The sequence below is a fragment of the Triticum aestivum genome, chromosome 2B (genome assembly GCF_018294505.1).
Source record: "Triticum aestivum cultivar Chinese Spring chromosome 2B, IWGSC CS RefSeq v2.1, whole genome shotgun sequence".
In the NCBI taxonomy this organism is placed as follows: domain Eukaryota; kingdom Viridiplantae; phylum Streptophyta; class Magnoliopsida; order Poales; family Poaceae; genus Triticum; species Triticum aestivum.
The window spans coordinates 126,345,627-126,417,715 of NC_057798.1; positions in this window are offsets into that span (position 1 = coordinate 126,345,627).

A 72,089-nucleotide genomic window follows, 5' to 3' on the forward strand; every position below is an offset into this window, starting at 1 on the left:
GACGTGGACTGTGCGTGGAGAGGCTGACAGGCTTGTGGTTAGCGTATCCGGGCTCGTATCGTTTTTATGATCAACTTTGATGTATAAAGTTTTTCCATCCGAGTTATAGATGAATTTCTATGAATTTCCGAAGATTTAAACAGATATTTGGAATTCCCTGAAAATTGGCCAAGAAATCCTCAGTTTTAAACATCACTTGGCTGTTTTCAAAAGGCTATAATTATTGTTGTGCCCATCCTATGGCTTAGTGCCTTTTACCAATACTAATCACTTTCATGTGATCTACAAGATGGTCTCAAATGCATCTCTGCTAGATCCCTACAACTTGTTTATTTTCTGCCCTAAAGTAGCTACCACAATAACTATGTTTTCCGTCTTTTCTGCTAACAAAACATAGACTTTTGTCATTTTCATTGCATTTAATCCTTACACCTTTTGAATTTGATCAAATGGAACGTTTTGAACCTTGAAGTGTACTATCTTCCCATATTTTTTTAGACCTGTTAGCAATTGTATTGACGGAGTTTAGGGGCTGTCTAGAGGGTTAGTCATCGTAGAATTAGAAAAGCTAGCTAGCCCTATAGTAACTTGTAACTTTCAGTTACTGTAGCTGCACCAATACAGGCAGAGCAGCGGTAGTAGGCAGCGAGCAGCAGCGGCAATGGGGCAGCAGGGGCAGCGCAGTGGCAGGGCCGTCGGCGGAGCAACGGGCGGCTAGCAAAGGTGGCTCCTAGGGCAGCCACGGGCAGCAACAGGAGCAGCGTCGCGGCAAAGCATCAGCAGTAGTTCATGCGCGTACATGGAGCTCCGGCCACGGTCGCGAGATGGCGTCGGGTGCAGCGGGGCGCGCGCGCGGATGGGAACGGCTCCAGCCAAGGCGGGCGACGACCGGCGAGCGGGCGGTGCAGGCGCGGACGACGAGCAGGGGCCAACACGGCGCGCGGCGACAGCAGTCGCGACAACAGTAGAAGGTACCAGCGAGTGGGGGCGCGCAGGCCTGAGGCGGAGGCGGGGCGAGGCAACAGCGGCGGTGGCCAGCGACGGCAAGCAGCAGAAGTAGTAGAGCAGCATCAGTACGCATGAGCAACCGCTAGAGGCAAACCAGAGACCGTGCATGCACGGACGAGTACCGGCCATGGTGAGCGTGCGTGCACGGACGAGTTCCGGCCATGGTGAGCGGCGGCGCGCGTGGGACGACATCTACAATGATGGATTCAAAGGGGAAACAGGGGGTGCTGGGAGAGGAGCTCACAGCGGAGCCGTAGGCTTGCTCGGGGAAGGCCGGAGTGTTCGGAGCAGAGTAGTTGGGCGGTGGCGCGCCGGCGACCGAAGAGGAAGGAGCGCTCGATCCCGGCGATGTAGAGGCGCCCAGCTCGAGCCATTCAATGTAGTCGAAGTAGAGGAGCGAGGCGAAGCTCGTGGATATGTCGGGACGGTGCGGGCTGGCTAGTGGCCGCGGGATAGACGCGGTGACGGCCATGGAAGCGCTTGTCGTCGAACAGAGGAGGAGATCGAGCGAGAGGAGAGAAGGTGCGGCCTAGGGTTTGTCCATGGGGAGTGCTTGGGGTTAAGTAGGACGCTGGGAGGGGTCGGATGACCGCCACGCAAGTGGCCACGACCGGTGGATGGCCGCCACGGCCATGCTGCCTCCCCTTTGTACAGTATAGAGGTAGGGGAGAGGCCAGTGGTGGGCTTGGGCTGCATTGTTCATACGGGCCAAGGTGCACAGCATCACTTTCTCATTTTCTTTTCCGTCAAACCTTTTGTCTCAGTTTTGTATTTATTTTAGGCACTAAATGATATTAGTTCTACAAGGTACTGCACCTATAATTCAAATACAACATTTTGGGTGCTACACACAAGGTTCCATTTTATTTGGGATGGTTTAGACATTTGTTTAATTTAAAAAGGCCATTTTATTTTTGTGTTAGACCACTTATTAAATTCCTAGGAATTTATATGTGAGTCCAATGAAGTTGGTTTCAGCATGAAGACGATCAGGGGTGCTTATAGAATTATTCAAACATTTTTTTTACCTTGAAGAAATAATTATTTTGACTTTATTTTAAGTTTGAAAATGGCTTTGATTTTTACCAAGAGGAAATTTGTCTTAGCTAATTATGATGACACAACACCATTAGAGGAAAATTTTTTTTTACCTTGAAGAAATCTTCTCCACTACAAGAAATCTCGTCCCGAGATTTAAGAGGTGGAGTAAAGGGGAAAGAATTGGTTACGAACTTCTAATGAGTCTTCTTGATCTTGGTTGCTCCTTTTGAAGAGGTCGATCCATTACACTATTGTTCTCATTACTCTGTATCAATGCATCATGATGAAGTTGTCGTCCTTCCTTCAGGATCTTCGTCGTACTTATGAAGGGACAAGCGTTAACTTTGGAAGAAAGGACCTCTACAAGGTCGCTTATCTGGTAGATAACGTCAAGGAAGGTGGCAAAAAGTAACTCTTGAATAGAAACTTAAGAAAATATCGAGAGCAAAGTAAGAAGGTACCACGAGAAGTTTCGAGCGGGCAAGCAATCATTTTATGCTTAAACAGAAGGTGAAAGGGGTTAAGAGCAACAAGGAAGGTGTCTCATGAATTACATACGAAGCTAGTGTGAGGAATAACTTTTGGAAACAAGGACATACAGGACAGTCAGGTTTTGATCCTCTAGAACTGTGGGTTATGGGCCCATCATGTGGGTTAAAAGTAGAAAGGGAGCTGGCATCTTTCATGGTCATGATAGCAAGGCATGTTAGAGGATAGCTTGTCAGTTATGTTGGCAACAATGTTGGTACCAAGGGCGAGGGATGAATAGAACCATTTTCCTACTCGTTGAACGAGGCGGACCAATAGGCAAAGTTCTCGTCCACCGGCGGTTACCAGAATGTCATCAACAATAGTAACAGGGTTATACTTGATAGGGTTGTACACCAAGGTGTTTACCTAAGCAGGGAATTACCTCTGCTCAGATAAGTTAGATTATGAGAAAGGTTAAACAAAACAATGGAAAGGAAAAGGTGATTATTAATTTAACCAGAACAATGGAAAGGAAAATGTGTTTAAACACAAATATCAGGAGAATATCCTTCCCAAGGACAAGCTGAGGATGATATCCATGACAAGATAGTAAGTAGATTACCATTTAGGTAATAGGGAGAGGAATGTTCATGACGTTACCCATACAACAATGTTTGGATAAGTGATCAAAGAAACATTTAGCATTGCGCCTCAAGGTTCTTAATGATGTTTGGAGTACCACAGTCATGCTTCGGGGTAGCATTGACATGGTCATCAGGTAAAGGTCGGACCTTGGGAACACAAAGAATCCATCGGGAATTTCTAGAACATCTCATGCAATTTTATCGGGAAAAAGATGAGGATGGGTCCGATGGGTTTAGCAGCAGTCCATCGACATGTCAAAAAGGATGTATTCCAAAACTGTATGAACAAGTTTGTGTTGGGGGGTAAGGCAAGAATGTTTTCGATGATAAAACAAATCATCAAGGGCAAGGATGGTATTGAAGGAAATATGCCCTAGAGGTAATAATAAAGTTATTATTTATTTCCTCATATCATGATAAATGTTTATTATTCATTCTAGAATTGTATTAACCGGAAACATAATACATGTGTGAATACATAGAAAAACATAGTGTCACTAGTATGCCTCTACTTGACTAGCTCATTAAATCAAAGATGGTTAAGTTTCCTAACCATAGACATGAGTCGTCATTTGATTAACATGATCACATCATTAGGAGAATGATGTGATTGACTTGACCCATTCCGTTAGCTTAGCACTTGATCGTTTAGTATGTTGCTATTGCTTTCTTCATGACTTATATATGTTCCTATGACTATGAGATTATGCAACTCCCGTTTACTGGAGGAACACTTTGTGTGCTACCAAACGTCACAACGTAACTGGGTGATTATAAAGGTGCTCTATAGGTGTCTCCGAAGGTACTTGTTGACTTGGCGTATTTCGAGATTAGGATTTGTCACTCCGATTGTCGGAGAGGTATCTCTGGGCCCTCTCGGTAATGCACATCACTATAAGCCTTGCAAGCAATGTGACTAATGAGTTAGTTGCCGGATGATGCATTACATAACGAGTAAAGAGACTTGTCGATAATGAGATTGAACTAGGTATTGAGATACCAATGATCGACTCTCGGGCAAGTAACATATCGATGACAAAGGGAACAACATATGTTGTTATGCAGGTTGACCGATAAAGATCTTCGTAGAATATGTGGGAACCAATATGAGCATCCAGGTTCCGCTATTGGTTATTGACCGGAGACGTGTCTCGATCATGTCTACATAGTTCTCGAACCCGTAGGGTCCGCACGCTTAAAGTTTGGTGACGATCGGTATTATGAGTTTTTGTGTTTTGATGTACCGAAGGTATTTCGGAGTCTCAGATATGATCACGAACATGACGAGGAGTCTTGAAATGGCCGATACATAAAGATCGATATATGGGACGACTATGTTCAGACACCGGAAGTGTTTCGGGAGGTTTCGGACATTTACTGGAGTACCGGGGGGTTACCGGAACCCCCCTGGGAGTATATTGGGCCTAATGGGCCTTAGTTGGAGAAGAGGAGGGGCAGCCAGGGCAGCCGCGCGCCCCCTCCCCCTCTAGTACGAATTGGACAAGGGGGGGGGGGGCGACGCCCCCCTTTTTCCTTCTCCTCCTCCCTCCCTTCCTTCCCTTCTCCTACTCCTACAAGGAAAGGAGGAGTCCTACTCCCGGTGGGAGTAGGAATCCCCCCTTGGCGCGCCCTCCTCCTGGCCGGCCGCCTTCCCCCCTTGCTCCTTTATATACGGGGGCAGGGGGGCACCTCTAGACACACAAGTTGATCTGTTGATCTCTCCTAGCCGTGTGCGGTGCCCCCTCCACCATATTCCACCTCGGTCATCGTAGCGGTGCTTAGGCGAAGCCCTGCGTGGGTAGCAACATCATCACCGTCATCACGCCGTTGTGCTGACAGAGCTCTCCCGTGAAGCTCTGCTAGATCGGAGTTCACAGGACATCATCAAGCTGAACATGTGCTGAACTCGGAGGTGTCGTACGTTCGGTACTTGGATCGGTCGGATCGTGAAGACGTATGACTACATCAACCGCGTTGTGCTAATGCTTCCGCTTTTGGTCTACGAGGGTACGTGGACTCATTCTCCCCGCTCGTTGCTATGCATCACCAAGATCTTGCGTGTGCGTAGGAATTTTTTTGAAATTACTACGTTACGCAATAGTGGCATCCGATCCAGGTTTATGCGTAGATGTTATATGCACGAGTAGAACACAAGTGAGTTGTGGGCGATACAAGTCATATTGCTTACCAGCATGTCATACTTTGGTTCAGCGGTATTGTTGGATGAAGTGGCCCGGACTAACATTACACGTACGCTTACGCGAGACTGGTTCGACTGACGTGCTTTGCACACAGGTGGCTGGCGGGTGTCTGTTTCTCCAACTTTAGTTGAACCGAGTGTGGCTATGCCCGGTCCTTGTGAAGGTTAAAACAGCACTAACTTGACGAAATATCATTGTGGTTTTGATGCGTAGCTAAGAACGGTTCTTGCTCAGCCCATAGCAGCCACGTAAAACTTGCAACAACAAAGTAGAGGACGTCTAACTTGTTTTTGCAGGGCATGCTGTTATGTGATATGGTCAAGACATGATGCTATATTTTATTGTGTGAGATGATCATGCTTTGTAACCGAGTTATCGATAACTGGTAGGAGCCATATGGTTGTCGCTTTATTGTATGCAATGCAATCGCCCTGTAATTGCTTTACTTTATCACTAAGCGGTAGCGATAGTCGTAGAAGCAATAGTTGGCGAGAAGACAATGATGCTATGGTGGAGATCAAGGTGTCGCACCGGTGACGATGGTGATCATGACGGTGCTTCGGAGATGGAGATCAAAAGCGCAAGATGATGATGGCCATATCATATCACTTATATTGATTGCATGTGATGTTTATCCTTTATGCATCTTATTTTGCTTTGATTGATGGTAGCATTATAAGATGATCTCTCACTAAATTTCAAGGTAAAAGTGTTCTCCCCGATTATGCACCGTTGCCAAAGTCTGTCGTGCCGAGACACCACGTGATGACCGGGTGTGATAAGCTCAACGTTCATCTACAACGGGTGCAAGCCAGTTTTGCACACGCGGAATATTTGGGTTAAACTTGACGAGCCTAGCATATGCAGATATGACCTCGGAACACTGAGACCGAAAGGTCGAGCGTGAATCATATAGTAGATATGATCAACATAGTGATGTTCACCATTGAAAACTACTCCATTTCACGTGATGATCGGTTATGGTTTAGTTGATTTAGATCACGTGATCACTTAAATGATTAGAGAGATGTCTATCTAAGTGGGAGTTCTTAAGTAATATGATTAATTCAACTTAAATTGATCATGAACTTAGTACCTGATAGTATTTTGCTTGTCTATGTTGTTGTAGATAGATGGCCCGTGTCGTTGTTCCGTTGAATTTTAATGCGTTTCTTGAGAAAGCAAAGTTGAAAGATGATGGTAGCAATTACACGGACTGTGTCGGTGTTTTGGGAACGGGGGTCCCTAGACTTGCCTGCCTGCGGCCTATAGCGTGGCTCATCTAGTGGCCCAGTATGGCCCATCTTCCTTAACAAACACTCAAGACCCTCGCGGGGCGGACGACACAAGGCCTCCTAAGGGGCGGCCTCACTAGGCAGGCTCACGAGGAGGCAGAGAGATCAAGGCAAGGGGTACCTCGCGAGGTGCTCGTTATGCAATCCATGACGATCAAGACCAGGCAGGCCAGGCGGGCCCCAACCTGCACAGTGTCCTCGTTTCCTCTTTGGTGCAAAGGGGGAAAGCGCAGGTGCGGAGTACCGAGGCATCAAGCAAAGGTTTCCATATCAGTGCAACGAGACCAAGACCAGTATGACGGTAGGACGGAGGTCACTGTGGAGCCCAAGACGGTGTCATCACCAGTGCCTTTGGCAGTCGAAGACCACCTTTAGTCAGGATAGCTTGTACTAGTTGTCCCCTTTCAAAATGACCGTTGTTGGCTCCCTTCCCACTAAATATTTGGGAAGAGGACCAGGGCCTCTATAAATAGGGCCAGCCACCGCAGTATAAGGGGGATTTGACTGAGACCTAGCTCATCCACACATCACCACAAGAACACCTCTCCTCGCGTGGCTGTTCTTCCTCTGTACTGTTCATCATCAGCCCAAGAGGCAATCCACCACACCACACACTAGATTAGGGTATTACACCATGACGATGGCCCGAACCAGTATAAACCTCGTGTCTCTTGTGTTGTTCATCGTGCTAGCTTAGAATCACGGCGAGGTTGTGGGCGCGTTTCTGTAGGGAGAAGATCTTCGTGCGCACCCCGGAGTCCGAACCTTAAGGGTTTTGCCGGAACCCGATATCCGACATTTGGCGTGCTAGGTAGGGGTGCGCCGAAATCTTCTTTCTGCTGATCTGTGTCCCATCGCTTCGCCGCATCCATGGCAGACGCTCGTCGAGCCCGCGCCGAGCGCCGGGCTGCTCTCGCCGCCCGCGTCGCCCAGACGGCCCCCGTCAGCGGGCCTCCTCCTCATTCTCCGTCACCTGCCGCCAACACCGCCACCGTCCCGGCGAGGAACGAGCAGCAAGCATCTTCGCTGCACCCCTCGGTGCGGCGGGAAGGACACACCGCCACTCCGTCGCTGACCCCAGCTGGTTCGTCGTCTCATGCTTGTTGCGCCCCCACGGACACGCAGGCCGTGTTGCTCCTGGCACGTGAGCTCCTGCACTACCGCCCCGTCGACGATCCCTATGAGGAGTGGCTCGCTCGCATTACCGAGCTCGTTAGTGCCGCAGGGGGCTCTCCTATGTCGTCCCTCTCGCTACCTCGCCCTCCGGCATGCATGGGCGACGCGACTCAGGGAGCGCCTCGCCACCTCCTCCCCAAGAAGGCGCCCTGGCTCGAAGGCGCGCGGACCCTGGACGTGACCCACCGCGTCCGGCGCCCACGCGGCAAGAAAGAAGCTGCCAAGAAATTCCTTGGTCTCAAGAAGGCGCTCACGTGATCCATGCACCAGCACGGCGAGACCACATCCCTGCACCAGCATGCCAAGATCCCATGCTACCCGTGGTGGCGGCGCGCGGGAGCCATCAAGAGCAAGCCCCGCACCTGCAAAAGGCTCCGGTGGCCACCGCAGGATGCCATGCCTTCACCACCAAGTTGCGTAGCATCGTCTGGCCGGGCAAGTTCAAGCCGGACCTGCCTCCTCGCTATGACGGTACTGCCGACCCCGCAGAGTTCTTGCAGCTCTAAGAGCTAGGCATCGAGGCGGCCAATGGAGATGAAAAGGTCATGGCGAACTGGTTTCCCATGGCGCGCAAGGACGGTGCCCGCACCTGGCTCCTGAACCTGCCTCCCGGCTTGATCTCCTCTTGGGACGAGATGCGAAGCCATTTCATCGCCAACTTCCAGGGCACTCACGACCGCCCTCCGGCCGTGGGTGACCTGCGCCGCATCAAGCAGCAGCCTGGAGAGACCCTGCAAAAGTACATCCAACGTTTCAACAGCGCCTGCCTCAAGATCCCCAAGGTGACAGACGAGGCCATCATCTCAGCGTTCTCTGATGGCGTCCGCGACGTCAAGATGAAGGAGGAGCTAGCCATCCACGAGGACCTATGCACCTCCCTGGAACTATTCAACCTGGCAACCAAGTGCGCAAGAGCTGAGGAGGGACGCCTCTCCCTCCTCGAGCTTCCAGCTGCTGACCCAGAAGAGAAGAAAGCCAAGGCCAAGGACGTGAAGAGCAAAGGAGCGGCCGTGCTCGCAGCAGAGCCAGACATGAAGCATGGCAGGGACCAGCCGGAGTCACCCAAGGGCAGTCGATTCTGCGCCTACCACAACCTCCACACCCACAACACCAACGAATGCCAGGAGCTCAGGGCTGTTCGAGAAGGACGCTTCGGTCGACGCCCCGAGCGCAACGACCGGGGCTACGACCGACGAGGAGGACGAGGCGGAGGACGATGGGATGACTGAGGCCCTTGCCAAGAGTGGCGTGAACGACCTCGCGAGGATCGCTGGCAGGACCAGCCTTGCGAGGGAGCCTAGAGGGATCAACCTCGCGAGGACTGCCTGCAGGGCAACGCAGGCCTTCCTCCTCTACCGCCACCGCCAAGAAGGAATGATGACCACCACCAGGACGAGGGGGGGGTGGGGGCTTCTAGGAGCCACGTGCTATCGCTTGCATCTTGGGCGGTGCCCAGGCCCTAGCCTCTCAGCACATCTTCAAGCAGTTTGCTCGCGAGGTGAATGCAGTCCTTCCCAAGCTCGAGGCCACGCGCCCGCTTAGGTGGTCCAAGTGCGCCATCACTTTTAGCTCAGCAGATCAACTCAAGTGTGCGGCTACAGCTGGCGTCCTCCCAATGCTTTGTTCCCCAGTCATCAGCAATGTGCAAGTTACCAGGACCCTCATCGATGGTGGCGCAGGGCTCAACATTCTATCTGTCGATATGTTCAACAACCTTCAAGTGCCATATGATCAACTTCAGCCTACCAAGCCTTTTTAGGAGTTACTGACGGCTCCACCACCCCGATAGGGTACGTCCGCCTCCTTGTGACTTTCGGACAGCGCAACAACTACCACACCGAGCTCATCGACTTTGACATTGCCCACATCCGCCTACCATACAATATCATCCTCGGGTATCCGGCCATGGCCAAGTTCATGGCGGTGACCCACCATGGCTACAATATCCTCAAGATGCCAGGAAGCGGCAGAATCATCACAGTCCCCTGCGAAGCGAAAGATGCGGTGTGCTCCCTCGAGCGCGCCTTTCAAGCTGCATCAATCGAGGACCCTGACAGCAAGGGCGAGAACCCTCCTGAGGTAGTCCCCAAGAAGAAGAAGACATCGCCCAGCTCAAGGCCTCAGGAGGTTGGCATTTCAGGAGGTGCCGCATCAGGATCCGCACCCGTGCAAGGGGCGCCTCCTTCCATCGCATAGGAAGGCGCGCCCAGCACCCTCCTCAGGCAGGGCTCAGGGGCTCTCTTCTGGAGAGCCTCAGACTTTGCCAAAATCATGAGGGAGGCGCTCGGGAACCACTTGGAGGCGTGCTTCGCAGCACGTTTCCCTCAGGAAGGCATGGGGCATGGAAAGCCCAACCCTCAGGAGTTCATCACCAAGGCCACTCAGGAGCTTCAGGAAGCAAGAGCCATGTGCGGCGATCGCCGTTTGCCTGGCGTAGCTCCCCATCCAAGTGAGGATGGCGGGCTGCGTGTCTCTATTGATGTCCCAGGGCTCAACTGAGCTGCATGTCAGGAGCGCCTCTGGCCTTCACGCGTGGGACATTGCGAGGGTCCGCCGCACAGCTACATTCGCATGCCTTTCGGCCTGCCGAATGAGGCTGCTACTCACCAGCACCATCTGCGGAGCATTCTGGCGGCTCAGGAGGCCAGGCACCACGCGGCCCTGGCAGAGATGGAGATGGTCCTCGAGGAACCGCCTGGACCCCCAGAGCCTCCCGAGGCTCAGGGCCCAGGTGGCTCATGAGGGTCGGCCTCTCCACTATGCATCATCAGTTACTCCGACACCCCCGCTACAATGGTACCAGGTGACATCTTCCGAGTTCATTTCAGCTGGGAGCGCCCTGAGGGCTGCATCATTCCTAGGCCGCATGGGTCTGTCCCTGCGGTGTGTATCTCTTTTGCTTATGTCTTTAGTTTACCTTGCTGGGGGCGCCCCTCGGGCTGCATCATCCCCAAGCCGCCCGGGCCTGGCCCAGTGGCATGTATCCTTTCTGCGTTTATCTAAGGCGATTTTCCGTTCATGCTTAACCTTCCTGTGATTACCGCATGCTCAATTGACGCCTACCTCTGGAGCTGCTTACGCTGGCACGACGCTTGCACACGGGTCCGTCCCTGCAACGTCGACAAATCTGAGTGGTCGAGCTCTGGCCCGCGGCAGCCTCGCAAGTGTCACCTCGCCAGGCCATCAGTGCCCTCACCCCTCTCTCGGAGAAACCAATGGCCGGCCGGCAATCATAATGGCAACCCGTGCTTTTCTCGTGTTGGATGACAGGAACCTCCCGAGGTCTATAGCGGGTGGCGCCACGGGCTCTCTCCCTCTTTCCCGTGCGATCTGCTTGCGCGTTAAAAGGGGGTCTCCTGAGCATCGCGACTCAGGAGCTCTTACTGGCTCTCCATCCCTCACCCCTAGCCTTGTCCACGGCATCGCGACCTGGCATACCAGCGGCGGCAGAGCTCGCTCGAGGGCCGGACCTGAGGACGTAGAGCACTGATACGTCTCCAACGTATCTATAATGTTTTATTGTTCCATGGTACTATATTACCCCTTTTGGATGTTTATGGGCTTTATTTTACACATATATATCATTTTTTAGACTAACCTACTAATCGGAGGCCCAGACTGTATTGCTGTTTTTTTGCCTATTTCAGTATTTCGAAGAAAAGGAATATCAAACGGAGTCCGAACAGAATGAAACCTTCGGGAGCGTGATTTTTGGAACGAATGTGATCCAGAGAACTTGGAGTGCAAGTCAAGAAGCAATCGAGGCGGCCAGGAGATAGGAGGGCGCGCCCACCCCTCCTGGGCGCGCCCCTGTCTCCTGGGCCCCTCGAGCGGCCACCGACGTACTTCTTCCTCCTATATATACCTACATACCCCGAAAACATCTAGGGAGCCACCGAAACACAATTTCCACCGACGTAACCTTCTGTATCCGCGAGATCCCATCTTGGAGCCTTCGCCGGCGCTCCGCCGGAGGGGGAATCGACCATGGAGGGCTTCTACATCAACACCATAGCCTCTCCGATGAGTTGTGAGTAGTTTACCACAGACCTTCGGGTCCATAGTTATTAGCTAGTTGGCTTCTTCTCTCTTTTTGGATCTCAATACAATGTTCTCCCCCTCTCTTGTGGAGATCTATTCGATGTAAACTCTTTTTGCGGTGTGTTTGTCGAGATCCGACGAATTGTGGGTTTATGATCAAGTTTATCTATGAGAAATATTTGAATCTTCTCTGAATTCTTTTATGTATGATTGAGCTATCTTTTCAAGTCTCTTCGAATTATCAGTTTGGTTTGGCCTACTAGATTGATCTTTGTTGCCATGGGAGAAGTGCTTAGCTTTGGGTTTAATCTTGCGGTGTCCTTACCTAGTGACAGAAAGGGTTGCAAGGCACGTATTGTATTGTTGCCATCGAGGATAAAAAGATGGGGTTTATATCATATTGCTTGAGTTTATCCCTCTACATCATGTCATCTTTCTTAATGCGTTACACTGTTCTTATGAACTTAATACTCTAGATGCATGCTGGATAGCGGTCGATGTGTGGAGTAATAGTAGTAGATGCAGGCAGGAGTCGGTCTACTTGTTGCGGACGTGATGCCTATATACATGATCATGCCTAGATAATCTCATAATCGTTCGCTTTTCTATCAATTGCTCGACAGTAATTTGTTCACCCTCTGTAATACTTATGCTATCTTGAGAGAAGCCACTAGTGAAACCTATGGCCCGGGGTCTATCTTTTATCATATAAGCTTTCAATCTACTTTTATTTGCTTCTTTACTTTTTGCATCTATATTATAAAATACCAAAAATATATTTATCTTATCATACTGTCTCTGTCATATCTCACTTTTGCAAGTGGCCGTGAAGGGATTGACAACCCCTTTATTGCGTTGGTTGTGAGTTTTTTGTTTGTTTGTGTAGGTGCGTGGGACTTTTGAGGAACCTCCTACTGGATTGATACCTTGGTTCTAAAAAACTGAGGGAAATACTTACGCTACTATTGCTGCATCACCCTTTCCTCTTCAAGGAAAACCAACGCAAGCTCAAGACGTAGCAAGAAGGATTTCTGGCGCCATTGCCGGGGAGGTCTTCGCTCAAGTCAAGACATACCAAGTACCCATCACAAACTCATCTCCCTCGCATTTACATTATTTGACATTTGCCTCTCATTTTCCTCTCCCCCACTTCACCCTTGCCGTTTTATTTTCCCTCTCTTTCCCAATCTTCCTCTCTCTTTTTTTCGCTTGCCTTTTTCTGTTTGCTCGTGTGTTAGATCGTTTACCTTGTCGTTATGGCTAGTCCTCCTATCCTTGTTATTACTCCCGAACATGAAATTCTAAATTTTAAACAAAGGGGAGGAGAGAATTTAAAAGAAGCTTGGCATGGAATTTGCAATGCTCAAAATAGGTCTACTAGGAAGCTTTCTACTTCCGTTCTTCTTCGCAATTTTTATGTAGGCATTACTCCTTGGAAAAGATGCATTCTTGATACCGTTACCGGAGGGGATTTCTTGAGTAGCCATACGTTTGATGCTTATAATGCTATGTTAGATTTTTTTGGCCCACCACCTCTTTTGGTTAATGGAACGGTTTTAACTTTAGAACATGTGATGCAACGGCTTGATATTATTGAAAATAAAGTTGCTACTGTTGATTGATTGTAAATTTGGATAAAAAGATTCATAATCACATTACCCAATATGGATCTAGGGTTGGAGTTACTTTGAAAAATCTTAAAGAGAAAGAACCTATAATTAATGAAAAAATAGATCTAGATTCTGCAAGAATCGGTAAACTTGAGGATATCATTACTAACTTATAGGGCTGGAAAAAAAGCTCGAAGCTCGCGAGCTAAACAAGTAGCTCGTGACTCGGCTCGAATCGACTCGAACTCGAAGAATAACGAGTCGAGCCGAGCTTTAGTTTAAGATTGTTTATAGACCAAGTTAAACAAGCCAATCTCACGAGTACTCGTGTAACTCGTTAGGCTCGATACAATAGATCAGCCACTCCCAATACAAAGAAAGATCAGCCGCTAAACAACTTACGTCCCAGGCGCACAACCCAAGGCCGAGCAGTTGAAGGCCTAGCCTCCTAGGAGACTCACGCGTTACAAGAAAATTACAATTGTTTAGTGATATATGTTTAATATATGCATAATCATTTTTATCATATTTGAGGGATTTATGTTTATATCTTAAACGAGCTTAACAAGCTAAACGAGCCAGCTCGTGAGTTATACGAGTCGAGCCAATCTTGGGTTTGAGCTCGTTATAGTAACGAGTCGAGTCGAGCTAGCTCGTTAACGAAACGAGCTCTAGCGAGTCGAGCCGAGCTGGCTTAACTCGGCTCGAATTCCAGCCATACTAACTTAGATTCCGCATTTTCTTCCATAAAAACACTCCAAAACCCCCTACCAAAACTGCCAAGTTTATTTATGTTCCTAAAAATAAGGGTGAATCTTCTAGTAAGGGAGACGCGGATCTCAAATCCATAAATGTTCATCCCAATTGTCTTTCTATCGTTAAGGAACCTTTTTCTACAAATGAATTTCTTGAATTTTTGCCTAAAGGTTTAATCATTGCTAAAAAGGGAGAAACCCCTTAAGATCATAAATGCTCTATTGAGGATTTGAGTGCCAGCACTACTTAGATCTATCTTTGCTTTTATGCCTAGCTAGGGGCGTTAAACGATAGCGCTAGTTGGGAGGCAACCCAATTTTCTTTGTGTTTTTTGTTTTTGTTCCTTTTTAGTAATAAATTTTGCATATAGTTTCTGTTTAGATGTGTTTTCATGCTTTAATTAGTGTTTGTGCCAAGTAGAACCTATAGGATAACCTATGATGATAGTTGATTTGATTCTGCTGAAAAACAGAAACTTTGCACTCACGAGAAAAAAATCAATAAATCACAGAAACGTGCTTTTGCATTGATTCTTTTTGCTTCTGATCAATAAACACATTTTCCAGGACTTCCTATTTTTTTAGGATTTTTAGAGTTCCATAAATTTGCGTTAGTTACAGATTGCTACAGACTGTTCTGTTTTTGACAGATTCTGTTTTTCGTGTGTTGTTTGCTTATTTTGATGCATCTATGGCTAGTATTAAGTGGTATGTACCATAGAGAACTTGGAATACAGTAGGTTTAAAACCAAAACAAATAAGGAATGAGTTCATGACAGTACCTTATGTGCTGGTTTTTTTTTCTTTCACTAACGGAGCTTATAAGATTTCCTATTGAGTTTTGTGTTGTGAAGTTTTAAAGTTTTGGGTAAAGCTTTGATGGACTATGGAATAAGGAGTGGCAAAAGCCTAAGCTTGGGGATGCCCAAGGCACCCCAAGATTCAAGAATATCCAAAATCCTAAGCTTGGGGATGCCCCCGGAAGGCATCCCCTCTTTCGTCTTCGTTCATTGGTAACTTTACTTGGAGCTATATTTTTATTCGCCACATGATATGTGTTTTGCTTGGAGCGTCGTGTATGATATTAGTATTTGATTTTTAGTTTACCACAATCATCCTTGCTGTACACACCTTTTGGGAGAAGCCTACTTGATTATAATTTATTAGAATTTGCTATGTGCTTCACTTATATCTTTTGAGCTAGATAGTTTTTGCTCTAGTGCTTCACTTATATCTTTTAGAGCACGGTGGTGGCTTGATTTTATAGAAATTGCTACTCTCTAATGCTTCACTTATATTATTTTGAGAGTCTTTTAGAACAGCATGGTATTTGCTATGGTTATAAATTGGTCCTAGAATGGCAGGCATCCAAGTTGGGTATAATAAAAACTATCATAGGAAGTGAATTGGATGCTATGATCAATTTGATACTTGATAATTGTTTTGAGATATGGAGGTAGTGATATTAAAGTCATGCTAGTTGGGTGATTATGAATTTAAAGAATGCTTGTGTTGAAGTTAGCAAGTCCCGTAGCATGCACGTATGGTTAAAGTTGTGTAACAAATTTGAAACATGGAGTGTACCTGGCTTGTGCATCCTTATGAGTGGCGGTCGGGGACGAGTGATGATCTTTTCCTACCAATCTATCCCTCTAGGAGCATGCATGTAGTGCTTGATTTTTGATGACTTCTATATTTTTGCAATAAGTATATGAGTTCTTTTGACTAATGCTGAGTCCATGGACTGTACGCACTTTTACCTTTCCACCATTGCTAGCCTCTTTGGTACCGTGCATCGCCCTTTCTCACCTTGAGAGTTGGTGCAAACTTCGCCGGTGCATCCAAACCCCGTGATATGATACGCTCTATCACACATAAACTGTGACACTCCAAAATTTTAATTTGGTTTTTTATCAAAAACTTTGTGTTTTTTTTTGAAGAGAGGCCTTTTAAATTTTTTTTTCCAGAAAACCTTCCTCTTAAAAAATTCTTTTTGCTTTGGCAAGGAGTTTATTTTTTTTCAAACTTTGGTGTTTGATCTTTTGAAACTTCGTCTCTGTTGGTTCCCTCTCAAATTCATTTTTGGGAGTTTAATTTGTTTTCTTTTAAAATGAAACTCTATGAAAATTTGGGATTTTCATATCTTGGAACCACCCTTGACTTTGCATTGTTCCCATGTGGTAGAACCCCTCCAAAACCTCCCCTCCTCCTTGAAATCAACCTAAGTTCTCTGTCCCAACTAATCCAAGCAAGTTTTGGATTTTATTCTAATTATTTTTCCTCTCAAATCAATTCTGAAAATTATTTGGAGCCTGAGTGATTTTCAAAGCAAGTACCCTATTGCATTTGAGTTTTGACCTCAAACCAACTCTCCTGGATAGCCCTTTGTACCCATAACCCAGAACCATCTTGATCCACTCCTCCTCTTTTCAAAATTTTCAAAATTTAGTCTCTGCAAATTTGGACCAGATTTGCCAAATTTGATGAAATTCATATCTGCACTGCTCCAAAAATTCCACCAAAATTCAGGCAACCTATTTGAGCAATGAGAAGCCACTCCACCAAAAATAAGCTCAAGGAAAAATCCCTGGATGCCAAAAACATTCTGTCGAACACCTGAGCTGCACTGTTCTTTGCACTTTCAGTAAAATTCAGTTTTTCAGTGTCGATTTCTTCAGAGATCAGTCACAAGCGCACAGTGCGCTTGGCTCGATGCTCGTAGCCCCTCCCTCTTGTCCGGAGCTTCACACGCGTGCGTGGAGCCTTCCTGGCGTCGGTGGCGCGCTGGCCCACCCTCGCCGGCGTCTTCTGCGGCGTCGGGACCTCCCGTGGCGGCCGACAGAAGGCACACCACGGCAGAACACCGTTCAGCGCCGCCCAAAGCCCCCTGGCTCTCTGCGTGTCCCTGCCGCGCCAGCGCACGCCCGTGGCACCGTCGCCGTGGCCCGGCAAGCACGGAACGTGCTCCCTGCCGCCGACGGGCCGCGCCACCCCCGTTCCGTCGAGCTCACCCATAACACCAAACCCCAGCCCGTTTAGCGCCTAAATGGGACCGGTGGACCTCAACGGCGATGCCCAAGCCCCTAATCCCCCTGCACATCCACGGCACCGCTGTAATCACTCGCCGGAGATCCCCGTTCACGGCAACCGCCTCGGGCCGCCTATAAAAAGGGCCCCCGAGCTCACCCTCATGCACGCAGCATCACCACTCCTCACCAACGCCCCGCCAGGCCACTCGGAGGACCTCGAGGAGGTCTCCTCCCCCAACTCCGGCCGCCCCGATCCGCCTCGGCCTCCACCGCGATTCGCTCCGGTGAGGCCATCTCCGACGCCCAAACCCCGTCCGTTACCCTCTCTAGCCACCAGAAGCCTAACCCCCTCGTCAATTTGATCTCTGCAACCCTCCCCGACGAGTCCCTCGACCACCCGAGCCGCCGTCCGCCGGAGCAAAGCTCGCCGTCGACGTGGTACTCGCCGGCGACCACCACCACCACCAACCGACGCGGAATGAAGCCCTGAGCACGGAGGTAACCTTCGATCCCCCTGCCTCGCCGTGGATCGCCGCCGGCGACCACAGCGGCTCTCGGGCGCCGACGAGCTTCGTTTCCCCCTTTTTTGAAAGTTCAAACCTGACGTGTGGGACCCCACCGTCAGCCTCTCTGCCCTCTCTGTTGAAACATTTTCTTGAAGTGCCTTCGGGAAAATACGTTTTCCCTTTGGGCTGGCGTAGTTTCTGCCGAAGCGTTTTCTGTTTTTATAAGCTAGCCCCTGGAAACTTTCTGTTTCATTACAGATGAGTCCCTGGGCAAAAACCCTTATAGCTTGAAAAGTATTTTTGATCGATTCTTTTTCTGTTCTCTTTAAAATTTTGTCTAGTTTTTTATCAGATTTATTTGAAAAATATTTGAAATACTTTTTGTGCACTCCTTGGTATTTACGATAGCGCATATATTTTATTTATAACGTAGATACCGAAGGAGGTGACGGAGCCGCGAACTTCATCGAGCTAGGCTCCGACTACTCTGAACCAGGCAAGCATGTTTGAACTTTTGATATGATGAGTGTCTTGGCATGTTTTGCATTTAGTTAGTTTCATGACATGTTGAGGAGCATATCGATGAACGTCATTTTATGCAATATTGAGGTAAGTGAGTTCGATGATCCATAAGTGGATGGATGTGAGTATGAATGGCCATGTGTTGGCATGAGGATGGGTAAGATGGCAGTGTCGTAGCATGCCAGTCTTATGCCAGACTATGTGACTTCAATGTCAAACCGTATCGGTCCAGTTCCTCTCATTTCCTTCCCTGTACTACCACATGTTTTCCGCAAGGAATATGGTTTAGTAAGTTGCAAACCGCTTTTCTGGTACACACCAAAAGGAGAGGCCGTGATGATGGTTCCATGGCCCTGGATTAAAGCCAGTCATCCGATCAGGGGGCATGGGTGTTTCCGGTTGGGACCGAGAGGGGGGCACCCCTTAGAGCGCGCGTATATAAATTTGATCCCATGCTATTCGAGATTGTGATCTCCCCGTCTCAAAAGTTTTTCTTGGATGATGTCTAGGGTGATTCCTAGCATCGAGAGGTCGGATGGGTGTGTACTGGTTAGCTGTGTTTTCTTCCGAAATACCATAAACGAAACTAGTCCTTCGTGACTACGGAAATCCGTTGGCTGTGGGAAATTTTTTGTACAAACTCTGCAGAGTCATATATTCCTCCAAATCATCTATTCCATGTCCCAGATCGATATTATCTTATCCTAATCAAATGTCAGTTTTGATGACAGAGACTCCGGTGAATCGCATGAGTGCTAAGTTCGGTTAAACGATTATTCCTGTGGATGGACTAACCCATTTATTCTCAAGAATTAAATGTTTATTATGAGTATTATTTACTTGTGAATAAAAGCCCTTTCTGCGATGTCGCACAGACGTCCGACTGTGGCATTGTTGTATTTTATTTTCCTTTAAAGCCCTTTCTGCGATGTCGCTCAGACGTCCGACTGTGGCATTGTTGTATTTTACTTTATTTAAAAGCCCTTTCTGTGATGTCGCCCCGACGTCCGACTGTGGCATTTCTTTTAAAGCCCTTTCTGTGATGTCGCCCCGACGTCCGGCTGTGGCATTTCTTTTAAAGCCCTTTCTGTGATGTCGCCCCGACGTCCGACTGTGGCCTTTCTTTTAAAGCCCTTTCTGTGATGTCGCCCCGACGTCCGACTGTGACATTTCTTTTAAAGCCCTTTATGTGGTGTCGCTAAGACGCCCGACTGTGGCATCATTTCCTTATATTTAATTGTTCACCTTTCGAGGCGTCGCTTCAGACACCCGATCGGTATTTATTTATGTTTTGTTGGGATTTCAGGCGGACTACCGCCGTTTCCCTTTTACTTACCTTGTTACGCTAATTTTTGAATGTACATTGGTGAATTATTCATGACGCATCCATGCATGCATTTATTATATCTTACGTCCGAACTGTCTTGCGAGTACTTTCAAAAGTACTCACTGGCTTGTTGATTTGGCCAGATGCTGACGAAGGCGATCTCATGGATGAAGAGTTTGATAGCGAGTCCGACACCTAGAGGAGTCCTAGTCAGTCTCGTGCGACCCTGGATTTGGTCACTGTTTTATATCCGCTTCCGCTACCAAATAAATTCATCGAGCCTCACCTCGACGCTCGATGAGATGACAGACTTAGAGTCTTGTATTTCTCTCCCCGCGGTGTTCTTCCACCACCGCCCTATCCTCGAGTCAGTAGTATGCCTCCACACCACTGTGTCATGTCCGCCATTATGTATAATTATTGGCGTGCTTGTAATAATTTGGTTGAGCAACCGTAGTTCGACCCTGTAATATATTTTATGCTACTGGCTTATTGTATCAAGATTTTTGTCTACCAGTGAGGGGGATTTCTCTCATACTGGCCTCAAAAGATTGGTTTCTCAATAAATATTTTTATTGGAAAACCGGTCGTGACAAGCTTGGTACCAGAGCCAGGCTGACTGTAGGAAGCCACTAGGTGCGATCGCTAATTGGTTATTAGCATGATAGAGCTAATTTATATTTTTGCAATTGTAGTCATTTTCTGTCAGTCAGCATAAATTTATGATCTGACCATGCAGAATTTTTGCCTACTTTTGTAGATGGCCGACAACAGCTGCGAGTCTCAGACCTTCGCCAACGTGCCCGATGGGTTCGTCAAGCTTCTTTCCTTCATCGTTCAGGTCGCGATGGGGCCATCTGTGCGCCCAGTCTTCACACTCTTCCAGCACCGAGTCAACGACAGTCTGACCATGCACCAGGCCGCGGTGCAGTTCAAGGGAGGGCGTGGTGAGTTACGCCACTTCCGGTTCGTGGGAAGAGCCATGCCTACGGAGAGGCATGCTATGCAGATGGCAGCCCGCGAGGCGATAGCTCGTCTCAGGGATGTCCTCCCCGTGATGAAGACTCGTCGTTACCGTTATCTTCCGTGCCATGTGCCTTACACCTGTCACTACGTATACTCCTGCCCCAGAGGAGAACGAGACGAGGCTTTTGAGATGCTCATTGAGTATCTCCGGGCCCTGGAGGCAGCCTTCGACAACCTGGTGGACGACTTCGTAGCTACCCGCATGGACTCATTTCATGGCTGTGCTGCCAACAGGAGGGAGCTCCTACCCATCGCACCGCCACTGACTTTTGTCTCGTCATCAGCATCTTTCACGCCTACTCGTCGCCTACCTTCTACCGAAGAATTCAACCAAGTCATTGCGCCCACTCCAGCGCGCACTGCACCACCCTTCGCGCCCACTCCTGTATGTGTTGCTCCGCCCCTGGCAACCGCTCCGTCCACTCTGCGCAACCCTACACGTATGGAGCCCATTAGCGAGGAGGAAGTCGAGTCCTCAATCTCGCTACGCCTCGCCCTCGGCAGGGCAAAGGAGGTCGTCAACATCTCTGCCTAAGTACGCGTAGCTGCCATGTAATGTACCGCTTTCTAAGATATGTACATAGGTTGTGAGAAGTAGCCTGTTTGCGCATCATGTAGGATCTGGAGAAGTGCACTAGCCTAAATAACATGTCAGGATTATGTACGCATATCCTGAGTGATGTATTGTATAATTACCGCTCGCGTGTAAGATATGTAATGAGCAGTCCTTCTCCGTGCGCAAGTCGATTTGTTTTTCTTAAGTAGCTGAGTTATTTAGTTTTATTTGCCAACTTTATGCATTTATGGATTTGCTTTTGCGACTCTTTCCGCTTTTCTTATGGGTCTCAAAAATATTTCCCCAGAGTGAAAAATGTCTCGTCCTTGGACTCGCTCCATGCCAATTCCACCAGAGGAAAATTATGATGCACCACCCAGCAACGAGTTCACTCAGGGACAGTCAAACCAACAGGGCAGTGAATCGGCACTTTCACAAATGTGTCGCCTTTATGAGCAGACTCAGCAACAACATCGGCAAATGATGAACCAAGTCATCAACATGGGAAATCATCATGGACAGTATCAGCAGCATTCCAAGTTATCTGAGCTACAGAAGACACGTCCTCAAACATTTTCTCACACTGACAAACCTCTTGAAGCCGAGGACTGGCTTCGAGATATGGAGAGAAAATTAATTATTTCAAAATGTTCAGACCCCGAGAAGGTATTGTATGCTCGGCACTATCTCACAGGAGCAGCCGCATCGTGGTGGGAGAATTTTCTGCACATGCATCCCAACGAAAATGACATAACCTGGGATGATTTCAGGGAAGGTTTCCGTGGTGCACACATTCCTAAGAGTATTATGAAAATCAAGAAGAGAGAATTCGATGACCTCAAACAAAGGAACATGACAGTGTCAGATTACAACAGTCAATTTACTATATTGTCCCGCTACGCCAATGAAGAGCGTATGACTGAAATCAAGAAGATGGAGAAATTCCTTGACGGTCTGGCGCCCGCGCTTAAATGCCAACTGGTCGTGCACACTTTTCCTGATTTTAAAACACTGGTGGACAAAGCCATTACTCTGGAAAATGAGAGACGCAGTCTGGAAGATATCCGCAAGCGAAAAAGGGACCAGACTAATCATGCTCGCAATCACCGAAGCAAGACAGATTTTCAAAAGGGTGGGACACACAAATTCTCATCCAATGTCTCGCGCCCAATCAAGAATTTTCATGCAAGGGACAAAGAATTCACCTATCGCCCCGGCGTTACTTGTTACGCTTGTGGAGAAGAAGGGCACTATGCCAAACAGTGCCCCAAGCCAAGGAGTTCAACCCCAAAGCCGAACAACGGCGGCAACAATTCCGCGCCCAAGCGAAACAATTTCAATCCCAACAATAACCACAGGAAGGGTCATCTGAACCACGTAACCAAAGAGGAGGCACAAAATGCTCCGGATATCGTAATCGGTACGTTTCCTGTCAACACAATACCTGCAATGGTTTTGTTTGATTCTGGAGCTTCTCACTCTTTCATTTCGAAAAGTTTTGCTTTGCAAAATAGTTTTTCGATGCTTCCCCTGGAGAAATCCATGACCATCAAGTCCCCTGGGATTCATCAAGTTACTCAGAATTAATGTCAGAATGTGGTCATTGAGTTCGAAGGATTGGAGTTTCACGCAAATCTTATTGTGTTGGAAAATAAAGGACTGGATGTCATCCTAGGGATGGATTGGCTAACCACCAATAAGGGTTTTATCGACTGTTTCAACAGGACCGTAATTCTCACACACCACCAAGGGAAGACAATAAGAGTATCAGCCAAGGAAGGAAAAATACCCCGGCAACCGAGATTAAATAAGGTGGACGTTTCTGAACTAAACAAGGTTCCAGTAGTGTGTGAATTTCCAGATGTATTCCCTGAAGAGCTACCAGGCATGCCACCAGACCGAGAAATAGAATTCCGCATTGAGCTAGCACCAGGAACCACACCCATATACAAGAAACCATACAGAATGGCACCATCCGAGTTGATCGAGTTGAAGAAGCAAATAAAGGAATTAATGGAAAAAGGATACATTTGTGCCAGCTCCTCACCATGGGGATCCCAATTTTATTTGCCAAAAAGAAGGATGGAACGGTGAGATTGTGTATTGACTATCGAGAACTTAACATGGTCACAGTCAAAAACAAATATCCTATGCCAAGGATAAACAATTTGTTTGATCAACTCGCTCAAGCCAAGGTATTCTCAAAAATTGACTTAAGGTCAGGATACCATCAATTGAAGGTACGAACGGAAGATATCCCCAAAACAGCCTTCACCTCCAGATATGGACTGTACGAGTTCACAGTGATGCCATTTGGATTAACGAACGCCCCAGCATATTTTGTTCACCTCATGAACAAAGTATTTATGAAGTTTATGGACAAGTTTGTCGTGGTATTCATCGACGATATACTGGTATACTCCAAGACACCAGAAGAGCACGCAGAACATCTCAGGATTGTGCTAGGAGAGCTAAGAAAACACCAATTGTATGCCAAGTTCAGCAAGTGCGAATTTTGGCTAAGACAAGTAGGATTTCTAGGCCACGTGCTGACCCAAGACGGTATCGCAGTGGACCTAGAGAAAGTCAAGGCCGTACTTGGCTGGAAGTCACCAGCCAGCGTAACAGACATACGGAGTTTCTTGGGAATGGCAGGATATTACCGCAGATTTATTGAAGGATTTTCCACCATAGCCAAGCCTATGACACAGTTGCTCAAGAAAGATAAGAAGTTTGAATGGACAGAAGCCTGCGAGAAAAGTTTCCAAGAGCTAAAACGGAAGTTAACGACAGCACCGGTATTAATTGTACCCGATATACACAAGAATTTTGAAGTATATTGTGACGCGTCCAGAAAGGGTCTCGGATGCGTATTGATGCAGGAAGGCAAGGTTGTCGCCTATGCTTCAAGGCAACTTCGCAAACATGAGGAGAACTATCCCACTCATGACTTAGAAATGGCAGCAGTTATTCATGCACTCAAGGAATGGAGGCATTTCTTACTTTGGAATCGATGTGACATATATACGGATCACAAAAGTCTCAAATATATTTTCACGCAGCCAGAACTAAATTTACGGCAACGACGCTGGTTGGAATTGGTAAAGGATTATGATGTTGGTATCCATTACCATCCAGGGAAAGCAAATGTAGTGGCCGATGCCCTTAGTCGGAACCCCAGCTCCGACGGAAACAATCTGCACAGCTTGAGGCCCGAATTCCAACAAGAATTTGCCAAGCTCAACTTGATAATGGTAGCAGAAGGCACCATATCAAACTTGGAAATACAACCCAACCTTGTGGAGAAAATTAAAGAAGCTCAGCCCGGTCACACCAGCATCGAAGGCATCAAAAGAAAGTTGAGTATGGGCAAGGCCTCGGAATTCGCCATAGACAAGGAAGGAATATTATGGTACGGAGAAAGGTTCTGCGTGCCAAACATAGAAGACCTTAAACAGCAAATTTTAGCTGAAGCACACACCACTCCATATTCAATCCACCCTGGAGGAACCAAAATGTATAAAGATATTCAGGAAAGATTTTGGTGGCATGGTATGAAGAGGGACATAGCCACCTTCATTGCATGTTGCGACTCATGTCAACGCATAAAAGCTGAGCATCAGAGACCAGCCGGACTACTGCAACCTAACAAAATACCTGAGTGGAAATGGGATGAAATAGGGATGGATTTTATTGCCGGACTACCTCGGTCACGACACGGGAATGATGCCATATGGGTCATCACTGACAGGTTGACCAAAGTGGCACACTTTATTCCAGTGAAGACGACCTACAACACTCAGTGGCTTGCTAGGATTTACCTTTCCCGTATAGTATGTTTGCATGGAGTCCCGAAGACTATAATATCCGACAGAGGCACTCAGTTCGTCTCAAGATTTTGGGAGCATTTACAACAGGCTCTGGGAACCCAACTAGCCTTCAGTACCGCATACCACCCACAGACTGATGGACAAACAGAATGCGTAAACCAGGTTTTAGAAGACATGCTGAGAGCATGTGTCCTCACATATGGAACCAGTTGGGAAGAAAGCCTGTCATACGCCGAGTTCGCGTATAACAATAGCTACCAGGCCAGCCTACAAATGGCACCATTTGAGGCTTTATACGGACGAAGATGTCGTACCCCGTTAAATTGGTCAGAAACTGGAGACAGCCGCATCTTCGGACCAGATATCCTCAGAGAAGCCGAGGAAAAGGTCAAGCTAATCAGAGACCGACTTAAGACCGCTCAAAGTCGACAGAAGAGCTATTATGATCAGAATCATCGTAGGGTCAGCTTCGAACCCGGTGAGTTCGTATACTTGAGAGTATCCCCTATGAGAGGACTGCAACGGTTTAAGATTAAAGGAAAGTTAGCACCAAGATTCATTGGACCATTCTGCATAGTGGAACGAAGAGGCACTGTAGCCTACCAGCTAGACTTACCCGAAGACTTGTCCGACATTCACGACGTGTTCCACGTCTCTCAATTAAGGAAGTGCGTAAGCAACCCAGAAAAAAAGTATCCCATGAAAACATTGATGTGCAGCCAGACCTCACTTATCGGGAACGTCCCGTAAGAATATTAGAGGAGTCTGAAAGGAGGACCCGACAAAAGACCATCAAGTTTTTCAAAGTCCAATGGAGCAATCACACCGACAGTGAAGCAACTTGGGAAAGCGAGGATTTTCTTCGGACAAAGCACCCACACTTATTTAAGGATCAGCTGAAATCTCAGGGACGAGATTTTTCCTAAGGGGGTAGGTGTTGTGACACTCCAAAATTTTAATTTGGTTTTTTATCAAAAACTTTGTGGTTTTTTTTTTGAAGAGAGGCCTTTTAAATTATTTTTTCAGAAAACCTTCCTCTTAAAAACTTCTTTTTACTTTGGCAAGGAGTTTATTTTTTTTTCAAACTTTGGTGTTTGATCTTTTGAAACTTCGTCTCTGTTGGTTCCCTCTCAAATTCATTTTTGGGAGTTTAATTTGTTTTCTTTTAAAATGAAACTCTATGAAAATTTGGGATTTTCATATCTTGGAACCACCCTTGACTTTGCATTGTTCCCATGTGGTAGAACCCCTCCAAAACCTCCCCTCCTCCTTGAAATCAACCTAAGTTCTCTGTCCCAACTAATCCAAGCAAGTTTTGGATTTTATTCTAATTATTTTTCCTCTCAAATCAATTCTGAAAATTATTTGGAGCCTGAGTGATTTTCAAAGCAAGTACCCTATTGCATTTGAGTTTTGACCTCAAACCAACTCTCCTGGATAGTCCTTTGTACCCATAACCCAGAACCATCTTGATCCACTCCTCCTCTTTTCAAAATTTTCAAAATTTAGTCTCTGCAAGTTTGGACCAGATTTGCCAAATTTGATGAAATTCATATCTGCACTGCTCCAAAAATTCCACCAAAATTCAGGCAACCTATTTGAGCAATGAGAAGCCACTCCACCAAAAATCAGCTCAAGGAAAAATCCCTGGATGCCAAAAACATTCTGTCGAACACCTGAGCTGCACTGTTCTTTGCACTTTCAGTAAAATTCAGTTTTTCAGTGTCGATTTCTTCAGAGATCAGTCACAAGCGCACAGTGCGCTTGGCTCGATGCTCGTAGCCCCTCCCTCTTGTCCGGAGCTTCACACGCGTGCGTGGAGCCTTCCTGGCGTCGGTGGCGCGCTGGCCCGCCCTCGCCGGCGTATTCTGCGACGTCGGGACCTCCCGTGGCAGCCGACAGAAGGCACACCACGGCAGAACGCAGTTCAGCGCCGCCCAAAGCCCCCTGGCTCTCCGCGTGTCCCTGCCGTGCCAGCGCACGCCCGTGGCACCGTCACCGTGGCCCGACAAGCACGGAACGTGCTCCCTGCCGCCGACGGGCCGCGCCACCCCCGTTCCGTCGAGCTCACCCATAACACCAAACCCCAGCCCGTTTAGCGCCTAAATGGGACCGGTGGACCTCAACGGCGATGCCCAAGCCCCTAATCCCCCTGCACATCCACGGCACCGCCGTAATCACTTGCCGGAGATCCCCGTTCACGGCAACCGCCTCGGGCCGCCTATAAAAAGGGCCCCCGAGCTCACCCTCGTGCACGCAGCATCACCACTCCTCACCAACGCCCCGCCAGGCCACTCGGAGGACCTCGAGGAGGTCTCCTCCCCCATCTCCGACGCCCAAACCCCGTCCATTACCCTCTCTAGCCACCAGAAGCCTAACCCCCTCGTCAATTTGATCTCTGCAGCCCTCCCCGACGAGTCCCTCGACCACCCGAGCCGCCGTCCGCCGGAGCAAAGCTCGCCATCGACGTGGTACTCGCCGGCGACCACCACCACCACCAACCGACGCGGAATGAAGCCCTGAGCACGGAGGTAACCTCTGATCCCCCTGCCTCGCCGTGGATCGCCGCCGGCGACCACCGCGGCTCTCGGGCGCCGACGAGCTTCGTTTCCCCCTTTTTTGAAAGTTCAAACCTGACGTGTGGGACCCCACCGTCAGCCTCTCTGCCCTCTCTGTTGAAACATTTTCTGGAAGCGCCTTCGGGCAAATACGTTTTCCCTTTGGGATGGCGTAGTTTCTGCCGAAGCGTTTTCTGTTTTTATAAGCTAGCCCCTGGAAACTTTCTGTTTCATTACAGATGAGTCCATGGGCAAAAACCCTTATAGCTTTTAAACAGAAAAGTATTTTTGATTGATTCTTTTTCTGTTCTCTTTAAAATTTTGTCTAGTTTTTTATCAGATTTATTTTAAAAATATTTGAAATACTTTTTGTGCACTCCTTGGTATTTACGATAGTGCATATATATTCTTTATAACGTAGATACCGAAGGAGGTGACGGAGCCGCGAACTTCACCGAGCTAGGCCCCGACTACTCTGAACCAGGCAAGCATGTTTGAACTTTTGATATGATGAGTGTCTTGGCATGTTTTGCATTTAGTTAGTTTCATGACATGTTGAGGAGCATATCGATGAACGTCATTTTATGCAATATTGATGTAAGTGAGTTCGATGATCCATAAGTGGATGGATGTGAGTATGAATGGCCATGTGTTGGCATGAGGATGGGTAAGATGGCAGTGTCGTAGCATGCCAGTCTTATGCCAGACTATGTGACTTCAATGTCAAACCGTATCAGTCCAGTTCCTCTCATTTCCTTCCCTGTACTACCACATGTTTTCCGCAAGGAATATGGTTTAGTAAGTTGCAAACCGCTTTTCTGGTACACACCAAAAGGAGAGGCCGTGATGATGGTTCCATGGCCCTAGATTAAAGCCAGTCATCCGGTCAGGGGGCATGGGTGTTTTCGGTTGGGACCGAGAGGGGGGCACCCCTTAGAGCGCGCGTATATAAATTTGATCCCATTCTATTCGAGATTGTGATCTCCCCGTCTCAAAAGTTTTTCTTGGACGATGTCTAGGGTGATTCCTAGCATCAAGAGGTCGGATGGGTGTGTACTGGTTAGCTGTGTTTTCTTCCGAAATACCGTAAACGGAACTAGTCCTTCGTGACTACGGAAATCCGTTGGCTGTGGGAAAAATTTTGTAAAAACTCTGCAGAGTCATATATTCCTCCAAATCATCTATTCCATGTCCTAGATCGATATTATCTTATCCTAATCAAATGTCAGTTTTGATGACAGAGACTCCGGTGAATCGCATGAGTGCTAAGTTCGGTTAAACGATTATTCCTGTGGATGGACTAACCCATTTATTCTCAAGAATTAAATGTTTATTATGAGTATTATTTACTTGTGAATAAAAGCCCTTTCTGCGATGTCGCACAGACGTCCGACTGTGGCATTGTTGTATTTTATTTTCCTTTAAAGCCCTTTCCGCGATGTCGCTCAGACGTCCGACTGTGGCATTGTTGTATTTTACTTTCTTTAAAAGCCCTTTCTGTGATGTCGCCCCGACGTCCGACTGTGGCATTTCTTTTAAAGCCCTTTCTGTGATGTCGCCCCGACGTCCGACTGTGGCATTTCTTTTAAAGCCCTTTCTGTGATGTCGCCCCGAAGTCCGACTGTGGTCTTTCTTTTAAAGCCCTTTCTGTGATGTCGCCCCGACGTCCGACTGTGGCATTTCTTTTAAAGCCCTTTATGTGGTGTCGCTAAGACGCCCGACTGTGGCATCATTTCCTTATATTTAATTGTTCACCTTTCGAGGCGTCGCTTCAGACACCCGATCGGTATTTATTTATGTTTTGTTGGGATTTCAGGCGGACTACCACCGTTTCCCTTTTACTTACCTTGTTACACTAATTTTTGAATGTACATTGGTGAATTATTCATGACACATCCATGCATGCATTTATTATATCTTACGTCCGAACTGTCTTGCGAGTACTTTCAAAAGTACTCACTGGCTTGTTGATTTGGCCAGATGCTGACGAAGGCGATCTCATGGATGAAGAGTTTGATAGCGAGTCCGACACCTAGAGGAGTCCCAGTCAGTCTCGTGCGACCCTAGATTTGGTCACTGTTTTATATCCGCTTCCGCTACCAAATAAATTCATCGAGCCTCACCTCGACGCTCGATGAGATGACAGACTTAGAGTCTTGTATTTCTCTCCCAGCGGTGTTCTTCCACCACCGCCCTATCCTCGAGTCAGTAGTATGCCTCCACACCACTGTGTCATGTCCGCCATTATGTATAATTATTGGCGTGCTTGTAATAATTTGGTTGAGCAACCGTAGTTCGACCCTGTAATATATTTTATGCTACTGGCTTATTGTATCAAGATTTTTGTCTACCAGTGAGGGGGATTTCTCTCATACTGGCCTCAAAAGATTGGTTTCTCAATAAATATTTTTATTGGAAAACCGGTCGTGACATAAACCTCCTTATATCTTCCTCAAAACAGCCACCATACCTACCTATTATGGCTTTTCCATAGCCATTCCGAGATATATTTCCATGCAACTTTTCACCGTTTCGTTCATCATCATCATGACATACATTACTTTTGTCATATTGCCATTGCATGATCATGAAGTTGACATCGTATTTGTGGCAAAGCCACCATGCATAATTTTTCATACATGTGACTCTTGATTCATTGCACCATCCCGGTACACCGCCGAAGGCATTCATATAGAGTCATATCTTGTTCTAGTTTCGAGTTGTAATTCATATGTTGTAATCAATGAAAGTGTGATGATCATCCTTATTAGAGCATTGCCCAAAAAGAAAAAAAAGAAAAAAAAAGAAAAAAAAGAAAGGCCAAAGAAAAAAAAGAAAATAATAAAAAAAAATAAAAAAATAAAAAAATAAAAGGGGCAATGTTACTATCTCTTTTTCCACACTTGTGCTTCAAAGTAGCACCATGTTCTTCATGTAGTGAGTCTCATATCTTGTGCTTCAAAGTAGCACCATGTTTTTCATATAGTGAGTCTCATACGTTGTCACTTTCATATGCTAGTGGGAATTTTTCATTATAGAACTTGGCTTGTATATTCCTACGATGGGCTTCCTCAAATGCCCTAGGTCTTCGTGAGCAAGCAAGTTGGATGCACACCCACTAGTTTTCTTTTGTTGAGCATTCATTTATAGCTCCGGTGCATACGTTGCATGGCAATCCCTACTCCTCATGTTGACTTCAATTGATGGGCATCTCCATAGCTCGTTGATTATCCTCGCCAATGTGAGACTTTCTCCTTTTTTGTCTTCTCCACACAATCCCCATCATCATATTCTATTCCAGCCATAGTGCTATATCCATGGCTCACGCTCATGTATTGCGTGAAGGTTGAAAAAGTTTGAGATTATTGAAGTACGAAACAATTTCTTGGCTTGTCATCGGGGGTGTAGAATTTGGGAACATCTTTGTGTGACGAAAATGAAGCACATCATAACTATATGATTTTGTAGGGATGAACTTTCTTTAGCCATGTTATTTTGAGAAGACATGATTGCTTTGATTAGTATGCTTGAAGTGTTACTATTTCTTTTATCAATATGAACTTTTATTTTGAATCATTTGGATCTGAACATTCATGCCACAATAAATAAAATTACATTGAGAATTATGCTAGGTAGCATTCCACATCAAAAATTCCATTTTTATCATTTACCTACTCGAGGACGAGGAGGAATTAAGCTTGGGGATGCTTGATACGTCTCCAACGTATCTATAATTTTTTATTGTTCCATGCTATTACATTACCCCTTTTTGATGTTTATGGGCTTTATTTTACACATTTATATCATTTTTGGGACTAACCGGAGGCCCAACCCTTATTGCTGTTTTTTTTGCCTATTTCACTATTTCAAAGAAAAGGAATATCAAACGGAGTCCAAACAGAATGAAACCTTCGGGAGCGTGATTTTTGGAATGAACCTGATCTAGAGGACTTGAAGTGCAAGTCAAGAAGCAATCGAGGCGGACAGGAGATAGGAGGGCGCGCCCACCCCTCCTGGGTGCGCCCCCTGTCTCCTGGGCCCCTCGAGCGGCCACCGACGTACTTCTTCCTCCTATATATACCTACATACCCCGAAAACATCCAGGGAGCCACCGAAACACAATTTCCACCACTGTAACCTTCTGTATCCGCGATATCCCATCTTGGAGCCTTCGCAGGCGCTCCGCTGGAGGGGGAATCGACCACGGAGGGCTTCTACATCAACACCATAGCCTCTCCGATGAGTTGTGAGTAGTTTACCACAGACCTTTGGGTCCATAGTTATTAGCTAGTTGGCTTCTTCTCTCTTTTTGGATCTCAATACAATGTTCTCCCCCTCTCTTGTGGATATCTATTCGATGTAAACTCTTTTTGCGGTGTGTTTGTCGAGATCCGATGAATTGTGGGTTTATGATCAAGTTTATCTATGAGAAATATTTGAATCTTCTCTGAATTCTTTTATGTATGATTGAGTTATCTCTGCAAGTCTCTTCGAATTATCAGTTTGGTTTGGCCTACTAGGTTGATCTTTCTTGCCATGGGAGAAGTGCTTAGCTTTGGGTTCAATCTTGTGGTGTCCTTACCCAGTGACAGAAAGGGTTGCAAGGCACGTATTGTATTGTTGCCATCGAGGATAAAAAGATGGGGTTTATATCATATTGCTTGAGTTTATCCCTCTACATCATGTCATCTTTCTTAATGTGTTACTCTGTTCTTATGAACTTAATACTCTAGATGCATGCTAGATAGCGGTCGATGTGTGGAGTAATAGTAGTAGATGCAGGCAGGAGTCGGTCTACTTGTTGCGGACGTAATGCCTATATACAAGATCATGCCTAGATAATCTCATAATTATTCGCTTTTCTATCAATTGCTCGACAGTAATTTGGTCACCCTCTGTAATACTTATGCTATCTTGAGAGAAGCCACTAGTGAAACCTATGGCCCCGTGTCTATCTTTTATCATATAAGCTTTCAATCTACTTTTATTTGCATCTTTACTTTTTGCATCTATATTATAAAATACCAAAAATATATTTATCTTATCATACTATCTCTATCAGATCTCACTTTTGCAAGTGGCCGTGAAGGGATTGACAACCCCTTTATTGTGTTGGTTGCGAGTTCTTTGTTTGTTTGTGTAGGTGCGTGGGACTTTTGAGGAGCCTCCTACTGGATTGATACCTTGGTTCTCAAAAACTAAGGGAAATACTTACGCTACTATTGCTGCATCGCCCTTTCCTCTTCAAGGAAAACCAACGCAAGCTCAAGACGTAGCAAGCACCAAGGAAAGTGTGGAGAAGAGAAGGGAAGCTCGCGAGGGCCTAACCCAGCTACATCCCAGCTGCTGACGTACAAGTCCGGCGCAACACAGAGGGACGACTCCATGTTTTCGGGATAAGTTTCGCGCCTGGAATAGCTAATTGATGCGGCCCAGAATCTCCACTCAATGCGGCTCTGTGACGGCGACATTTCCTTCCTGTCTCACTTTTTGACGGTTGCTTGTGCACTAAAGGGGACCTCTTGAGCATCGCGCATCAGGGGCTCTTACTGGACCTCGGGCCGCTCACCTCCTGGCCTTGACCACGGCATCGCGACCTGCATACCAATGACGGCTGAAGCCTGCCTGGGGACCGGGACCTGTCAACGTAGAGCACCAAGTCATCGCGAGGTTAGAAAGGGGGAACCAACCCAGGATAGGACAAGCATTCGCACGGCTTCATAATAAGGATAATATCAACAAAAGACATCGCGGACCCTTTACATGCCCCCACGGGGTGTTTTCTCAATTCCTCGCAGGGAACAAAAGATGTGAATCCTAAGGATCCCTAACTACACGTGCCTCCATGGCCGACGCCATCATCAACAGTGGGCCACGGGAGGCCGGCGCCAACCCCATCCAGATCAGCTACGCCGATGGCCTGATGCAGCCGCCTTGCTCCGGGCACGGTGCGAGCTCGGGGCATGTAGCCATCGTCTCTCGTCTCCTGAGTCGCGAAGAGCTCGGGAGAGTCGCTGGACTCCCAAGCATCGCCGCTGCTGGCGGAGCAGCTGTTGGGGAAGCGGATGGCAGGCCTAGCCCCTGCCGCGATGATGTCCCGGCTGCCTCCCCTGGGGCAGCACTCCAGCCGGCAGCCTTCTGCGTCGAAGACCTTGAAGAACATCAAGGAGGCGCCATCGTATTCAAAATGAATCAGGAGGGCACCCCCTGTTCGGCAGACCCGGACGATCTCGCCCCAGCCTCGGGTCATGAAGACCTTGCCCGAAGCGACGACTTCAACCTCCGCTCTGGTCGCCGGAGCACCGCAGTCAGCGTGCTGCAGCCAAAGCTCGATAGGCCCCCTAGGCGGCATCTCGAAGGCGAAGAATGAAGGGAAGCGGATCTAGGTGCTTGAAGGCATCACGGCATGGAGCACGAGCTCGTGAGAGGAGTCCGTGGCGTGGACTCCAGAATCAATGGCGCGCGCCATGGCTCATCGACCTCGCCTGCGGCGTGGGCGGCATCGCTCGTCGTCTCCTTCTCCAGGGCCCTCGGCCCGGGCGTACAGGGGTAGCGGGAACCCAGGAGGTGGCCGCTCGCACCAAGGCCTCATCATCTCCGGCCTCGCAACCTCGTCGCGGCGGCATGGGACCGTCCGTTTCTTCAGTGGGAGCAGGTCAGGCCCCTCCCGGGGGGCCTTTCCTTTCTCTTTGGCTGAGAACCTGTAGATTGGTGCCATTGGCGTCAAGAATGGAGGTGGAGCAAGGGAGAAGAAGTGGGCGGAGCAAGAAGAGATGGACAACGGGGGCTCTCGCCTCATCGTATTTATAGTCCAGGGGAAGCCAACCGTCGGCCTCCACAATCACAGGTAATGATGACTCTTTTTGCATGCAGCAGGGACCCGTCAAATCGGGCAGTTGCCGAGGCAGCATGGGGAAGCAGAGATGCCCATGTCCAATCAATTGCCACGCGGCGACCAAGGCCGCAGGCTGTTGGGGCCCGCGGCGCTCCGCGCTTGCCCTTTGGCTTCGCTGCTAAGCCAAGTCCGAGCGCGCCTTGAGCCCAGGGGCTACTGTCGGTGTTCTGGGAACGTGGGTCCCCAGACTTTCCTACCTGTGACCTGCAGCATGGCTCAGGCAGTGGCCGAGTACGTCCCGTCTTCATCAACAAACGCTCAAGACCCTTGCGAGGGGCCAAGCCTCGCGATGCGGACGACACAAGACCTCCTTAGGGGCGGCCTCACCAGGCAGGCTCGTGAGGAGGCAGAGAGATCAAGGCTAGGGGTACCTCACGAGGAGGCAGACCAGGCGGGCGCCAGCCTGCATAGTGTCCTCATTTCCTCTTTGGTGCAAAGGGGGAAAGCGCAAGCGCGGAGTACCAAGGCATCAAGCAAAGGTTTCCATATCAGTGCAACGAGCCCAAGACCAGCAGGACGGCAGGACGGAGGTCACCGTGGAGCCCAAGACGGTGTCATCACTAGTGCCTTTGGGAGTCGAAGACCACCTTTAGTCAGGATAGCTTGTACTAGCTGTCCCCTTTCAAAATGGCCGTTGTTGGCTCCCTTCCCGCTCAATATTTGGGAAGAGGACCAGGGCCTCTATAAATAGGGCCAGTCACCATAGTATAAGGGGGATCTGACCGAGATCTAGCTCATCCACTCATCACCACAAGAACACCTCTCCTCGCGAGGCTGTTCTTCCTCTGTACTGTTCATCATCAGCCCAAGAGGCAATCCACCACACCACACACTGGATTAGGGTATTACACCATGACGGTGGACCGAACTAGTATAAACCTCATGTCTCTTGTGTTGTTCATCGTGCTAGCTTAGAATCGCGGCGAGGTCATGGGCATGTTTCGGTAGGGAGAAGATCTTCGTGCGCACCCCAGAGTTCGAACCTTAAGGGTTTTGCCGGAACCCGATATCCGACAGACTGGGTCCATAACTTGAGGATTATCCTCATTGTTGCATAGAAGATTTACGTCCTGGAAGCACCGTTGGGTGCCAGGTCTGCAGCAGATGCAATTGCAGAAGTTGTGAATGTTTGGCGGAGCAAAGCTGATGACTACTCGATAGTGCAGTGTGCCATGCTTTACGGCTTAGAACCAGGACTTCAACGACGTTTTGAACGTCATGGAGCATATGAGTTGTTCCAGGAGTTGAAGTTAATATTTCAAGCAAATGCCCGGATTGAGAGATATGAAGTCTCCAATAAGTTCTATAGCTGCAAGATGGAGGAGAATAATTCTGTCAGGGAACATATACTCAAAATGTCTAGGTATAACAATCACTTGATTGAACTGGGAGTTAATCTTCCGGATGATAGTGTCATTGACAGAATTCTTCAATCACTGCCACCAAGCTACAAGAGCTTCATGATGAACTATAATATGCAAGGGATGAACAAGAAAGTTCCCGAGCTCTTCGCAATGCTAAAGGCTGCGGAGGTAGAAATCAATAAGGAGCATCAAGTGTTGATGGTCAACAAGACCACCAATTTCAAGAAAAAGGGCAAAGGGAAGAAAAAGGGGAACTTCAAGAAGAATAGCAAACAAGTTGCTGCTCAAGAGAAGAAACCCAAGTCTGGACCTAAGCCTAAGACTGAGTGCTTCTACTGCAAACAGACTGGTCACTGGAAGTGGAACTGCCCCAAGTATTTGCCGGATAAGAAGGATGGCCAGGTGAACAAAGGTATATGTGATATACATGTTATTGATGTGTACCTTACTAGAGCTTGCAGTAGTACCTGGGTATTTGATACCGGTTCTGTTGCTAATATTTGCAACTCGAAACAGGGACTACATATTAAGCAAAGACTGGCTAAGGACAAGGTGACGATGCGCGTGGGAAATGGTTCCAAAGTCGATGTGATCGCCATCGGCATGCTACCTCTACATCTACCTTCGGGATTAGTTTTAGACCTAAATAATTGTTATTTGGTGCCAACGTTGAGCATGAACATTATATTTGGATCTTGTTTGATGCGAGACGGTTATTCATTTAATCTGAGAATAATGGTTGTTCTATTTACTGAGTAATATCTTTTATGGTCATGCACCCTTGAAGAGGGCTCTATTCATGTTAAATCTCGATAGTAGTGACACACATATTCATAATGTTGAAGCCAAAAGATGCAGAGTTGATAATGATAGTGCAACTTATTTGTGGCACTGCCGTTTGGGTCATATTGGTGTAAAGCGCATGAAGAAACTCCATACTGATGGACTTTTGGAATCACTTGATTATGAATCACTTGGTACTTGCGAACCATGCCTCATGGGCAAGATGACTCAAACGCCGTTCTCCAGAACTATGGAGCAAGCAACAGATTTATTGGAAATCATACATACTGATGTATGTGGTCCAATGAATATTGAGGCTCGCGGGGTATCGTTATTTTCTCACCTTCACAGATGATTTGAGCAGATATGGGTATATCTACTTAATGAAACATAAGTCTAAAACATTTGAAAAGTTCAAAGAATTTCAGAGTGAAGTGGAAAATCAACGTAACAAGAAAATAAAGTTTCTGCGATCTGATCGTGGAGGAGAATATTTGAGTTACGAGTTTGGTCTACATTTGAAACATTGCAGAATAGTTTTGCAACTCACGCCACCTGGAACACCACAACGTAATGGTGTGTCCAAACATCGTAATCGTACTTTAATAGATATGGTACGATCTATGATGTCTTTACTGATTTACCGCTATCGTCTTGGGGTTATGCTTTAGACACGGCTGCATTCACGTTAAATAGGGCACCATCAAAATCCATTGAGACAACGCCTTATGAACTGTGGTTTGGTAAGAAACCAAAGTTGTCGTTTCTTAATGTTTGAGGCTGCGATGCTTATGTGAAAAAGCTTCAACCTGATAAGCTCGAACCCAAATCGGAGAAATGTGTCTTCGTAGGATACCCAAAGGAAACTGTTGGATACACCTTCTGTCACAGATCCAAAGGCAAGACATTCGTTGCTAAGAGTGGATCCTTTCTAGAGAAGGAGTTTCTCTTGAAAGAAGTGAGTGGGAGGAAAGTATAACTTGATGAGGTAACTATACCTGCTCCATTATTGGAAAGTAGTTCATCACAGAAACCGGTTCCTGTGACGCCTACACCAATTAGTGAGGAAGCTAATGATATTGATCATGAAACTTCAGATCAAGTTACTACCGAACCTCGTAGGTCAATAAGAGTAAGATCCGCACCAGAGTGGTATGGTAAACCTATTCTGGAGGTCATGTTACTTGACCATGGCGAACCTACGAACTATGAGGAAGTGATGATGATCCCAGATTCCGCAAAATGTCTTGAGGCCATGAAATCTGAGATGGGATCCATGTATGAGAACAAAGTGTGGACTTTGGTTGACTTGCCCGATGATCGGCAAGCCATCAAGAAAAATGGATCTTCAAGAAGAAGACTATCGCTGATGGTAATGTTAATATCTACAAAGCTCGACTTGTTGTGAAAGGTTTTTGACAAGTTCATGGGGTTGACTACGATGAGACTTTCTCACCCTAGCGATGCTTAAGTCTGTCTGAATCATGTTAGCAATTGCCGCATTTTATGATTTTGAAATTTGGCAAATGGATGTCAAAACTGCATTCCTGAATGGATTTCTGGAAGAAGAGTTGTATATGATGCAACCAGAAGGTTTTGTCGATCCGAAAGGTGCTAACAAAGTGTGCAAGCTCCAGCGATCCATTTATGGACTAGTGCAAGCCTCTCGGAGTTGGAATAAACGCTTTGATAGTGTGATCAAAGCATATGGTTTTATATAGACTTTTGGAGAAGCCTGTATTTACAAGAAAGAGAGTGGGAGCTCTGTAGCATTTCTGATATTATATGTGGACGACATATTGTTGATTGGAAATGATATAGAATTTTTGGATAGCATAAAAGGATAATTGAATAAAAGTTTTTCAATGAAAGACCTCGGTGAAGCTGCTTATATATTGGGCATCAAGATCTATAGAGATAGATCAAGACGCTTAATTGGACTTTCACAAAGCACATACCTTGATAAAGTTTTGAAGAAGTTCAAAATGGATCAAGCAAAGAAAGGGTTCTTGCCTGTATTACAAGGTGTGAAGTTGAGTCAGACTCAATGCCCGACCACTACAGAAGATAGAGAGAAAATGAAAGATGTTCCCTATGCTTCAGCCATAGGCTCTATCATGTATGCAATGCTGTGTACCAGACCTGATGTGTGCCTTCTATTAGTTTAGCAGGGAGGTACCAAAGTAATCCAGGAGTGGATCACTGGACAGCGGTCAAGAACATCCTTAAATACCTGAAAAGAACTAAGGATATGTTTCTCGTTTATGGAGGTGACAAAGAGCTAGTCGTAAATGGTTACGTCGATGCAAGCTTTGACACTGATCCGGACGATTCTAAATCACAAACCGGATGTGTGTTTATATTGAACGATGGAGTTGTCAGTTGGTGCAGTTCTAAACAAAGTGTCGTGGTGGGATCTACGTGTGAAGCGGAGTACATAGATGCTTCGGAAGCAGAAAATGAAGGAGTCTGGATGAAGGAGTTCATATCCGATCTAGATGTCATACCTAGTGCATCGAGTCCAATAAAAATCTTTTGTGACAATACTGGTGCAATTGCCTTGGCAAAGGAATCCATATTTCACAAGAGAACCAAGCACACCAAGAGATGCTTCAATTCCATCCAGGATCAAGTCCAGGTGGGAGACATAGAGATTTGCAAGATACATACGGATCTAAATGTTGCAGACCCATTGACTAAGCCTCTTCCACAAGCAAAACATGATCAGCACCAAGACTCCATGGGTGTTAGAATCATTACTGTGTTATCTAGATTATTGACTCTAGTGCAAGTGGGAGACTAAAGGAAATATGTCCTAGAGGCAATAACAAAGTTATTATTTATTTCCTCATATCATGATAAATTTTTATTATTCATGCTGGAATTGTATTAACCGGAAACATAATACATGTGTGAATACATAGACAAACGTAGTGTCACTAGTATGCCTCTACTTGACTAGCTCGTTAAATCAAAGATGGTTAAGTTTCCTAACCGTAGACATGAGTTGTCATTTGATTAACGGGATCACATCATTAGGACAATGATGTGATTGACTTGACCCATTCCGTTAGCTTAGCACTTGATCATTTAGTATGTTGCTATTGCTTTCTTCATGACTTATACATGTTCCTATGACTATGAGATTATGCAACTCCCGTTTACCGAAGGAACACTCTGTGTGCTACCAAACGTCACAACATAACTGGGTGATTATAAAGGTGCTCTACAAGTGTCTCCGAAAGTACTTGTTGAGTTGGCGTATTTCGAGATTAGGATTTGTCACTCCGACTGTTGGAGATGTATCTCTGGGCCCTCTCGGTAATGCACATCACTATAAGCCTTGCAAGCAATGTGACTAATGAGTTGGTTGCGGGAAGATGCATTACATAACGAGTAAAGATACTTGCCGGTAACGAGATTGAACTAGGTATTGAGGTACCGATGATCGAATCTCGGGCAAGTAACATACCGATGACAAAGGGAACATCGTATGTTGTTATGCGGTTTGACCAATAAAGATCTTCGTAGAATATGTGGGAACCAATATGAGCATCCAGGTTCCGCAATTGGTTATTGATCGGAGACGTGTCTCGGTCATGTCTACATAGTTCTCGAACCCGTAGGGTCCGCACGCTTAAAGTTCGACGACGATCGGTATTATGAGTTTTTGTGTTTTGATGCACGGAAGGTAGTTCGAAGTCTCGGATATGATCATGGACATGATGAGGAGTCTTGAAATGGTCGAGGCGTAAAGATCAATATATTGGACGACTATGTTCGGACACCGGAAGTGTTTCGGGAGGTTTTAGACATTTACCGGAGTACCGGGGGGTTACCGGAACCCCCCGGGGAGTATATTGGGCCTAATGGGCCTTAGTGGGAGAAGAGGAGGGGCAGCCAGGGCAGCCGCGCACCCCCCCTCTAGTCCGAATTGGACAAGGAGGGGGGGCAACGCCCCCCTTTTTCCTTCTCCTCCTCTCTCCCTTCCTTCCCTTCTCCTACTCCTACAAGGAAAGGAGGAGTCCTACTCCCGGTGGGAGTAGGACTCCCCCCTTGGCGCGCCCTCCTCCTGGCCAGTCGCCTTCCCCCTTGCTCCTTTATATACGAGCGCAGGTGGGCACCTCTAGACACACAAGTTGATCTATTGATCTCTCCCAGCCATGTGTGGTGCCCCCTCCACCATATTCCACCTCGGTCATATCGTAGCGGTGCTTAGGCGAAGCCCTGCATCGGTAGCAACATCATCACCATCATCACACCGTCATGCTGACAGAACTCTCCCGTGAAGCTCTGCTGGATCGGAGTTCACGGGACGTCATCGAGCTAAACGTGTGCTCAACTCGGAGGTTCCATACGTTCGGTACTTGGATCAGTCGGATCGTGAAGACGTACGACTACATCAACCGCATTGTGCTAACTCTTCCGCTTTTGGTCTACGAGGGTACATGGACTCACTCTCCCCGCTCGTTGCTTTGCATCACCATGATCCTGCACATGCGTAGGAATTTTTTTTGAAATTACTACGTTCCGCAACAGGTATTTCTCATCATGAATTCGATTGATAACCTGGAAGAGCTCAGAATGTTGATGATGATCACGACAATTTTTTGAGAGGTTTCATGAAGATTTAATCGATCGGTGATGACTCAAGTCAAAGGAATTTTGAAGCGAAAGGTTATCGGAACCACGAATAAGACACAAACTCGGAATCAGGCTTGTTGTTCAAGGTGAAATGATATGACAAGGAAGATCGACGTAAGCTTAGTTCATCGTCGAAAATTGTACTCAGGGAAGGACCAGGTAGCACAGTTAAAATTTAACACGATAATGATATAGCCTATCAGGCTAGGAATAACTCGAAGGATTATTAAACTTGTAAGCAACAAAAATTACTTAGAGTTATTCAATAGGAGTGCAGGATCGATTCACTTATCAGTGTGATCGGTTGACAAACAACCCAGAACCCATGAAGTGACAATGACAAGGAAAGGTATCTTCATCAAAAGTTCATAAGATGTGGTGCAATGGCATGATATCCTCGAGATACCAAGGGTAATACTCGAAGGTAGATCATATTAGAGGTTGGGCATGTGTATTGATATGCAGAAGGCAAGCACTTTAACTTGTCCGAGAAAAGGGAGAAAAGAAGAATAATCTTGGTTGGAACCACGATTGCAAAGGCCAAAATCACAGATACATGATCAAATTTTACCAAGGGAATAATTATTGTTACGAGAAGCTTCCATGATAAGATCTACATTGTTTCCATGGGCATGAACACAAAGTTCAAGGTCGACTCCCACTTCTCCAATGCACAACATTTCATTCACTTCCCGCTTTCGAAGAAGTTGTAGCATTGAAATTTTATCTGATGAAAAGCTAGTAGAGTATAACCTGCATAACTTTTGAGTTCACACAGATTTATGGAATGCATAGGTTAAACCCATCGGGGCATCTTAGGAACATATAACACAAGCATCAGGAGTAAAATGTACCAGCTCAAAAGCAGAGCATGGTTGATAAAAGCAGATGATATAATTTACCAAAGGCATTATGTGTCAGGGGAAGAACTCACAAGGTTAATGAATATGAAGGACATTGTCAGATAATAATCCAACCAAGGATATGGCGGTCCATAAAGGATCTTATGTGAGTATCAATACTCAACCAGAAGAAGAAAGAATGCAAAGGCATCGGATTATAGATATATCTGGATCACTTCATAGCTGGAATACAAAGGACAAAAGATCAGAAGCAGAGGCTCTGATCAAAAGATAATTGAGTTGAATCGATATAGATCGACAACCAATCAAGGTTTGATTTGCCAAGAACATGCTCATGTTCGGAGTGATGTCTGAGGCCGGAAGGATGAATGCTAGGATCTGATTGAGGATTGCAAGCATTCGCAACATATTGGATCAAGGGTCTCGAAACAATAGTGACAGAGGATGTCAATGGAAATTACTAGAAATATGGAATTAACCATAATGCAGGCACGCTAGACTTTCCAAAGCAATAATTTGCAAAGGATTCTTGGAAGAACGAATAGCATTTCAGGGTATTTTGTGAAACACATGAATAACTAGGAATGAACAAATCTTCGATAAGTGTGAGGAATCATTCGAACATGTATTCATGCAGAAAAGGAGCTACAAGGCAGCAGGCACAACGGATTCTCGGAATATCGGAAAGTATTTCAGGGTATCATGTAATAACAAGAGAAATTGGAAAAGAAGGTTTGGACGGTAAGTGTATGTGGCTATCCATAGGGATTCATCACTGGTAGGGAACTGCAACGACAAAGGGCACAAGGGTCTCGGGAAAAAATCAAAGAGTATCTTCAGAATATTCTGGTGCACCAAGGTACCATCTGGAATGAGGGGCTCTCCAGGAGGAAGTAGTTATGAGGACCTAAGGTTAGAGTTAGTAAAATCTTTAACCCGAATGGAAGGGAGATCAGAGTCCCAGAGCATAGGAGAGGAATAAAAGATCCTAATACCACCCAATGGCGACGTGGGCCCGTAAGCCACACATCTATGTTAGTGATAACCCACAAGTATAGGGGATCAATTTTAGCCTCTTTCGATAAGTAAGAGTGTCGAACCCAACGAGGAGCTAAAGGTAGAACAAATATTCCCTCAAGTTCTATCGACCACTGATACAACTCTACGCACGCTTAACGTTCGCTTTACCTAGAACAAGTATGAAATTAGATTTGTAGGTGTTGTTGGAGGTTTGCAAGAATATAAAGAGCACGTAACTAAAAGCTAGGGGCTGTTTAGATAAAGAAGCAATAAAGTTAAGTATAGCGAGTGTCGAAAAGTGGTGGTAGCAGTTGTGAAATTGTCCCTAAGCAATTGACTACTTTACTAGACCGATAGCAAGTTTTATGTGGGAGAGGCATAAGCTAACATACTTTCTCTTCTTGGATCATATGCACTTATGATTGGAACTCTAGCAAGCATCCTCAACTACTAAAGATCATTAAGGTAAAACCCAACCATAGCATTAAATCATCAAGTCCCCTTTATCCCATACGCCACAACCCCCTTACTCGGGTTTATGCTTCTGTCACTCAAGCAACCCACTATAAACGAATCATGAACGTATTGCAACACCCTATAGCGGGACTCCCTCACGCTTGCGCGACACAGAGGGTACAATAGGACAGCAACATAACGACAAGCAAATTAAACCAATCACCGATAGGACAACAAAAATCTACTCAGACATCATAGGATGGCAACACATCATTGGATAATAATATGAAGCATAAAGCACCATGTTCAAGTAGAGGGTACAGCGGGTTGCGGGAGAGTGGACTGCTGAATATAGATGGGAGAAGGTGATGGAGATATTGGTGAAGATGATGGAGGTGTTGGTGTAGATCGCGGTGATGATGATGGCCCCCGGCGGTGTTCCGCTGCCACCGGAAGCGAGGGGGAGAGAGCCCCCCTTCTTCTTCTTCTTCCTTGACCTTCTCCCTTAATGGAAGAAGGGTTTCCCCTCTGGTCCATAGTCTCCATGGCGTGGGAGGGGCGAGAGCCCCTCCGAGATTGGATCTGTCTCTTTGTCTCTCTCTGTTTTTGCGTTCCTAAATTCTGCCCTTTCACCGTTTCTTATATATCCGGAGATCCGTAACTCCGATTGGATTGAAACCTTCGCCAAGATTTTTCTCCCAAAATTAGCTTTCTCGCGGCAAAAGAAGAGCATCAACTGCCTTACGGGGTGCCCACAACGGCCAGGGGCGCGTCCCCCTGCCTTGTGGCCCCCTCGGGCACCGTCTCGCGTTGATTTTTCTTCCCAAAAATAATAAATATTCCAAAAATATTCTCCGTCCATTTTATCCCGTTTGGACTCCGTTTGATATGGGGTTTCTGCGAAACATAAAACATGCAACAAACAGGAACTAGCACTGAGCACTGGATCAATATGTTAGTCCCAAAAATAGTATAAAAAGTTGCCAAAAGTATATGAAAGTTGAATAATATTGGCATGGAACAATCAAAAATTATAGATATGACGGAGACGTATCAGCATCCCCAAGCTTAATTCCTGCTCGTCCTCGAGTAGGTAAATGATAAAAAAGATAATGTTTTATGTGGAATGCTACCTAGCATAATCTTGATCATGTAATCTTGATATGTGCATTTGAGGAAGCTCATCATCGGAATATACAAGACAAGTTCTATAATGAAAATTCCCACTAGTATATGAAAGTGACAATATAGGAGACTCTCTATATGAAGAACATGGTGCTACTTTGAAGCACAAGTGTGGTAAAAGGATAGTAACATTGCCCCTTTTTTGGGCGGGCTTCTTTGGCCCCCTTTTTTTTATTTAGGCTTCTTTTGCCTCTCTTTTTTCACATGGGGCAATGCTCTAATAATGATGATCATCACACTTTTATTTACTTACAACTTGATATTACAACTTGATATTAGAACAAAATATGACTCTGTATGAATGCCTCCAGCGGTGTACTGGGATGTGCAATGATCTAGCATAGCAAATATATCAAAAAATGGAAAAGCCATGAAAACATCATGCTAGCTATCTTACGATCATGCAAGGCAATATGACAATGAATGCTCAAGTCATGTATATGATGATGATGGAAGTTGCATGGCAATATATCTCGGAATGGCTATGGAAATGCCATGATAGGTAGGTATGGTGGCTGTTTTGAGGAAGATATAAGGAGGCTTATGTGTGATAGAGCGTATCATATCACGGGGTTTGGATGCACGAGCGAAGTTTGCGCCAACTCTCGAGGTGAGAAAGGGCAATGCACGGTACCAAAGAGTCTAGCAATGATGGAAGGGTGAGAGTGCGTATAATCCATGGACTCACATTAGTCATAAAGAACTCATATACTTATTGCAAAATTTTATTAGCCCTCGAAGCAAAGTACTACTACGCATGCCCCTAGGGGGGGAGGTTGGTAGGAGTTATCCATCGCGTGCCCCTGACCTTCATGCAAAGATAAACAATCAAAATACCATGCACGCCAATTTGGTTACATATTTAGTAGACCATACGTGCATGCTTCGGGAATCACAAACCTTAACACCAATATCCTTACTAGACACAACCATCTACAAGAACTTCCCACATATTATCATCTCTATATCGCAAAACTATTGCAAGGAATCAAACATATCATATTCAGTGATCCACAAGTTTTATGTAGGATTTTATGACTAACCATGTGAATGACCAATTCCTATCATCTCTCTAAATAGATATAAGTGAAGCAAGAGAGTTTAATTATTTCTACAAAAGACATGCCCACACTCTAACAAATATAAGTGAAGCAAAAGAGCATTCTACAAATGGCGGTTTTCTATGTGAAGAGAAACAGGCAATCCAAACTTCAAAAGATATAAGTGAAGCACATGAAGCATTCTATAAGCCAGACTCAAAAGATTTAAGTGAGGTGCAATGAGCATTCTATAAATCAACCATGGACTATCTCATACCAGCATGGCGCAAAAAAGAAAAGTGAAAACTAATTGCAAAAGATGCTCCAAGATTTGCACATATCGCATGAACGAAATGAATCCAAAAACATACTGATACTTGTTGAAGAAAGAGGGGATGCCTTCCGGGGCATCCCCAAGCTTAGACGCTTGAATCTACTTGAATATTTACTTGGGGTGCCTTGGGCATCCCCAAGATTGAGCTCTTGCCTCTCTTCCTTTTCCTCATACCGAGACCTCCTCGATCAAACACTTCATCCACACAAAACTTCAACAGAAAACTCGGTAAGATCCGTTAGTATAATAAAGCAAATCACTACTCTAGGTACTGTTGCAAACCAATTCATATTTTGTTTTTGCATTGTGTCTACTGTAATATAACTTTTCCATGGCTTAATCCACTGATAGAAATTGATAGTTTCATCAAAAAAGCAAACTATGCATCAAAAATAGAATCTGTCAAAAATAGAATAGTCTGTAGCAATCTGAACATTCACCATACTTCTAGTACCCCAACAATTCTACCAAAATTAGGAAAAATAAAAACTTTGTATATAAAGACAGTGCAAAATGTTTCAGAACCGTTTGACGTTCGAGTAAAAAAATGTAAAATTGCGCACTACAGCCAAAGTTTAAGTCCTGCACCGCACAAACCAACAAGCATTGTAAACATCCTAAAGGCAAACATTGGCACATTATTTTTATAATACAATGGAATTGTACAAGGGGGTAATTATTTTTTATGAAAATTTCTATAATTAAGATTCACAAAGTTTCCGTGAGTATGAACAAAGTTCAAGGAGCTCTCCCACTTCAACAATGCTTGTCTCTCCCACTTTCACTTTCCTTTTTGAAAAGTTTTGGGTTCCCCTCTTTATTTTTTTGTTTTTAAACTTTATGAAAGCACACAACAGAAATAAATGACTCTCTAAAACTTCCGGGTTGTCTCCCTGGCGGCGCTTTCTTTAAAGCCATTAAGCTAGGCATATAGTGCTCAAGTAATGAATCCACCCGGATCCCAAGGTATATCAAAGCCAACTTTAATTAACAATGATTTGTGATTTAGTAGTGAATACAAAGTAACATATATCATGCAAAAATGAAGTCTAACTCTCTTCCTATGCATCGGCATGTCATAAAATAACAATTCATGCACACATTGTAAATGCCAATGCATAGTATAAGCAGTTTCTTGCAATTCTAGCGTGTTGGAAACATAGAGAGGTGGAGATATAGTTCCTCTCTCATAATAATTGCAAGTAGGAGCAGGAAGCACATGCATATTATATTCATCAAAATCATCATGTGTAGTAGTAAAACGCAACCCATCAATATAATACTTAATAAGCACAAACTTCTCCGATATAGTGTAGTCGGGAGAATTCAAAAAGATAATAGGACTATCATGCATGGGTGAAATAGCAACAATTTCATGTTTAACATAAGGAACTATAGCAAGTTCATCTCCATAGGCATAATTCATATTGGCATCTTGGCCACAAGCATAGCAAGCATAATCAAAAAGGGATATTTCAAGAGAATCAATGGGATCATAACAATCATCATAGCAATCATCCTTCGGTAAGCACGAAGGGAAATTAAACAATGTATGAGTTGAAGATTTACTCTCATTAGAAGGTGGGAACGGGTAGCTAATCCGCTCTTCCTCCTTTTGTTCTTCACTCTCCTCATCATCTTTTTCATCCAATGAGCTCACAGTTTCATCAATTTCTTCTTCCATAGACTCCTGCAAAATATTAGTCTCTTCTTGGACAGCGGAGGAGTCCTCAATATATGGGTTAACATAGTCATTAGAAGCATAATTATCCTAACAATATTGAAGTATGGCAAAATTTTCAGATTTGTAAAGAGTAGCATACTTTTCAATCAAACAAGCGATTTCATAAGCACCCTTAAAAGCAATAAATTCTTCAATTTGTTGAACATCATAGTAATTATAAACACCCTTAGCATATGAATATATTATTCCATTATCACTAAACTCGCATTGATAGGGAAGGTGTTTCTTAGGGTTTTCAGACCAACAAGTAAAATCATATATTTCACATAAATTCCAAGCATAGCATTGCAAACGATGAATTTGATATAGTAAAAGTTTCCCTTTTTTAGATATGCGGTGTCGCACATAACAAGCATGCTCATCTAAATATTTGCCCTCAACTAAGCTAGTTGAGGTTTCAACACGAGCACAAAGGGATCGAAGATGATCCAAGTAAAAAGCTTCAGGAGTGTGATAGATTTTGAGTGGTTCTTCAACCATTGGTGTAGTATGTACAACTAATTTTTTTGGTATTTTGCGTTTCCTACCCATAACTAGAGATAGAGAACAACTTAGAACAGCAAATAAAATCTACTTAGTGATAAAGCAAACAAGCACACACGAGAATATTCACCCCACGCTATGACTCCCCGGCAACGGCGCCAAAAAAAGGTCTTGATAACCCACAAGTATAGGGGATCAATTGTAGCCTCTTTCGATAAGTAAGAGTGTCGAACCCAACGAGGAGCTAAAGGAAGAACAAATATTCCCTCAAGTTCTATCGACCACCAATACAACTCTACACATGCTTAACGTTTGCTTTACCTAGAACAAGTATGAAATTAGATTTGTAGGTGTTGTTGGAGGTTTGCAAGAATATAAAGAGAAGTAACTAAAAGCTAGGGGCTGTTTAGATAAAGAAGCAATAAAATTAAGTATAGCGAGTGTGGAAAAGTGGTGGTAGGAGTTGTGAAATTGTCCCTAAGCAATTGACTACTTTACTAGACCGATAGCAAGTTTTATGTGGGAGAGGCATAAGCTAACATACTTTCTCTTCTTGGATCATATGAACTTATGATTGGAACTCTAGCAAGCATCCGCAACTACTAAAGATCATTAAGGTAAAACCCAACCATAGAATTAAAGCATCAAGTCCCCTTTATCCCATACGCCACAACCCCCTTACTCGGGTTTATGCTTCTGTCACTCAAGCAACCCACTATAAGCGAATCATGAACGTATTGCAACACCCTATAGCGGGACTCCTTCACGCTTGCACGACACAGAGGGTACAATAGGACAGCAACATAACGACAAGCAAATTAAACCAATCATAGTAATTCACCAATCACCGATAGGACAACAAAAATCTACTCAGATATCATAGGATGGCAACACATCATTGGATAATAATATGAAGCATAAAGCACCATGTTCAAGTAGAGGGTATAGCGGGTAGCGGGAGAGTGGACCGCTGAATATAGATGGGGGAAGGTGATGGATATGTTGGTGAAGATGATGGAGGTGTTGGTGTAGATCGCAGTGATGATGATGGCCCCCGGCGGCGTTCCGGCGCCACCGGAAGCGAGGGGGAGAGAGCCCCCCTGAGGGAGTCCCGAACTAGGGGGTGTCTGGATAGCCAAACTATCATCATCGGCCGGACTCCAAGACTATGAAGATAGAAGATTGAAGACTTCGTCCCGTGTCCGGATGGGACTTTCCTTGGCGTGGAAGGCAAGCTTGGCGATACGCATATGTAGATCTCCTACCTTTGTAACCGACTTTGTGTAACCTTAGCCCTCTCCGGTGTCTATATAAACCGGATGGCTGTAGTCCATAGGACAAACAACAATCATACCATAGGCTAGCTTCTAGGGTTTAGCCTCCTTGATCTCGTGGTAGATCCACTCTTGTAACACACATCATCAATATTAATCAAGCAGGACGTAGGGTTTTACCTCCATCAAGAGGGCCCGAACCTGGGTAAAACATCGTGTCCCTTGTCTCCTGTTACCATCCGCCTAGACGCACAGTTCGGGACCCCCTACCTGAGATCCGCCGGTTTTGACACCGACATTGGTGCTTTCATTGAGAGTTCCTCTATGCCGTCACCATCAGGAAGGATGCATTTTCCCATCTTTAAAGACGGCGCCGTCGTCAAGGGAGCTTTGGCCGCCGGCCAGACTATCCGGCTAGGCGGTTTTCTCATGACCGCCTGTTCGGCCACCGCCCCGACAATGACCTCTCAAGTCATTAAAAGCGATCTTCACATCAGCTCGGAATTCGCCGAGCAACTAGATCCGATTGAGCTCTCCTCCGTAAACGAGCTCTTGGATCGCATCGCCGCCCTGGGAGTCGCTACCGACTATGATCAGATTGGGCTTAAAACCGATCTGAGAGTTTTAAACTCTCCCCAGGTTACCCACCACGTTGTCGTGGTAGAGGAACAATGTGGCGACTCTTCTTCTATGTTAAAATCCAACTATGTCCGGATTCCGGATCCCTCCATGCCGGATTCCCGCGGAGGGACGGACGCTAATCAAATACTGAATCTAAAGTCAGGCATCAGACCAGATTTGTTGGAAAGCGCTCAGCAAACCAAGCTTCCGAATCCGGAAGCTTCTTGGCCTTTTAGCCTCAGATCGGGCGGGGTTCCGAACTTAATTCCACCCGCCCACCCAAACATAAGCGATCTATCTCAAATACGGCAAGAGCCCGATGAAACAGTACATCATTACTGGGCCAGATTCCTCCTGGTTATGAATAGGATAAAGGATTGCCGTGAAGAAAGCGCGATCTCAATCTTCTGCAACAATTGCACGGACAAGGGAATCATAAACGCCATCAGTCATCGTGAAGTTTCACGCTTCGCCGACCTAGCGACCATTGTACAAAAATACTGCGCGATGGAGACTGCCTGGAAAACCGAAACTAGGTTTTGGGACAATCCGGCCCTGAATACAAACCCAGTCCGAAATAAAAGGGTGCTTTATACTCAAGCACCTGGGTTAAAAACCAAAAAGCAAAAACCCCCTAAGGGGTACGGAGCCGTACTGGAGGGATGGCTCAACGGACCCTGCAAAATCCACAGTACAGAGGGCGCCACTCCAACACATAGCCTTCGAGCGTGTTGGATACTACGGTAGGTGGCCAAAAGTGGCGTAGGCTTTTTAGCCCCGGGCAACCAACCCAGCAGTACCAGTACGGTATTAACAGTCTTCGAGACTTTCGCATCAAATACCATGCAGAAACAAACAATCCGCAGCCTCGCCGAAGTCTACCAAGTAGCAACAACAGATCCATGGAGCGACACGGCTATCACCTTCAACGCCAGCGACGAACCTAAATTCCGAACAGCTAGAGCACCAGCCGCATTGGTCCTCAGTCCGATAGTGGACGATTTCCGTCTTACTAAGGTACTCATGGATGGCGGCAGCGGATTAAACCTCATCTATGAGGAAACCCTTCAAAAAATGGAAATTGACTGGAACCGCATTGAGCGAAGCAGCACAACCTTCAGAGGGATAATCCCTAGTCGAGAAGTACACTGCACAGGAAAAATCACACTAGATGTAGTGTTCCACTCACCGGACAATTACAGGTCCGTGGAGGTCACGTTCCAAGTGGCCCCATTCGGCAGCGGATATCACACTTTGTTAGGGCGAGAGGCATTCACAATCTTCCAAGCTATACCCCACTATGGGTACATGAAGCTCAAAATGCCCGGACCCAATGGGATAATCACTCTCGCCAGTGATCCAGATACAGCACTCCGCGCTGAAAATAAGACAGCCGCACTGGCCCTAGAGGCATTGTCCGAAGCCCTAGCGGCAGAGGAACTAACTACGCTGCGCTCCACGGTGGATAGGGACGATGTGATACTCGATAAGAGGTCCAAGTCCACCTCTTTTAAACCAGCAGACGAAATAGTCAAATTTCAGGTCCATCCAACGGACCCCACAAAGACGGCCTCCATTGGGGCACAATTAAGTCCTGATGTCGAAGCTGCACTACGAGAATTCCTTCGGAAAAATTGGGACATTTTTGCCGGGCACCCTTCAGACATGCCAGGAATCCCACGCAGGCTGGCAGAGCACAACCTAAATATCCTAAAAGGATTCAAGCCAGTCAAACAAGCTCTTCGGCGATTTTCCGAACCCAAAAGATAGGCAATGGGAGAGGAGCTAGCCAAACTCTTAGAAGCCGGATTCATCAGAGATATAAAACATCCGGACTGGCTAGCCAATCTAGTAATGGTACCAAAAAAGGACAAATCCTTGTGCCTCTGCGTCGATTTTAAAGACCTTAATAAGGCTTGTCCAAAGGACCCTTTCCCCCTCCCTCGCATCGTCCAAATCATCGATGCTACCGCAGGGCACGATTCATTGTGCTTCCTCGACGCATACTCCAGATACCATCAAATCAAGATGGCGGAGAAAGACCAGGCCGCAACGGCATTCCTTACTCCATATGGGCCATTCTGCTACAACACAATGCCCTTCGGACTCAAAAACGCCGGCGCAACATATCAGCGCATGATTCAAACATGTCTGGCTACCTAGATAGGCAAAACAGTAGAGGCATACGTAGACGATGTGGTCGTCAAGACCAAACACGTCGAAACTCTAATAGAAGACTTGAGGGTGACATTCGAGAACCTTCAAGCATATGACATTAAGCTCAATCCGGAAAAATGCGTCTTCGGCGTACCAGCCGGAAAGCTCTTGGGCTTCATCGTATCCGGTAGAGGAATTGAAGCAAACCCGGCCAAAATCCGAGCTCTGTCACAATTGGATATTCCAAAAGACCTCAAGCAGATACAAAAACTAACCGGATGCGTAGCGGCCTTAAGTCGCTTCATCTCCCGTTTGGGAGAAAAGGCTCTGCCCCTCAACCGCCTCCTCCGGCGCACCGAACACTTCGAATGGACGGATGCTGCCACAGCCGGACTTGAAGAAATAAAGGCCATACTGGCAACAAATCTGGTCCTGGCCGCGCCCAACCTGGGTGAACCTATGTTATTATATATCGCAGCAACACATCAAGTTGTCAGCGCGGTACTCATCGTTGAACGAGAAACAGAAGGGCACAGATTCCCTCTTCAAAAACCAGTGTACTACGTATCCACTGTTCTAACTCCATGCAAATCCCGGTACCCACATTATCAAAAGATAGCGTATGCGGTGTTCATGGCATCCCGGAAGCTGCGACACTACTTTCAAGAGTGTTCTATAACGGTGGCCTCCGAAGTACCTCTCAACGATATTATAAACAATCGCGATGAAACGGGCAGGATTGCAAAATGGGCTATCGAGCTCTTACCATGGCGAGCTATAAAGTCGCAGGTTCTGGCTGACTTCGTCACCGAATGGACCGAAGCCGAACTCCCTAAAGAGTACGGCGCGTACTCCAACTGGATCATGCATTTCGACGGATCCAAAATGTTGGCTGGCTTGGGGGTTGGCGTCGTCCTGACGTCCCCAATTGGAGACACAATCCAATACGTACTTCAAATAATGTACATGGACTCCAACAACGCAGCCGAATACGAGGCCCTTCTACATGGCCTCCGGATGGCAATCTCCATGGGCATTCAACGCCTAGAGGTGTGTGGGGATTCAAACCTCGCAATATCCCAAGTAAATGGAGACTTTGACGCCAAAGATCCAAAAATGGCAGCTTACCGCAACACCGTCCTTAAAATATCATCTCGGTTTGAATGGCTCGAATTCCACCATGTAGCCCGGGATAATAACCAGGCAGCAGACGTGTTAGCACGCATCGGCGCGAAACGAAATGCCGTCCCTCCAAACATCTTCCTAGAACGGCTCTTTAAGCCATCCGTATCATGGGAAGAGGAGTCCGGAAATAACAATCCGGAGCCAGCTGCATCACCTAACTCAGACCATTCTGACACAATCGGCGGCTCAGCCAATGAAATAACACCTTCAGCTCACGAAATAATGGCAGTAATTGCCCCATGGACAGAACCATTCCTAGCCTACTTAATTCGGCAGGAACTTCCCGAAGACCAAAATGAGGCTCGCTGCATAGTTCGGCGATCTAAAGCCTACAAGGTCCATGAGGGAGAACTTTATAAGAAAAGCACAACCGGAGTCCTTCAAAGGTGTATCTCCGAAGAGGAAGGGCGAAATCTCCTGGCTGAAATTCACGCCGGACTCGGCGGGCACCACGGTGCAGCCCGGGCCCTTGTAGGCAAGGCCTTCCGTACAGGATTTTATTGGCCAACAGCCCGGGCAGATGCTCAGGACTTAGTCCAACGATGCGTCGGTTGCCAGCTCTTTGCTAATCAGAGCCACATGCCACCCACCGCCCTCAAAACTATACCCATTACCTGGCCGTTCACGGTCTGGGGGATTGACATGGTTGGACCCCTTAAAGGGGGAACCCACAAGCACAAATACTTATTGGTTATGGTGGACAAATTCACCAAATGGATTGAGGCCAAGCCGGTTAAAACGGTAGAATCCGGACCGGTGATAGACTTCATATCCGGGGTAGTACACCATTTTGGCGTCCCCCACAGCAGCATCACTGATAATGGCACGAACTTCACGGCCAACGAGGTTAAACTCTGGTGCAAAAACATGGACATCAAGCTCGATTACGCTTCAGTCTATCACCCCCAAACTAACGGTCAAGTCGAGCGAGCAAATGGTCTAATCATGAGCGGCATCAAACCCAGACTAGTGCGGTCCCTCAAGGAATCTAACACGCACTTGGTAGAGGAGCTCGACTCCGTACTCTGGGGGTTGCGGACCACGCCAAACTGAACTACTGGATTCACACTATTTTTCATGGTATACGGCGCAGAGGCAGTTCTGCCCTGCGATATAATTCATGACTCACCTCGTGTGCGCATGTACGAAGAAAGAGAAGCCGAGTTGGATCGGCAGGACAGTTTGGACGCCTTAGAGGAGGAGTGGGACGTGGCAAAGGATCCTTCCGCATTTTATCAGCAGCAGGCTCGAAGATATCAAAGCAGAGAAGTACGAGCCAAAACTTACAATGTTGGCGAACTCGTTCTACGCCTGCCGGACAAGAAAAAGGACAAACTTAAGCCCAAGTGGGAAGGTCCCTTCATCATCGACCAAGTCCTAACCGGTGGAGCATACCGTCTACATAAAGCATCTGACAACCGACTCGAGCCGAACCCATGGAACGCAGCCCGTCTCCGAAGATTCTACGCCTAACGCCGGACTCAGATTTCATCTCACTCCCCCGTCCACCTTTTTATATTTTTTACTGTCTCTTGTCCCCCTCCTTCTTCGCACTTTTTTTCCAATACCTTTTATAGGCTGATTTGCGCTTTGTTCGCACACACTTGATGTGCTCCTAGCACTCATTATACCTGGGGGCTTCTTTAACAGAAGCTTATTCATACGGGCTTCATGCCCAATACATGTGTCATACTTCCGCATGTACCTTTTATTCACCATTGTATGCATCGATATGACTTAAGTTTTGGCCAAGCTGGGTTGCCTGGCTCCTGTGCTTACCCCTACGTTCCCGATTGTTCGGCTAGGAGGTAAAGGGAGCACCTCTGCGATTGCTACTGCCGGGTCAGCCGGATGTGTACCTCAGACTGGGTGAAGCCGAAACCTAGCGTTCTTAAGAGAATATTCGGTCGGTGACTTGAAAGATGATTTATTACTTACTTATTTATCTGCCCCCAGATGCTTTTTCTGCTATTTTCGCAGTCCGACATTGCACTTTAGGGCATGCCTCCCAGGGAAAGGAACCCTTAACGGAACTATTCTCCCTGGAAGATGTTTCTTACTAACCATGTAATATAACATAGCTAGTTGGGCACTTGTCTGATAAAGCAATTATGACCCCGGCGCCTTGTCTCCATGCATGCCCCGGTTCTTTTATAACCGTAAGTGTATTCGGACACACTCCAGACTGTTGGGTCCCGAGGTTGAAGCGAACCGGTCCGCAAAGACAAACGATCTACAATCCGGCTAGAAGGCATTTTACATGTCATTTTTAAATTACATCGTCAAACCGACTGATTGTACTCCTCCTCAATCCCATCTAACAGGCTGTCTAATTTACAGTCCTGTTGGGAATATTTCGCGGCCAGTTCTACTTGGCCGTACATCAAGCTCACAGGGATCTCCTTCCCATCAGGCCCCACAGGTCCGACCTCGGCCATGTGGTTTGGGTCAGCCTTCGGGTAACGCGTCTTCACCATGGCCCAGGCCTCCCTAGCGCCCAGACGGCAGGCCGATATCTTCCACAAATGAAGGCATCGCCGTGCTCCCTGAAGCTTCTCAGCAAGCTCACCAAGGCCCTCGGGTAGGGAGACGGATGTCCATAAAGCCTGAACAACGCCACTCATCGCCTGCCGAACACGTTCGAGCAATTGCACCAGCTCGGGAAGTTGGTAACCCATCGACCCAGGCATTTCCTCCGCAGGGCGACCTGTGAGCACACCTAAAGACATATTTTTGTCAATCGACTTCCTTGCCAAATTCTTCTTTTCAAATGAATTTGCTCAAGCACTTACTATAAATGCCGCAACAAAGCCGCTGATTCTCCTTCACGGAGCCAGACAGCTGGGCCCGAACACCTTTCAGCTCTTCTCCTAGCTGGGTGTGGGCATCTTGGAGCTTGTTTCTCTCCTGCTGCACCTTCATAAGCACCCTCTCGCCGGCCTTTAGCTGACGCAGTAGCTGTTGCTTGTCCGGATCTAGTCCGGCGCCCTCTGCAATATTATTGCCAGATTCACGCCGCACTTTGTTAATTAATTATCTTTTCAAAGTACATCTTACCAGCGGGGGTCTCTGTGGCTCCCCCTGTGGCGGCCAGTGCGGCCTCAAGTTGGGCCTTGCACTCTTGGAGCTCCTGGGACAGATGGGTATTCTTCTTCGTAAGATACTGCATAATAATTGATCCTTAAATCAGTTATTTTAACTATTTTAAGTCTCGGGGGCTATTGGCATATATAACTATTAAAATTACTTACCCGTATGTCTTTCACATACTGCTCCGTGGCTCTGGTTAACCCATCTTGAGCGGCACGGAGGTGCGCGTTTCCCGCATCAAAGGCATTTAACGCCTCCGGGGAGAAACACGCGTCACGAAGAACTGTCCGGCGACGCCTGTGATTCATCGTGCTCTCCACCTCAGACTGGGTGGCGGACAGCCTATCGGCATCCTCCGTCGGAGGAGCGTCCGCCTCATGCCTTGTATTCGCTTCCCCTCCCGGACCATGCATTGGAGCATGGCTGGCGGAGGCTTGATTGGCAACCTCTCCGGACACTATCCGGCGAGCGCTCTTTCTGGAAAAGTTATGAGCATTAATATACCTCCTGGGGATCCTTCCCTTAAAAATAGCGGTGCTCTGTACCATTGCGGCGACGTTTCGGTTCGCGTCGCACTCCTCTTCCGCCTGCTGGGCCGGACTGACCCTTGTTGGTCGGCCGCCGCGGGTTCGGCTTCCCGCCTTAAAGGCACCTCCTGTGATGCACCATCAGTATGGGATGGTCAGAATTGAGCGCGGATCAAATGATGGTGTCAAGACCTCGGTCGTAGTCACCTGGGAGGCCGGAAACAAACCGGGGTAGTCAGCCGTAATGGCGACTAGGGCATTGTCCATGCTAAGTTGGTGGAACACCCCGTCAATCAGCTCCACCTTTATGTCCGGATCCTCTTCGGAGGTCGGATCAAGGGATCGTTTCGGATCCTCGGTCTGTGGAGTTAGGCTTCGTATGCCCTCCACGTCCCGGCGTAGATCCTGCGTCGAAATCACAGAGTAAGATACTTGACTTTGAAAGTATGGATCGGGTAGATGAACATCCGCTTACCCAGCTCCGAGGGTTATTCATAGAGAATCCATTCAATGGATTCGTGCGGAGGAAGTCCTCCTCCTCTCCCTTGTACAAGTCGGACATGATCTTTGCCAGATCGGCTGCCGAGCCTGGCCCTTTGCGGCCATGACGGGTGGCGTCATCTTCCCCGTTGAAATCCCACATAGGGTGGCCCCTATATTGGAGTGGTTGCACCCCTCGCATAATGCACGTGGCCATGACTCCAATCATGGTCAATCCGGAGTGGGCCAGTAACCTAATCCGGCCCATCAGATAATTGACACTCCTATCATCTTCCCGTTGAGGGCTCCGCGGGCGCCAACTCAAGCGTTTCTTCAAGGGAGCATTGCTGAAATCCGGGAGGCCGATCCGAACTAGATCCGGCAGAGGGGCGCCCTCCATGTAGAACCATTCCGAAGGCCAGTCTTCGGACGCCTTCTTCGGGGTGCCGGATAGATATCCGGTCCCGGCGATGCGCCATATTTCGGCTCCGCCCACTTGATATATCGACCCCTCATGAGAACAGGGTACGAGGCAAAACAATCTCTTCCACAGCGCAAAATGGGGCTCGATGCCCAAGAACAGCTCGCAGAGAGCTACGAAGCCTGCGATGTGCAAAATGGAGGCGGGCGTGAGGTGGTGAAGCTGGAGTCCGTAGAACTCTAGGAGCCCCCGGAGAAACGGATGTATGGGAAATCTGAGTCCCCTTATTAGATAAGGGACAAAGCATACCCGCTCCCCTTTGGAAGGGTTGGGGGCGCTCTCCGCCTGCTTTCCACCCTTGTAGGTGGCTAGTCTGGCTCGAACCGGAACCATGAAAGTTGGGGGAAGATATCCCTCGGTTTGGAGCGCCACTAGCTCGCTGTGTGGAACTGAGCATCTTCCCCAATCTCCTGGCTTAGGGCTAGGAGCGCAAGAGGAGGAGCCGCGTCGACTATCCATGATGGAATGGATTTTTGTCAGAGGCGCTTCGATGAGAACTTGCCGATGGAGGATGGTGTGATCTGGATCTAGATCCTCGCCTCTCTTATAGGCGGCTCGTTCGCACGGCTAGGGGGTAAAATGTAAAAATACCCCAGCCTTTCGCATTCGTACGACACATGGAAGAAGGCCATTATTGGGCGTAGAAGCTAAGGAGTGCAACATTTATAAGGAAGCCGGACACAATTCGACGGGAACATGAAGTTTGAGGGAGAACCCGTCTTGCAACGCCGAAGACAATATACGCGCCGGACTCGTCGTCGCTGAAGCCCGGTTCGGGGGCCCCTGAGGGAGTCCCGGACTAGGGGGTGTCCGGATAGCCGAACTATCATCATCAGCCGGACTCCAAGACTATGAAGATAGAAGATTGAAGACTTCGTCCCGTGTCCGGATGAGACTTTCCTTGGCGTGGAAGGCAAGCTTGGCGATACGCATATGTAGATCTCCTACCTTTGTAACCGACTTTGTGTAACCCTAGCCCTCTCCGGTGTCTATATAAACCGGATGGCTGTAGTCCATAGGACGAACAACAATCATACCATAGGCTAGCTTCTAGGGTTTAGCCTCCTTGATCTCGTGGTAGATCCACTCTTGTAACACACATCATCAATATTAATCAAGCAGGACGTAGGGTTTTACCTCCATCAAGAGGGCCCGAACCTGGGTAAAACATCATGTCCCTTGTCTCCTGTTACCATCCGCCTAGACGCACAGTTCGGGACCCCCTACCCGAGATCCGCCGGTTTTGACACCGACACCCCCTTCTTCTTCTTCTTCTTCCTTGACCTTCTCCCTAGATGGGAGAAGGGTTTCCCCTCTGGTCCATGGTCTCCATGGCGTGGGAGGGGCAAGAGCCCCTCCGAGATTGGATCTGTCTCTCTGTCTCTCTCTGTTTCTGTGTTCCTAGATTCCACCCTTTCACCGTTTCTTATATATCCGGAGATCCGTAACTCCGATTGGATTGAAACCTTCACCAAGATTTTTCTCTGAAAATTAGCTTTCTTGCAGCAAAATAAGAGCATCAACCGCCTTACGGGGGTGCCCATGAGGGTCAGGGGCGCGCCCCCTGCCTCATGACCCCCTCGGGCACCATCTCACGTTGATTTTTCTTCCCAAAAATCATAAATATTCCAAAATATTCTTCGTCCGTTTTTATCCCGTTTGGACTCCGTTTGATATGGGGTTTCTGCGAAACATAGAACATGCAACAAACATGAACTGGCACTGGGCACTGAATCAATATCTTAGTCCGAAAAATAGTATAAAAAGTTGCCAAAAGTATATGAAAGTTGAATAATATTGGCATGGAACAATCAAATATTATAGATACGATGGAGACATATCAGTTAGTAAAAGGTTTTTGGTGACTAGACCTAGTTTCCTAGCATTTTTTTCACTAGTAATGTAAATTCAATTACAAATATGCCAACAAACAAGTTAGACGACAGACATTTGCGCCCATGATGAAATATTTAGCTTCTTGAACTCGGGAAGTGAATTCTTGCAAGCAAGCACATCTCCCAGATGAAAATGTTCCTAAGCGCACTCCTCTCCTTGCTTGTCCATGGGTAGCTGTCCTCTGTATTGCACACTCATGAAAACTGCATGCACAGGAGATGAATAGTGTATGGACTTGCCCTGCTTTCCAGCAAGTTCCTGGTTGCTTCAAGCATGCTGGCATTGGCCCGAGCTACATGGTCACTGGTCAACCTTAACCTGTCATACTCATAGTCGAGGAACCAACCGTCAAACAGATTTTGGAGAGCATGGCAGGGATTTGCCTCCACCGTCTGGAAAGGATGCTGGTTCTTCCGGCGTCTGTGGTATCAAGGTGCTCTATGATGTTAAGCAACACATCATCAGGCAAATTGCTGAGCTGGTCATCTTGATGATCGCCTTCCTCTTCTTCCAGATTGGCTAGAGATGACCATCAGTTACGGTCGTTGAGGCCCTTCGCGGATGGCTTGGCCAGCAGTCTGGTAGCCGGTCGCCGTCGAAGAGAGCTCGACCTCGCCGGATGTCAAGGGAGTCGCTCGTCCGTCTTCTCTGAAATTTGTTGACAGCTAAAGGCTCACGAGTTGCGGTGAATTGAGCTCCTCCAAAAACTGGCTTATGATTGATGGGTCTATCTAGGACACATCTAGATGTGACATAGTTATGTCACATCTAAGCTGATGTTCACTTTGTTTGTGGTCTATTTTTTGTCCTAGTTTTTTTGTTTCTTGTTGCTGCATTATATATTTGTGGAAGCTTAGATGTGACATCCTTAAAAAACATCTAGATGTGAATTAGACAAAGTACTGATTGTATCCTGGGGTGGATTTCTTTGATTCCAGAATTGCCACTTTAAAAGGGAGGAGCTTCAATTGCCGATTGCGGCTCAGAGAGGAGCCGCTTGATTGCTTCTATTGCCGGTTGCAACTCAGAAATGAGCTGCCCGAAATAGAGCTGTTGATGCTTCGATTGGGGGCTGAAGCTCTCAATGAGGGAGCTGCTTATTTGGGCGCCTCTGCTCAGGCACCGCTCGATCCTCATACGAGGCCTTCGATGCAGACGGCGCTGGCGCGAGGGGTGAGATCGGCACGGTGGGCGGTGGCGCATAGCTGACTCCTGATCCCCTTTCCTCTCTCTTGGTGGAACCCTGGCTTGTGGGCTTTGGTGGGCTCATAGGTCCAACTTCAGCCCACCACCACGCATTTTTTGCGCCTGTCTCCATATCTTCATCAGTGATCTTGGTCAAATTCAAAAGACCAAACTGACTTCTGCTGCAAATAATCGCTAGTCGAGTCGTTTAATGTGGTCTCCTTCGCCACAAGGTTTTCTTAAAATTAACACAGATGGTGCCATGAATAAACAAGGGGGACGAGGAGCTGCTGCTGCAATCTATCAGGGTCACAACGACAAATACATGGGATCTTCCTTTATTGCTCTCAGTGGTGTCACTGATGTGGCGGTTCTTGATGCAATGACATGCAGAGAAGCGCAAACTTTAGCAAATGATTTGTTGGTGATGCAGATTTATTTCTTCGGATAATAGTCCGGTCGTCAATGATATCGAAGCCAGCGTGGGGCGCAGGGGTGGGGGGAGCTCATGCTATGGTGATCAAGGAGGTGAACGCGGGGAAAAGAATGTTGAAGTTTGTCGTTTATCTATGAATCTAGACGTAGAAACTTTGAGGTCATTGTTCATTGATGTTGGTAGGTAGGGTGGTTGGGCGACCCACATGATCTTGTAACAATTCCTCTAAACATTGTTATCGAATAAAGTGTGACGAGGTTTTCTATGACAAACATGTTGCATTGATATGTCTCCAACGTATCTATAATTTTTTATTGTTCCACGCTATTATATTACCCGTTTTGGATGTTTATGGGCTTTATTATACACTTTTATATTATTTTTGGGACTAACCTATTAACCTAGAGCCCAGTGCCAATTTCTGTTTTTTTTCCTTGTTTTTGAGTTTTACAGAAAAGGAATACCAAACGGAGTCCAATTGACGTGCCAATTTTTGACGATTCTTTGTGGACCAAAAGAAGCCCCTGGAGTGAAAGAGTTGGGCCAGGAGAGTCCTGGGCTGCCCACGAGGGTGGGGGGCGCGCCCACCCCCACTGGGCGCACCTCCCTGCCTCGTGGACAGCCCAGAAACCCCCCTGATGTGAGACCTATGCCAAAAATTCCTATAAATACTGAAACCTCCAGAAAATAACCTAGATGGGGAGTTCCGCCGCCGCAAGCCTCCGTAGCCACCAAAAACCTCTCGGGAGCCCATTCCGGCACCCTGCCGGAGGGGGAATCCATCACTGATGGCCATCTTCATCATCCCGATGCTCTCCATGACGAGGAGGGAGTAGTTCACCCTCGGGGCTGAGGGTATGTACCAGTAGCTATGTGTTTGATCTCTCTCTCTCTCTCTCTCTCTCTCTCTCGTGTTCTTGAGGTGATACGATCTTGATGTATCGCGAGCTTTGCTATTATAGTTGGATCTTATGATGTTTCTCCCCCTTTACTCTCTTGTGATGAATTGAGTTTTCCCCTTGAAGTTGTCTTGTCGCATTGAGTCTTTAAGGATTTGAGAACACTTGATGTATGTCTTGTCGTGCTTATCTGTGGTGACAATGGGATATTCACGTGATCTACTTTATGTGTGTTTTGGTGATCAACTTGCGGGTTCACCTTGTGAACTTATGCATAGGGGTTGGCACATGTTTTCGTCTTGACTCTCCGGTAGAAACTTTGGGGCACGCTTTGAAGTACTTTGTGTTGGTTAAATAGATGAATCTGAGATTGTGTGATGCATATCGTATAATCATGCCCACGGATACTTGAGGTGACATTGGAGTATCTAGGTGACATTAGGGTTTTGATTGATTTGTGTCTTAAGGTGTTATTCTAGTACGAACTCTATGATAGATCGAATGGAAAGAATAGCTTCATGTTATTTTACTACGGACTCTTGAATAGATCGATCAGAAAGAATAACTTTGAGGTGGTTTCGTACCCTACAATAATCTCTTCGTTTGTTCTCCTCTATTAGTGACTTTGGAGTGACTCTTTATTGCATGTTGAGGGATAGTTATATGATTCAATTATGTTATTATTGTTGAGAGAACCAGCAGTAGTGAAAGTATGAACCCTAGGCCTTGTTTCCTAGAATTGCAATACCGTTTATGCTCACTTTTACCACTTGTTACCTTGCCTGTTTTTATATTTTCAGATTACAAAAACCTATATCTATCATCCATATTGCACTTGTATCACCATATCTTTGCCGAATTAGTGCACCTATACAATTTACCATTGTATTGGGTGTGTTGGGGACACAAGAGACTCTTTGTTATTTGGTTGCAGGGTTGCTTGAGAGAGACTATCTTCATCCTACGCCTCCCACGGATTGATAAACCTTAGGTCATCCACTTGAGGGAAATTTGCTACTGTCCTACAAACTTGTGCACTTGGAGGCCCAACAACGTCTACAAGAAGAAGGTTGCACAGTAGACATCAAGCTCTTTTCTGGCGTCATTGCCGGGGAGGTGAGTGCTTGAAGGTATATTTTTAGATCTTGCAATCGAGTCTTTTTGTTTCTTGTTTTATCACTAGTTTAGTTTATAAAAGAAAACTACAAAAAATGGAATTGAGTTTGCCTCATACGCTTCATATTTTTAATATCTTTCATGAGAATGATGGAAAGGAAAATTGTGCTCAAGTGCTAGAAGAAGAAGTCTATAAAATGTTTGGCACTTAATCTTTGAATGATGAGCATGATTGCAATGTTGTTAGTATGAACTCTTTGAATATCCATAATACTAATGATGATTGCACTAGTCATGATGAAAATGTCTCTTATAAGCATGTCAATTTTTGTGGAGTGCATAGAGTTTGCAAGTACACACCTAATAGGGAAGATAGATTTTGCAAGAGGCATAAGTATTTAGAAACTAAATGGTTGCAAGAGAGGCTAGATGTTTGTGCTGAAAATTTAAAATTTCTTTGCCATACTTGTGAACTTTGCAATGAATGTGGTCATTTAAATCTCCAATGCAAATTATTTCATGATCGAATTGTGTCCAAAAATTGTGATGACTTGATTTCCCTTGCACATCATAATGAACTTAGTTTGCTTTTGGTTTATGAAGAAATGAAACGTATAACTAAGCATATTCCAGAATATAATCTTGAGGAATTCCTTGATATTGATCTAGAGGAAATTTATATGTATTGTGCGGTGAATTGCCTTGAAAATCCTTATATTGCCAATTACATAAAGAAAAGAAAGCAAATAGAAGATGAAGAGAATACTAATGAAAGGGAAGAGACTTCCCAATATCCTCCTATTATTTCTTATGATGAATCAGGTAACGAGAAGGAGCTTTTTATTCAACCAATCTCATTAATAATGAGCTCAAAAAAGAGGGTTAAACCCACACAGGATGTGAAGAAGAAAAAGAAAAGATGGAGAAGTAAAGGTAGAAAGGTATCCCTCTCAAATGATGTTGCTCCTATTACTCATTGTGATGATGATAATTGCTATAATATTGGTTCTATCCATACTATTAATGATGAGAATGACATGTTTGAGAATATATTTGCTGCAATTAGTGTTTGTGCCAAGCTTGGGGATGCTATGTTTAATGAAGATGATATTTTTAGCCTCCCAAGTTTTGATATACAAAGTTGTTATGATGATAGCATGCCTCCTATTATGATGATTATATTGATGAAAGTGGGTTTGGAAGAGTGTCAACTTCAGGAAGTAATGATCCCACTATTTTGGAGAATGTTGAATCTTACTGTGATAATTATGAAAGTGGATTTGGAGAGGTCATGACTTTATTTAGTACTGATTCCACTATCTTGGAAGAGGTTTCAATTGATTATGATGAGAACAAAGTTGCTACTTATGATGATTATTGTGATGATACTTATGCTATAAAAAGTAGTGAGGATTATATTTATAAAACTTGTCATGATTTGATTACCCTTTTTATGAACATTACTCTTTTTATGTGGAAACAATTTATAGTATTCGAGTCTCTTATGATACTCCCACTATTCCAAATGAGAAGAATTTTGCTTATGTGGGGAGTAATAAAGTTTCTATGCTTGTAGATCATGAAAATAAAGGTTTAGGTGATGGTTATATTGTTGAATTCATTCATGATGCTACTGAAAATTATTATGAGGGAGGAACATATGATTGTAGGAATTGCAATAATATCAAGTTTCCTCTCTATGTGCTTAAAATCTTGAAGTTATGCTTGTTTTGCCTTCCTATGCTAGTTGATTATTGTTACCATAAGTTGTTTGCTCAAAAATCCCTATGCATAGGAAGTGGTTTAGACTTAAATGTGCTAGTCATGTTCCTCATAATGCTCTCTTTATGTTTCAATTCTTATCTTTTATGTGAGCATCATTGAAATCATCATGCTTAGCTAGGGGCGTTGAACGTTGGCGCTTGTTGGGAGACAACCCAATATTTACCCTTACTATTTTTGTGTGACCACATGATTATTCTACTGTATTAATCATGTTTTATAGCTTTTGTTTAAATAAAGTGCCAAGTAGAACCTTTGGGAAGACTTGGGTGAAGTCTTTGTGATCTTGCTATGAAAACCAGAAACTTTAGCGCTCACGAGATTAGCTGAGATTTTTTTACTGGAGAGTGATTTTAGGTTCATTATTTTTTCATATGATTAGTAGACAAATTCCTCAGGTCCACCAATTTATTTCAGAATTTTTGGATTTACAGAAGTATTCGAATGATACAGATTACTAGAGACTGTTCTATTTTTGACAGATTCTGTTTTCTATGTGTTGTTTGCTTATTTTGATGAATCTGTGAGTAGTATCGTAGGGTATGAACCATAGAGAAGTTGGAATAAAGTAGATATTACACCAATATGAATTTACAATGAGTTCACAACAGTACACAAGTGGTGGTTTTATTTCCTTATACTAACGGACCTTACGAGTTTTTGTTGAGTTTTGTGTTGTGAAGTTTTCAAGTTTTGGGTAAAGATTCGATGGACTATGGAATAAGGAGTGGAAAGAGCCAAAGATTGGGGATACCCAAGGCACCCCAAGTTAATATTAAAGTACATCCAAGAGCCTAAGCTTGGGGATGCCCTGGAAGGCATCCCCTCTTTCGTCTTTCGTCTATCAGTAACTTTACTTGGAGCTATATTTTTATTCACCACATGATATGTGTTTTGCTAGGAGCGTCTTGTATGATATGAGTCTTTGCTTTTTAGTTTAACACAATTGTCCTTGATGTACACACCTTTTGGGAGAGACACACATGATTCGTAATTTGTTAGAATATTCTATGTGCTTCACTTATATCTTTTTAGACAATCTTGCTCTAGTGCTTCACTTATATCTTTTTAGAGCACGGCGGTGGCTTTACTTTGTAGAAATTATTGATCTCTCATGCTTCACTTATATTATTTTGAGAGTCTTTTATAACAGCATGGTATTTTCTTTGGTTATAAAATTAGTCCTAATATGATGGGCATCCAAGTTGGGTATAATAAAAACTATCATAGAAAATGCATTGAATACTATGAGAAGTTTGATGCTTGATGATGGTTTTGAGATATGAGGATGGTAATATTAGAGTCATGCTAGTTGGGTAATTGTGAATTTGAGGAATACTTATGTTAAAGTTTGTGATTCTCGTAGCATGCAAGTATGGTGAACCGTTATGTGATGAAGTTGGAGCATGATTTATTTATTGATTGTCTTCCTTATGTGTGGAGGTCGGGATCGCGCGATGGTTAACTCCTACCAACCATTCCCCTAGGAGCATGCGTGTAGTACTTTGTTTTGATTACTTTTAGATTTTTCCAATAAGTATATGAGTTCTTTATGACTAATGTTGAGTCCATGGATTGTGCGCACTCTCACCCTTCCACCATTGCTAGCCTCTCTTGTGCCGCGCAACTTTCACCGGTACCATACACCCACCATATATCTTCCTCAAAAAAACCACCATACCTACCTATTATGGCATTTCCGTAGCCATTCTGAGATATATTGCCATGCAACTTTCCACTATTCTGTTTATTATGGCACGCTCCATCATTGTCATATTTCTTTTGCATGATCATGTAGTTGACATCGTATTTGTGGCAAAGCCACCTTGATAATTCTTTCATACATGTCACTCTTGATTCAATGCATATCCCAGTACACCGCCGGAGGCATCCACATAGTCATATTTTGTTCTAAGTATTGAGTTGTAATTCTTGAGTTGTAAGTAAATAAAAGTGTGATGATGTTCATTATTAGAGCATTGTTCCAAGTGAGGAAAGGATGGTGGAAACTATGATTCCCCCACAAGTCGGGAATAGACTCTGGACTTTATAAAAAAAGGGGGGGAGGCCGAAGAAGTCCACCAAAAAAATGAGAGAAAAAGATAGAAGGAACAATGTTACTATCCTTTTACCACACTTGTGCTTCAAAGTAGCACCATGATCTTCATGATAGAGAGTCTCCTATGTTGTCACTTTCATATACTAGTGGGAATTTTTCATTATAGAACTTGGCTTGTATATTCCAATGGTGGGCTTCCTCAAAATGCCCTAGGTCTTCGTGAGCAAGCAAGTTGGATGCACACCCACTTAGTTTCTTTTTGAGCTTTCATACACTTATAGCTCTAGTGCATCCGTTGCATGGCAATCACTACTCACTCACATTGATATCTATTAATGGGCATCTCCATAGCCCGTTGATACGCCTAGTTGATGTGAGACTATCTTCCCCTTTTTGTTTTCTCCACAACCACCATTCTATTCCACATATAGTGCTATGTCCATAGCTCACGCTCATGTATTGCGTGAAGATTGAAAAAGTTTGAAAATACTAAAAGTATGAAACAATTGCTTGGCTAAAACCGGGGTTGTGCATGATTTAAATATCTTGTGTGATGAAGATAGAGCATAGCAAGACTATATGATTTTGTAGGGATAACTTTCTTTGGCCATGTTATTTTGAGAAGACATGACTACTTTGTTAGTATGCTTGAAGTATTATTACTCTTATGTCAATATTAAACTTTTGTCTCGAATCATTTGGATCTGAATATTCATGCCACAATAAAGAAAATTACATTGAGAAATATGCTAGGTAGCATTCCACATCAAAAATTCTGTTTTTATCATTTACCTACTCGAGGACGAGCAGGAATTAAGCTTGGGGATGCTTGATACATCTCCAACGTATCTATGATTTTTGATTGTTCCATGTTATTATATTACCCGTTTTGGATGTTTATGGGCTTTATTATACACTTTTATATTATTTTTGGGACTAACCTATTAACCTAGAGCCCAGTGCCAGTTTCTGTTTTTTCTGTGTTTTTGAGTTTTACAGAAAAGGAATACCAAACGGAGTCCAATTGACGTGCCAATTTTTGATGATTTTTTGTGGACCAAAAGAAGCCCCTGGAGTGAAAGAGTTGGGCCAGGAGACTCCCGGGCTACCCACTAGGGTGGGGGCACGCCCACCCCCCTAGGCGCGCCTTCCTGCCTCGTGGACAGCCCGGAAACCCCCCCCCCCCCTGACGTGAGACCTACGCCAAAAATTCCTATAAATATTGAAACCTCCAGAAAATAACCTAGATGGGGAGTTCCGTCGCCGCAAGCCTCTGTAGCCACCAAAAACCTCTCGGGAGCCCGTTCCGGCACCCTACCGGAGGGGGAATCCATCACCAGTGACAATCTTCATCATCCTAGCGCTCTCCATGACGAGGAGGGAGTAATTCACCCTCAGGGCTGAGGGTATGTACCAGTAGATATGTGTTTGATATCTCTCTCTCTCGTGTTCTTGAGGTGATATGATCTTGATGTATCGCGAGCTTTGCTATTATAGTTGGATCTTATGATGTTTCTCCCCCTCTAGTCTCTTGTGATGAATTGAGTTTTCCCCTTGAAGTTGTCTTGTCGCATTGAGTCTTTAAAGATTTGAGAACACTTGATGTATGTCTTGACGTGCTTATCTGTGGTGACAATGGGATATTCACGTGATCTACTTTATGTGTGTTTTGGTGATCGACTTGCGGGTTCACCTTGTGAACTTATGCATAGGGGTTGGCACATGTTTTCGTCTTGACTCTCCGGTAGAAACTTTGGGGCACTCTCTGAAGTACTTTGTGTTGGTTAAATATATGAATCTGAGATTGTGTGATGCATATCGTATAATCATGCCCACGGATACTTGAGGTGACATTGGAGTATCTAGGTGACGTTAGGGTTTTGATTGATTTGTGTCTTAAGGTGTTATTCTAGTACGAACTCTATGATAGATCGAACGAAAAGAATAGCTTCAAGTTATTTTACTACGGAATCTTGAATAGATTGATCAGAAAGAATAACTTTGAGGTGGTTTCGTACCCTACAATAATCTCTTTGTTTGTTCTTCGATATTAGTGACTTTGGAGTGATTGTTTGTTGCATGTTGAGGGATAGTTATATGATCCAATTATGTTATTATTGTTGAGAAAACCTGCACTAGTGAAAGTATGAACCCTAGGCTTTGTTTCCTAGCATTGCAATACCATTTACGCTCACTTTTACCACTTGTTACCTTGCTGTTTTTATATTTTCAGATTACAAAAACCTATATCTATCATCCATATTGCACTTGTATCACGATCTCTTCGCCAAACTAGTGCACCTATACAATTTACCATTGTATTGGGTGTGTTGGGGATACAAGAGACTCTTTGTTATTTGGTTGCAGGGTTGCTTGAGAGAGACCATCTTCATCCTACGCCTCCCATGGATTGATAAACCTTAGGTCATCCACTTGAGGGAAATTTGCTACTGTCCTACAAACCTCTGCACTTGGAGGCCCAACAACATCTATAAGAAGAAGGTTGCATAGTAGACATCATGCATTGAGACTCCACTTGGTGGAGTGGCGACGTCTCCTGATGAAGTAATGATCTGGCCGGTGGTGCACTGATGTTGTTAGCCGAGGCGTGACTCTTGCAAAGAGGAGGATGTGTCGCTGCAAGGTGGTTGTCATTGGTGATTCTGCAAGCGGAGGCGGTGCTACGTACAGAGATGGCGCCGCCGTGCTGCGAGCGAGACCTCATGGGGCATTAGTGCTGCGAGAGGGCGAGAGCGAAGAGGGAGAGAATCAGAGGGTCATGCGCAGACGCATTGGAGCTACAAAGGCAATTAATATTTTCTAGTCCACAACCAGTTGCGCCTTGGGGGAAACTGGCTTCACAAAGATGGGAAACATCATGTTCTATTTAAGAAGAAATATTATCTAGTTCACACTTGTTAGCAATGAGCGACAAATAATGTACAATAGCCAGCGACCGTTCGCATGCCAGGATGACATTTGCGAATGGCGCGATTAGCAGTTTTAGTGTTTGGGATTGCATTTGTTACAGCAAGCATGGAATTTCATTTATTTTAGTGCATTTTTCTTCCAAAAACTGCCACCGTCAAATCTTGATCCTGTGGATATGAGGGTCACTAGCAAAATCGCTATTTGCCTCACTCCAAACAAGGATGGAAAGCCTCGTTATGTGCCACAATCTTGAGATCTAAATATTTCCCGGATGGCGATTTAATGAATGCAAATCTAAAGAAGGGTTCCTCTTTTACTTGGCAAAGCATTATGGCGGGGGTTAATTCTCTAAGGAATGGCTATATCTGGCGAGTTGGAAACGGACAAAAATTGATATTTGGGAAGATGCATGGATCCCGAATTGTGCAAATAGGAAAATAATTACTCCTAGAAGGGGGCAACTTTTGTCAAAGGTCTATGATCTTATTGACCCAATTATGAGTTATTGGGATGAAGACTTGGTGATACAAACATTGTGGCCAATTGATGCTCAAAGGGTGCTTGCGATCCCCCTTCCAATACATGAAATGTCGGATTTCATCGCTTGGAGTTCCACAAAAAATGGGTTGTTCACTGTTCGATCAGCTTATTGGGAGGAATGAAATAAACAACATGGAAGGAAATTGCAACATACGAATGGTATGGGTAGATCCAATGCTAATCCTGTTTGAAGCAAGATCTGGAAGCTATCTTGTCCGGCAAAGGTAAAAATCTTCATCTGGCGTACATTGCATGGAACACTTGAAAGTGCAACTAATCCCCGGGTAGTTTTGGTAATTCATAACAACATATAGCTCATTGAACTAATATCCTTTCAAGATCAATGTTTTAGAAAGTTCAACGGTTGGTATGGCATGGACTAGAGATGTGGACCCCTCAAAATGCTAAGGACACATATTGGCCAAACCTCAAGACTCTACATTTTCATTTTAGTGATCCAAGATCACATTGAGTCCATAGGAAAAGCCAATACTATTAAAAGGGGATGAGGTGTTGCTTAATGGCTTGCTTGCTCAAAATGCTTAGTGATATGCTCCAAAAACCCTCAACCACTTTCTCATTTTCCACATATGTCTTAAACCAAAAGTCAAACTCGGCCCCACCAATTTGATCTATCCGGCACCACCGAGTTCACTTGACATAGCCATATCCACAAACCCTAATAAGTTCGGTCTTACCGATAGGGATCTCTGTCTCACCGAGATGGGACTGCAAACTCTCTGTTTCCCTTCATAACATTTCGGTAACCGAGATGAGCGATCGGTCCCACCGAGTTCACAGTGCAAACTCTGTGTTTCCTTTTTGTAATGGTTCGGTCTAACCGATATGAGCGATCGTTCCCACCAAGTTTGCCTGACCAAGTCTCTGTTTGCTTATTACCGTAATTGGTCTCACCGAGTTCATGTGATCAATCTCACCGAGATGAGGTTTTGCCCTAACCCTAGAGCATCCGTCTCACCGAGTTGATGTTGTCGGTCCCACTGAAAAGCCTAACGTTCACAT